The sequence below is a fragment of the Arvicanthis niloticus genome, chromosome 30 (assembly GCF_011762505.2).
Source record: "Arvicanthis niloticus isolate mArvNil1 chromosome 30, mArvNil1.pat.X, whole genome shotgun sequence".
Lineage (NCBI taxonomy): Eukaryota > Metazoa > Chordata > Mammalia > Rodentia > Muridae > Arvicanthis > Arvicanthis niloticus.
Genome location: NC_133438.1, coordinates 14,935,600 through 15,007,688, shown reverse-complemented (window position 1 = coordinate 15,007,688; position 72,089 = coordinate 14,935,600). Strand labels below are relative to the sequence as shown.

Below are 72,089 nucleotides of genomic sequence, written 5' to 3'. Positions count from 1 at the left end.
GGCAAGCATTTTGCGGGTGCAGAGCTGGTTCCAATATGAAGGATACTCGGGGTAAAGAGTGGGGTGAGTCAATTACTTGAGTGGGTCTCTTCAAGCAGTGGGTACCTTGCTGAACTGAAATCACGGACAGCCAAGAGTTTAGAGTCTGCCTGTAAATCCCATAATGCACGTGGTATCAGTAGTATGGCCACGCCCTACCACGAGTTTTCCTTCATCGTATATGATCTTGATGGGAGACTTTTGTTTGGTTCTTCTATTTAATCATTTGGTGCTTTGATGTGTTCAATAATTATTTGCGTAATATTTCTGATATGGCTTTGAGATGCCCGTGTGTCCACATGTTCTTGACTGAAGCTGGTAAGTCTGGAAGTGATGATGTTTTATGTATAGCAGTTACTGTCAGTCTGAGTCTCACGCTTAGTGCTGGTTGGAGGCGAATGCTTGCTTCATAGATAGGATGCAGAGATTTATTCTGCCTCAAGTCTGTACTCAAAATGAAACACACTGCTGCTTTGGAAGATGAACTCTCCTGAAGCAAGGCACAGCCTGACAGGCCCCTGTCTTATGTAAAGTGCAGTAACTTACAACAGTGCAGTGCAGTGCAGGACCTGTCTTCACATACCCACCCCTATCAACACTGAGGCTCACTGCGTGTACCATAGTGCTTTCTGATCTCTATTCCTTTCTCCCTTTTTCTTCTCCTTCCTTAAAAATTCAAAGTTATTTGTTGCTATTGTTGCTCTTTTATGATGCTTGCCATTGAAGTAACTCAGGGCCTCATGCATCCCTTGCAAGCCCTACCGGGCAGCTGTTATCCATCCCACTTCTCTTTTTAATTTTTGTCTTAAGATAATGTCTCACTACAATACCACAGTCTGCCTGATCTCAATGTCAACCTGTACAGGACACAGTGTAGACTTAAAGTGTTTATCCTCCTGTAATGCATGTGGTATCATGCTTTTGCTTTAGCTGCTGGAGAAGCCAAGACTACAGTCACCTGCCACCCAAGCCTTGCTAATGAGTCCCTTTTAGAAAAACATTACCTATGTCCCTACTTTCCAGGGACCCATTGAGCACCTAGAGCATGGGGTTCTTAAAGGCAAAAACAAAAACAGAAACAAAACCCATATCCTGGCTTCTCCAGCAGCTGTAGTTTTACAGAAGGGAGGATAAGTAGTTAGCTGGAGTGGGTTCTGCATAAGCAAATAGTTTAACAGAAGCTAAGATGAGCTAGCTGGGGGATCTTGACCTTGGGTTTCTCAAGTAGAATTGTATAATTTTCTGTGGTGCTTCTCAAGAAAGAGATAAAATTCCAGTCAGCAAATTCTAGTCTAGTTTTGTCTCAGTAGAAACAAAAAATAGGACAACCTCTGTACTGTCTTGCTTTGTCACACATGTTACAAAGTATTTTAAAGTAACTTTCAAGGAAGATTTTGGTTGGGTTCTTATAATATACATTGAAGGCCACTGATAAGTTGACCCAACTCACTGTGCATCATCGGTATATAGAAGCTTGTAACAATAGTCTTTTCCCTGAAAGGAAGAAATCTAAAATATAATGTATACACTAACTATAGGGTATCCATTCAAAGTGACTTGCTGCTTAGTGCGATACTATTTAATGTTTAAATATTTGAAAAATAAGCCCTAGATTACATTACTATACCAAACAGGTGTTGTATTCTCCTTATGAAAAGAAGAACTGATGCTATCTCCCATCCTTCAGCTTTTAGAAGAGTACAATGCTTTGAGTTAAAATGAAAATATTTTTTAAAAGCATGTGCATATATCTATGCATGTGCATGTGATTACAGATGCCTGTGGAGCCCAGAGGTATTAGATCCTCTGGAGATGGAGACATGGGTGCAGGGAACCAAACTTGTGTCTTCTGCAAAAGCAGTGTGTGCTCCGGATAGTCAAGTCATCTATACAGCCCTGTGTGAAATATTTTTAATGAAGAGTTAAAGAGCTCACATTCAGTGTCCCCTGACCTTCAGAAAGCACAACTGAGAGAAGGCCAATGATCTGAATAACTGACATACAGCTCTGCCAGTCAGTTTTACTTTACAGTGCATAAGGAACTAGTAAGTCAAGATGTGCATGGCTCAGTGCTGAGGCTTGCACGGAGTTCCACTGAGGTAATTTAGGGTTGAAAGCATGCTGTGTTGATTTTAACGCAGATCACAGTGGTGGTACACAATGCCAATTACTGATTCCACTGGTAAGCCTTCTCAGAACTTTGCCCTGAGAAGTGTCAGCCTTCTGTGTGTGCCACCCAGAAGACTCACACTGTATTTGGATATCTTTGTAATCTTAATTCCAGGTATTCTTACCATATAGTAATGTAGAGTGAAAAATTATAAAGGCCATTTTATGAAATATGTGTAGATTTTTCACCTTAGACCTGAGCAGAAAAGTGCAGATTCCAGAACGAGGAACTGAAAATAAGATTTCAGGCCTTCACTTCCCCAGAGCACATTCCAGATGGGAGGACATTATTCCCTGAATCAAGCTTCAAACAATGGGTGAGAGAGGTCCAAGGCAGGAAGACACATTCCTGACTACAGATAAAGCTGCTGCTACCTAGGTGGGGCTATAGCCGGAAAAAGTGAAGATAGTTAATCTGAAATGGCAGGATAGGACACAATGACATGGTAAAAACCACATTTTTGAGAAGAATGAGTGTGCAGAGTGATTTTCACATGACTTTAGATCATTTGGGCTGGATTCCTCTGAAATGTTCCACTGTTCTTGGTTACCCCTCCCTCCCTTGGTCTTCCCAGTGCTATGTTCAAAATTTGTAAAACAACCAATCATGTGTAGCTGCTCGAAAGTGCAACCAATCATATGTAACTGTACCAAATTTTCCCGCTCTCCCCAACCCCTACCCATAAATATCCCAAGTTTCCTGGGTTCTGGGTCAGAACCTCTATCTCCTGCGTGAGATATGTTCTGGCCTGAGGGCCCTCGTCATTAAACCTCCTCTGCAATTGTATCGAGAAGGTCTCTCGTGTGTCCTTGGGTTCGTGCAGGTCCGGACTTGGGTGAGGGTCTCCTTTTGGGGGTCTTTCAGTAAGTCTTTGCTACTGTTTCTATAGGTTCTCCTGTCTCACAGATTTACCATTTTCTGAATTGTCTAGAAGTTTCATAAAAGCTAAATTCTTTATAAAACAATAATGAGGAGGAAGGTTTCAGATAAGCTACACATATGTTCAAATTTTACTTATTCCTGTGTTGGGGCAGCCCTGCTTGTTCACTGAAGGCCTGGAATCATCCATAGACCTAAAAAACAGCAATAGGCCTGACATACATGCAGGCTAACACAAAGACTTGAGTCTCTGTGGAAAAACACTGAAATAGATGGCTAGAAGCTACTGTAAACAAGCAGCTTTGGTGGAAAAATTGCCAGGCTAAATAGTAATAGACCTTGTAAATAGGCAGCCTTGGTGGATAGTACCAACTTAGATAATGACAAGTGAATCATAGGTGGAGTCATAGTGACCTGTCCCCTGAACCTTCACCCAGCTGACACTCTGTTCTGGAAGATATCTGTACTCCCCCTGAACACCTACCCTCCTGCATCATCCCCTTCCTCACATCCTGCCTTTTTGTGTATATACCCCCTGTGTGAAAAAAGTAAAATCAACAGTTTGATCAGTCTATAGACAATTGTCTTTGCCTGTTTCCTCTCCCCCCTTCTTTCAGGTGACCTCCCGGACCCTTGTTTAATGCCCTGCTGGCCAGGACATTGCTGCAAGGTATTTGAACCAGAAAGCTTAACCAGCCTTGTCAACAGTTAATTTGAGATGATCTTAACACCTCAGGAACTATTAACTATATCTAGGGAACATGTCATCTTACTGAGTTATAAATCATTATCGTAAGGAAAATAAGCATGGAGAGGATAGTGCTTGCACTGATTGGTTTTGTGTGTCAACTTGACATAAGCTAGAGTCAGCAGAGAGGCAGGATCCTCATTTGAGTAAATGCATCCATGAGCTCCACCCATGAGGCATTTTCTCAATTAGTGATCAAGGGGAGATGGGCCAGTGAACTGTGCCACCCCTGGGTTCTATAAGTCCTGGTTCTATAAGAAAGTAAGTTGAGCAAACCAGTAAGCACACCCTTTCTTGGCTTCTGCTTCTAGGATCCTTCTCCTGTTTGAGATCCTGTCCTGACTTTCTTTAGTGATGAACAGCACCGTGGAAGTGTAAGCTGAGTAAACCCTTTCCTCTCCAATGTGCTCTTTGGTCATAGTGTTTTGTCACAGCAGTAGAAAACCTAAGACACCGCCTGCTGCTACTTCTCAATATTAAAAGAATAAATGGTTATTATACAACTTCTCTCTTTGTCTTCTGAAACCCATCTGATTTCATTAATTAGATTTTTTTTAAAAGGAAGTCTTAAGAGAGCCCCCTACAAAAGCATTCAACCTATGAAATACCCAGCCTTCTAAGGATTCTGTAATTCCCTTTTTTGTTCTAAGACACTGCAGGACCAGGAAGAAATAACTTACTCAGAACACCTCCAGGAAATGTGTTTCGGCAGAAAAGCAGGTATACGAGTTGCAGTTAGGAGTGCTAGTTATTACTTTGTCATCTTTGTATGAATGAAAGTGTCTTTTTATTGTTCTCTTCCAGTCTGGGCTCCTGATCCTCTAGGATTTGGGCAGCTAAACAGAACAGCTTAGTGTTGATTTCCCAACAGCCTTCTCTATTGGCCCTTAAAGGAACACTCAAAACTTATTTTCTGTCTCTCCCAGCATGTAAGATTTTAAAAGGAAAAACTGCTCCTCTTTGAGAGCCAGAGTTAGTCTGTGTATCTGAATTGCCATCTGACTGGTGACTGAGTCAAGAAGACAGGGGAGGTACTACTGCAGGCCGCAGAAGTGTGTGATGTTTCTGTCCTTTCTGCAGATTATCTGCCAGATGCTTTGAGTCTGATTCTAGAGAGTGTTTTCCTTTTCTCTGACCTCAGTTTAGTTTGTAGATTGAAGTCTGCCTTTCTATTGTACATTATTTCAATAATTTGTTTCTGTTTATTTACTTAAGGGTTCATTTTAGTTGTTTTCATTTTGATCTTGTGGGTATCTTTTGTCTTTAAAAAGAAATTATTTCCTTGTATTTATTTATTTTGTGTGTAGAGATGAAGCAGGCATTCACATGGAAGTCAGAGAACAACTTCTGGGAGTCAGGTGTGTTCTTCCACCAACCTCCAACTCAGGTTGTCAGGCTGGGTAGCAAGCATCTTACTTGGCTACATCAAGCCTCTGGCCTCACTTTTATCTTTTTACAGTGTGAGCCTGGGCACTGTAGATGAATGAGCCTCAGACAACTTCAAGCAGCTCTCAGGGCCTTTCCATAATATTGAATATCCGGAAATTGAAAGGTGAGTGGCTTAGCTTTGTAAACACAGCAAACTCTCTACTGCAGTGTATCTTTTTTTCTTGTAAAAAGCAAACATCTTCTCTGCTGTATGTTAGTCTTTCAATTGTAGCCCATCCTAATGCAGTAATATCCCTGAGGTAGAACTACACACCAGGACAATGCTCACACCAGGACAGTGCTCAGTCCAAGAGCTCCATCCTCTACTGCTCTGTCTGGAAGGATGGTCCCCTGCAGTCATTACTTAATATGTTTTAGAAATCACCAAAGGACTGGATTTGCCTGCAAAGTCCTATTCCTAGGGAAGAAGCAAAAGGTAATTGTTAGCTGCTGAGAATTGGAGAGATGGCTTTCTCTAAGAGTGGGTCTGTTCTCTGCTAAGATGATCGTGCTGCAAGCAAGCCTGAACAAAATTGTTCTTGAGGCTCTCCCCACTCCCAGCCCGATCTCTTTAAGATGCAACGTTGAGCAGAAAGAGAAGGGGGATTACATCTGAAAATGTTGGGTGCAGATGGTGAATATGATCAAAACGTGTAGGAAAATCAAAACTCTCAAAGAATAAAATAATATATTGATATAGAGTTATTTGTGGTCCTACTAATGATTAGAAGAAGACAAAAGTCCCATGAGAGTTACTTGAGATGAGTGACTGAAAGACTGACAAACATGATCAGTGCACTGTGCCCAGAGCTGTTGTTCTCTTCCTTGTATTCAGGCTGGTGTGTGTGTGTGTGTGTGTGTGTGTGTGTGTGTGTGTGTGTGTGTGTGTATGTGTGTTTGTATGAGTGAATGTCTGTCTGTGTGTGAGACTGTGTATGACTGAGTGAGTTTGTACATGGGTGAGTGTGTGACTGTGTGAGTATCTGCTCTTGAGTGTGTATGTGTGTGCATTTGAGTGTGTGTGCATGAGTATGTGAATGTGTATATGTATGAGTGTAGTTATTTATGAGTGCATGTATGTAAGTGTGTGAGTGAGTGTGTTTATGTGTATATGTATGTCTCTGTGTGACTGTATGTGATATGTGTCTGTGCATGTGTGTGTGCATGTGAGTGTGCATGTATGTCTGTGTATCTGTGTCTGTGCATTTGTGTGTGTGCTTGTAAATGTGTGTGCATGTGTCTGTGTATCTGTGAGTGTGTGGACAAGCTTTATGTGTGAGTGTGTATATGAGTGAGTGTATAAATGAGGATGTGAACATGTGTGTTACTTCTGCAATCTGTCTATAGTCAGTCTTCCAACAAAGTACCTGATTTTACGTTGTATGCAATCTAAAGTTATTCTCAAAGATCTCTTCAAAAACAATATGCATGTTCCTAAAATTGAGATTATCTGAAGTTAAGATCACCTTTTGAGGTGGTTCCATGGCAGGGCCAGCACACTCTGGTTTGAGTGGCTAGCAGAAGCACTAGTTACGGCTCCATCAGGGCTTGTCTCACTCTTGGATCTCTCACTACATTATAAGCTTCATAAAAAGTAGAATATTTCCAAACTGTGCTCACTGAGCACAGAGCCTGGCATTTCACAAGCTAATCAGTTGTGATAGTTGATCTCAATTATGAAATGGATGTGATATAGATTCACCTGTGGGAGGCACCTCAGGGCATCTCTGTGGGCATATGGTCATTAAGTTAATCAAAGTGGATAACCCACATACTGCAGGTTGCAACATTCAGTGGGTTAGAATCCTGCACTGGGTACACAGAAGACAGAGTGGAACACAGGCATTTAGTGTTCTCTGCTTCCTGACCTAAATTCCTGGGACCAGGACTTCCTTAAAAGACTAATGATCTTGACCCTACGTAAACCCATTTGTTCTTTAAACTACTTTGTCCAAGCATGCGTGTTATTACAGACACAGGGAAAGTAACTAAGATACAGGAAAGCGGGGCAGCCGAGAAATCATAAACTGCTCCATGGGTGTGAAGGAGAAAGGCTCACTATAAATATGAAAGTGGCAGAGGTATCAGTGCTAGTGAAAAGCTGCCTTGGCTGTCTCCCAGGGGCTGAAAGAACAGCAGCAGGGGAGCAAAGCCTTGCTGCTTCTTTTGTTTTGTTTTGAAAGAAAACTGGGTAGCTGCAGGCAGAAGAAACAGATGGGGTGGGGTGGGGTGGGGTGGGGGACAGGACAGGTAGCAAGCCACTAAAAATGCACAGTGGCTCTGAGATTAGGAACTCAGGAGCTGGGAGGTTTCTATGGGACTCAGAATTGTAACCTGATGCCCTAATTTGCAGGCAGTAAAGAAAAAGGGAAGTGGGTTCTTGACAGGCTAACCTGTGTCACAGGTTTCTGCTGGTTCATCTATCTGTCAGGGATCCTTCTATAGTCTAGCCTGAGCTGAGGCCAGATTGTGATCCTAGATAGTGCCAATGATTCTGCCCCCCCACCCCCTTCAACCCCACTAGGGGCATTGGGACCTAACAGCAGTATTGTATTATTGGATTAAAAAAAAAATGATGACACAGACATACTATGGTACCTTTTGAAAAATAGAATATGTTCTTTTATTTTCTACAACAAAACCAATAGTATTTTCTTTTTAATTGGGGATTTTCATTTATATTACCTTACAAGTTTTCTTCTTATACTAAATCTTGGGTCTGGGTTCACTTATTTGTTTTGAAGAATAAGTTTATTCAGTAATTATGATGCAGACCTAAGACCAGAGCTTCATTCAGAAACTGAGGGTCACTTATGAAAACTGAAGATAAAGGGCAGACTGATAAAATCAAAACCAACAAGTGAAGGAGCTTGGAAGAAAACAAACTACTGAGCCCCCACATTCCTCTTTCTGGTCTTGTCCTCTATCTAACTCAGCCTGAGAGAGAAGCATGCACCCTGTGAACCCCCGAGTCAGCGGAAAGTCAGTGTTCTCTTGGAAGGCATTCAGAGTAGCTGATGCAGTCGGCAAAGCATTAGAATCTGGAATCTCACATTCTGAACTTGGCATAAAGAATGAGCTGGTGTGGTGGATGATCCGGGTCTGTACTGAGACACTTGCACAACAGCGGGAGCCTGCCTTGAGTGCCTTGCTGGTTTTTAATGATGTACCATCTAAACATCGGGCCTAATGGCAAGTCTATCTGATGATCGGTACTTTTGAAGTGTTTCACAACTGGCTGTCTGTGAGCAAAGGTAAAGCAAAACAATAAACACAAACTCCAGTGGCGGTAGGTGACAGTTTCCATGCTCTACATGTTTCAGTCAACGCACAAATGTGATGTTCACAAGTTCACAAAATTCCTGAACATTTTTCATTTGATCCTAATTAAATGGCACGAATACTTTCCAGGACACCATCAGTTCATCTCACCAAGTGGTTATCCTATACCACAGTTCATTTGCAGTCTGGCTTCACTTATTAATGCCATGTATACTCATATTTATTTATTAAACTCTAATATTTATAAAGTGTCTTGTGAAAGGAGAGGAAGAAAATTTTATCACCAGTTAAAAGTCTCAAAACAACAAAACTTTGGTAAGTATAATATTGCAGTTTTTATATTCAGGTTGTCTTGGAAACATGAAAACAAACTTTGTCAACCTATCTAAGAAGGTCAAGAAATGCAACAATAACTATCTAAGAAGTTCAAGAAACACAACAATAACTATTTGGTTATTCTGAATACCTTTAGTAACTATTATGTAACAAATGCCTAAATATGTGAAAATACAAAAGCAAATTAGATTCTTCTGTTGAGATCTTCATATTGTGACAGAGTAAGACAGGGCAAAGTTTCTTCTATCTTGTATTATTTCTCATGTTATTTAAGATTTATCTAGAATTTAAATTTCTTTATGGAGAATCCCATGGAAAACAACCAAACTCCATTCTAAGAACCCAAGGTCAGAATGTTTTAACTAATGTAAATTAGCTTTTTTTAAACTGCTTGTTTGGGCAAACCTCCTTTTCTTTGCACACAAAAATATGAGTAAAATTTTATATAAATCAATGTTTATATTGTAAATCAGATGATGAGACTGTAGCTTTTAATTTTTCCATTTCCAGTCAATAATGGCTGTTATAGTTAATGATGGACTGACTTAATCTTATTTAACTTATGTAGGGCAAATTCATTGCAAGTTATTCACTTATAAATTACTTGAGAATGGTAAACAGTGTTCAAATATACATAGATATGAAAATTAAACAATATAAGTAATAATAAACAAAATAATCATTGAATTTATATGCTGGGTGAGGTTTCAGAAACCTATTTTTCTTATAATACACAGATTATAAGAAAAATAATTGAGTTAGAAAACACATCATATTATGCAGAGGTGTGTGTGTGTGTGTATAGGTATGTGTATAGGTGTATGTGTGTATAGGTGTGTGTGTATAGGTATGTCATATGTGTGTATTTCTGTGTTGTGTGTGGGTACATGTTTGTGTGTGTGTGCTCATTTGTGCATGTTTTTGGTATGTGCATGCTTGTGAGTGTCCATGTGCTATGTGCATGTGGTGTGTGTGTGTATGTGTGCTTGTGTATGTGTTATGTGTGATGTGTGTTCGAGTATGCATGTATGTGCATGTGTATTTTGGTTTAATGAGCCTATAGTAGAAGAGTTTCTTCAGTTTATGAAGATTAGGAAGGAAATGGAGGAGGAGGGAAGAAGAGAATGATGGGAAAAGGAGGAAGAACAAACCAGGTGATGATATTCTAAAAGACCTGTGACTTCCTTCCTCCAGCTCTGTCCCATCACTAGAAGTTCTGAAAACCTCCTTAAATAGTGCCACATGCTGAAGACCAAGCTTCTGATAACAAACTTGTGAGAATCATCTCATACTCCAATCACAACAGTTTTATCTGAGCATGGCAGCATATGCCTATAATCTCAGAATGTGGAAGATGGAGGCGGGAAAATCAGGAGTTCAAAGCCAGATTGGCTCTCTAGTGAGTTTGAGGATAGCCCAGGCTGTATGAGACCTTTGTCAAGAAAACAAAATAAAGATCCATGATTTTCAAAATGCTATCCATAAGAACATCAAAAATTTACAGAATATCAAGAATTAAACCCAATAAAATGAATATATGGACCTAGTTCATAAAGTAAAAATATTCTTAAAATACATTATCAATTGCATGAGAAAAGGGTTTTATATATAACTGATACCTAATGTGATATACACACATGTATAGATATATACAATTTGAAACTTCAAAATCCTAGTTCAGTTCATTATAAACCTGAAAAACTGGCTTGTAAATGGTTAGGCAGGCAAGAAAAGTCAAGAATTTGAAAATAACAAGACAAGATATTGCCCAATTATGTAGTAATACTTCTTAGAAATCAGTCATAGCTGAAATGTTATATTGTCTCAGAGCAGACAAAACATACAGCAACCAAACAGCAAGCCTAGGAATGATTATATAAATACAATTTTATATATAATGAGTGGCCTAGGTAATCAGTATCAAAAAGTTAAACTATTTCAACAAAAAGAGCTAATAATTTATACATATAAAAAGTATCCATATGTCATAGCATACTTGAAAGTCATCATTTAAAGTAATAAATACAATAACCTGTAAAATTCAGGAATAGATAAGATACTGCTTTATTACATTAAGCAATAAAAATGCATGTGATTTTGTTTGTGTTTTTTTTCTACTTTTGTTAGTAACAAAATAACATAATTACATCCTTTCCCCCTTCCCTTTCCTTCCTCCAAATCCTTCCATAAATTACTCCTTGCACTCTTTCAAATTCATGGCTTCTTTTTTTAATTACTTGATGTTGAATGCATGCATGTATATACATATACAACTTGCTCCATCTGTACAGTGGTACTTGTATGTATGTTTTCAAGGCCGACCATTTGGTATTATAAACCAACTGGTGTGCTCCTCCCTGGGTGAGCTCTTCTCTTCCACTGCTAGTATCTTTCTTAGTTGCCTCTAGTATTTATGTAGGGTTGAGGCCTTGGAACACCCCACCCCCCCCTTACACGTAGGCCATGCCTACTGTGGAAAACACCAAGCTGTTCAGACGTAGAGCCAGAGGCCCAGGAGCAGTTCTGAATGCCTCCTCCCTGAGGTCTAGCTTCAATGGTGTCCAAAAGAATAATGCAATCATCCAACGGTTTCAAAGTAATCAGTAGTTCTACCCAGCTATTCTCCTGTGAACTACAACAATGACCTGCAGGGTACAGAAACCTCCATCCATGCCATACACATGCACACCTCAGCGGCACTCTAATCAGATTTAAGACCTGCTTAACAAGGGGGTAAATCATACCTAGACCTGGAAACCTAGGTCATACCTAGGGGCTCATGGATTTTGGAGAAGAATCTACCATCACCACTTTACTAAACCAGCTTAATTCCCAACTATATTCTAAATATTAGTCTTTATACATCCAGATAAATGTAGTCTTTACCTTTCATCAAGAAAATTTCTCTCCGAAACAGATAGGGACCATTACAGGAAACCACAACCAATCATAATGCAGACTTGTGGCACTCAGTCAGTGGATACATCTACAATACAATTCCTGTACCTAAGGCGCAGGGAACATCGCAGAAGAGGGCGCGGAGAGACAGTAAGATCCAGAGGATCCGTCGGTTTGCTGTGATATTTTATCTCCTAGCAATGGCAGAAGCTCATCCCCAAAGTCTTGCCAACATGGCTGTCTAAACATGAACTGAACAAGAAAGCATACGGTTTTAACCTGGTGAAAGGGCTGAAGACGGGGCTGTGGGGAAGAACACTTCTGTTCTTGTTAAGGACCAGGTTCAGTTCCTAGCATTTATGGTGCAGCCCACCACTTCCGGCCACCCTCTCCTGACCTCTGCAGATACTCTGCACTTCCATGGTACACGTTTTTAGCTGCATGGAGGCAAAATACTCATATGAAAAAAAGTTCCCACCTATTTAAGCAGTTTAAAATAAAACGTGGACAGGGAGGAGACATTTGCAATATGTATGAAGAATTCAGCTTCTGCGGTCAAGTAAATTGAGTTTCAAATATTAATATTAGTATAGAATATTTTTTCTCATCTTAAGAGATGTCAGGGTATTCATGATTATATGAATCACCACACAATTCTTTTCTATTTCTACTTATAAAAACACAAATTATGGACTATGTGTGTTTAAAAAAACACACTGAATGCTGGAGATCTGAAGATCAGAGCCTTATTTTCTGGAGTCCAAACAATCAAGTGCTAGGCCCAACTGCTCTATCCCAGGCTTACTGCTCACGCAGCACCTCGGAATCCCCTGGAACTCCACACACAGACTGTTTGTACAGCAGCTACAAGACTCGCTACACAGTCAAAAGTATAGAAAAGGCATGCCCATCATTAAAATGAAGCCAAGCTCCCCGCCTCACAATTTGCTGGTAAAGCCAAAGGTGACAAAGTAAACCCAAGGCAAGCCTGTCACCCTCCCCAGAAGAAGATCAAGTCAAGGGTTTCATAAAATGGAAATTAACATTTGCTATAGTCAGGAGTGCATTAGAAAGCACTGTCTAAATATTTCAGATTAAAAACTTGAAACGTTTCCCCTGGCCTGATTTAAAATGTTGGCTATATCCCTTTTATTTTCTGCCTTCAAGGGCTTACTATATAAACCTGCCAGGATTATTAATTCATCTCACTATGATTCCTTGGTGTTACTAAATATGGAGAAGCAGAGGAGAGGATCCTTAAAAGAAGAAAAGATCATTGCTGCTGAGAGAGGAGAAGCACTGCCCTTCCCTTTTCTTCTTTATACGTTGGATTTTCACATAGGGGTCCCTGCAAACTTAAAGTAAAAATTGCTAGCTCCATTGGATGTCTCACACACAGACACATACACAGACACACACACACAGACACACACATACACATTACCCCCACTGCCCCCACCATGGAATAACTGCACTTTACTTACTTAAGTACTTAGGATATAATATTTTTCTTTAGAAAGAAATCACAGCTCATGTGCAGAGAAAAATTTTCAGTGCGTATGTATATTATTTTGTTGTAAGTTGGTGCTTAACAATAGTTTAGTTATTATTTTCTTTGAATCATATGCTCCCTGGTCTGTGTGATGGTTAACATGATTTCAGTTTAAATTACTGTGCTTATGAAATATATATATATGCCTCTAACCTGTAAACCCCATTTCCCCAAGCACAGACAACTTCCTGGAATGCTGGGGGCTGTTGTTCATGTAAGATAACAAACATGCCTGTTTGCCTGTTTTTGCTTCTGTAAACAAGCTTGCTTGCCCTGAGTACACAGAATATGTGCTCGATTACAAGCAGGCAAGAAGTACATAACCTTGTGAGTTTTCTTTTTTTTTCTTTTTTTTTTTTTTTTCTTTTTTTCTTCTTTTTTGGTGAGTTTTATTTTTATGTCTCTCTTCGGAACAGAGACAAAAGATGAGGGAAAATTAAACTTTAAGCTCTCTTTGGAAGAAACAAATTAAAATGTTGAAACTGAACTGATTACACCAAGGCAGAAAGTATATAACCCTGACTTTTGCCTTTATAAGCTCCTCATTAATGTAATTCCAGGTCATACTCTGAGTGTGAGTGTCAGGTATGGAGCTGACCAGTATCCATTCTTCTCGCCAATAAGCCTGTTATTAAAATTGCTTCGTGATCAGACTGGTAAACCTCTAAATATTTGAAATGAAGTGTGGAAGAATTTAAGCCAAGAGTGGCTTTAAAACAATACAGGTGTTTGTAGGCAGCGAAAGATATCAAGTTAGTGCTTATAGCAAATCAGCCAAAGAGCACACGATGTGTATAAGAGAAGAACTTTTGGATCAGGGCAATCTTCCAACTCCTTCTAAAACAAAGTTCACCTTCATTGGGTGACCTCCTACCTCTGGCTTTTTTTCAGGCTCTCCCCAAGTTACTTCTTTTCATCTCACCTTTCAAACTCATGTATGAATGTTCAGTCCTAACTCCTGTTCTTTCACCTAAATGCTCTCTCCTCCCGGATCATCTACTTACTCCATGGAACTTTGATGACCACCATCTACCAAGGCCACACACTGTCCCTTGTTCACTGTCAACACTGGAGACCAAATTCTTCTATCCTCTCCAGACCATCGCCCCTCAGTTCTCTCTCCTAAATGAGAGGGCCCTTTCAAGGTAATTCTCATGACTCCTACAGCTGCTAAACTCAAGGAACTCTATCATTGGGTCCACCCGTCTCACCTCAAACCTTTCACCCCCTCCACCTCAAAATGATTCTTTTTCCTACACATCAACCCTAAAAAGACCCTTTTCTCTTAAGCTCCAGAAGATGTTGAGACCACCTACCTTGTCCCCAATCCCAGGAAAATGAGACTCCACTCCAGCAGTTGTGCTCGACCCCACTGGATTAGATATGGGTTTCTCATTCAGGGTAGTCCTTACATCTAGAGAATCAAGGTTCAAGAAACCCCCAATGATAACACTCTTTTCAAATAGGGTCAATAAACTGCTCCATAGCTGGATGCCAGGAGCTGAACTAAATTGTTGTCATCCCTATCTCCACCATTCCATCTAAATATATGACCTCTTTGTTTACTTCCTCTTTGACCAGATTAAAGATGTTGTAAAAAATGGCCGGATAACTATGAGGGCTGGCAATATTGGTCTTCTTCTATATTCAATACCTATGGAATCTCTGGTGAGAAACAGGCGTCATTGGTAAGCTCTATCTTAAAAACCAATCTGGGTTCTTGGTAAGTACTATTCACATGCAGGTGTCTTCAGGAGGTGACCCAAACCATGTTCTCCCTCTAAAGACAGATCGATTCCCAGGCAGCACTGGTGCTTCAGAACCAATGGGGACTACATGGTCTTACAGGGAAAGAAGGTGGCTTTGCCTTTTTCTCCAAAAGAATTCTGCTTCTACATCAATGGGTCTATAATAGTGAGAAACAAAATCCAGCAGCTACAGACATCCATGAACATAGTGAACAGCGTGAAGCCTCTAATTCCTGGGATTTTGAAAACCCTATTTGGAAGTGGATACTGCCTTTCCTCACCTCACTTCTTATTTTTCTAGCTTTACTATTTGCTCACTGCCTCATTAACATTGTTTCTCCTCATCCACATTCCCCCAACAACAAATGCAAAAAATTTCTAACCAAACAATTAATTAGTTCCTTTTACAGGATTACCAAGCACTGTCCACAGAGGAACCTGATGTCAATGACTATCAAATGAGCCCCGATGGCAAGGGTCAGCTACACCCCTAATTGATGATGCCCCTATTCCTGCCTTACCAATGCCCCTCTCTTTATGACAAGCAAAAGAGGAATGTTAGAATTAGGTACATCTGTGGACAGCTAGAAGCTCTTTATAGTCATTTCCCTGACCTAGTGATGAGAAGCCACTCCTGCTTCTGTTGCCATGACACCCGTCACACATCCTTTTGCACAAACATCATGGCCTGGATAAAAGACTCATCTTCTGGCCCACAGCCCCTCCTCCTCCTTCTTCCCTCTCACACTCTCTCAGAGACTGCCTCTGTCAATAAAACCTCCCATGTGAGACCTGCCACCTGGTGTGATTTTTCCAGGATTGCGCTGCATATTCTAACAGAGACCTCTGAAATGTAAGGTAACAACTACTTATACTTTCTTCTCTTCTTTATTCTCCTCCTTCTTTTGTTGAGACAGGATCTCTATACATAGCCTTTGCTGTCCTGAAAGTCATTATGTAGACCAGACTGAGGGAGTGTGCAACAACACCTGGAGCATGTTCTTTAAGAATTCAATCGTGGGCATTATGTCACAGCCCATTTTATTAGAAATTAGAGGTCATGCATGATAAATTTTGACAAAGAATTATTTGCATTTTCTTCATGCCATAAGAACTGTTGAAAAATTAAAGATACCAAACTCATCAACCCAGTGAAGGAAATTTCAAAGGATCCCATAATATGTAGTGCCAGGGAAATGTTAGTGATCCCCAAGAAAACAAACAGGAGCCAATCTGATGCAACTCACAGCAGGGCCTTTATTCTATTCAAGCTAGCTTGCCTCCACCCCCACCCCCCCCACACACAGGATGCTTTTGGTGGTGGGAGGAGTCCTGAATGTCCTTCGGGCAAGGCTTTATAGCAAGCAGGGAGTGTGTGTGCCAACATCTAATTGGAAAGCTGCTATGGCCTTTAACACAATTGGCTGGTGCTTGGAGTCATATCATAAACTTAACTTCTGTGTCCCTCTGCATTGATGGTCGTTAGGCAGGGGGTGGGCTTATAACCTGGGACTGCAGGTTTGTTGGGGAAAGAGACACTGGCCTTGTTGAGGGTGTAACCTGGAGACGCTGGTCTTGTTGGGGATTAGCCTAGAAACTTAAGCTAGGCTCAGTCAGGTTTTGTTGTGGGGCAACTTGGAAGCTAATGCTAGGTACCAGCCTGTTAGATTGCCTGAGTTTTAACTTAGGTCAGGTTTTCTAAAATGGAGTCTGAACTTAAAAGATTTGGCATCTCAAATACAGGCTGTGATAATGGTTTTATCACTTGACTGCCTTTAGTTGTATTTACAGGGGGAGCATGAGCAAAAATCAAAGCATAAAGATTAGAAAAACTGAACTTTGTACAGAAAATAGTTGTATATAAAGCTGTAGTCATATTATTGCTGTTGTAATTATTAAATAGGTTTCTCTCCTTTCCCCTTTTCACCCCATCCTCCATTCCATTCTCTTCCTCCTTTGCTGTCCTGCAGAAAGCAGATACTCCCAACATACTCTCTAAATGCTGCATGGAGTTCCGCTTCACTACAAGTCCAGAAACAACACTCAAGTGATCATGGACTAACACCTCTAACAGCTCAAGACAAAATAAACATTTCCTCTTTTTACCCCATGTGTTTAGTGAATGATACAGAACTCTGATGGCACACAAGTTAGCTACTCTGAAGAGCAGAAACAGGCTTTGCACTGAATCTTTGATAACCAAATAAATAATCAAACAATAGCAAGCACCATAGGGTAGGGACTCATTGTTTGCAGTTGTATGTATTTTTTCTTTTTTTTTTTAATTAGATATTTTATTTATTTACATTTCAGATGCCATCCCCTTTCCCCCTTTCCCCTCCCTAAAACCCCCATCCCATCCCCTTCCTCCTTTTTTGCTTTTATGCCATTTTTGTAGTTGCTTTTTATAGCAAAAATATGGTTTTGATATTTTAAAAATTGTATTTACTGTTGTAGTAAGTTGTGTGTGTGTGTGTGTGTGTGAGAGAGAGAGAGAGAGAGAGACAGAGAGAGAGAGAGAGGAGAACAGTGAAGGGGGAGAAAAAGAGAGTGGGAGAGCATGAGAAAGGGGGAGAGGTGCATATTATGAAAGGTGCACAGAAGTTGGAGAACTTCTTTTGGGAATTAGCTCTCCTCTAGCAAAGAAAGAAAGAAAACATTCCTCTGGGGTGTGTGTGAATTATTTTACATAGTATGATATATAGGTATTTTTTCTTCAAAGGACACAATTTCACTCTTCATTATAGGTAAATAAGACCTCATTGTATATCTATACGTTATTTATCTGCTGACAAACCTCTTGTTATTTATCTGCTGACAAACCTCTTGACTAACTATAATTTGGCTATTGTGAATAGTGTGTATCTATATGTTTTACTCATCTGCTGACAAACATCTTGACTAATTCTCTAATTTAGCTATTATGACTTTACCATAGTATATTTTAAACAGAACAAGTAAAGCAGCACAGAATCATATGCTTCTTATAATAGTTAAAGAAACTAGCAAGGACCTTTATTATAGAAAAGAAGAGATGGTCAAATGGAAGATAAGTTAAGGAAAAGCACAAGAAAGTAAATGAGCACATTGTAACAAATTTCGTGCCATATGACTCAGCACTGTGTGAGCCAGATTCTTAAGAAAAGTAAACATTAAAAAACTGCAGGGAACTGGTGAGATGGCTCAGGGGGCTGGTGAGATGGCTCAGTGGTTAGGAGCACTGACTGCTCTTCTGGAGGTCATGGGTTCAAATCCCAGCAACCATTCATAATAAGATCTGATGCCCTCATGTGGGTGTCTGAAGACAGCTACACTGTACTTACATATAATAAATAAATAAATAAATAAATAAATAAATCCTTTAGAGTGGAGCAGGACCAGGAGCAAGAAGGAGAAAGGGAAGGGGAAAAAATAAAAAAGAAAGAAAAACTGCATATATGATTAGGAGTGTAGCTTAGTGATACAATCTTTGTTGAGCATATGTGAAACCCCAGCATGAAACATAGGCACAGGAAGGCCAGAAGATACCCTCAGGTGTCATTCTCAGGAACTCTTCCCCGTCCTTTGAAATGGGGTGTCTCAGTAAGACAGGCTGGCCGACCAGCAAGCCTGTTTCTTCAGTGATGAGGGAGGGAGGGAGGGAGGGAGGGAGGGAGGGAGGGAGGGAGGGAGGGAAAACTAGGTGGTTTAGGAGTATCAGTAACACGCTTTCTGGCTTTCTACAAGGTCGCAGTGAGTAAAAACTAAATATCTGGGGTCAACCTTCCTGTCTTCTCAAAGCACTTAAAATTTCATTTTATATGGTTCAGTATAAAAGTTTATTCCAATTTATTCAAGATAATCCTGTGATAGTTATACTTGGTTGTCAACATGACTAAATCTGGAATAAACCACAATACAGAAAAGGAGGGCACATCCGTCAGAAATAGTCTGCTTGGTTTGAAGTGGGTCAATCCTTTCAAGCAGAAAGGCACAACCTTTTGATCCAGACCTTGAGGCAGGACAACACGTCTTTAATCTGGTCACACCTCCTGCTGGAAGCCTATATAAGGACGTGGAAGAAGGAAACCTTTTGTCTTTGCCTGCTTGCCCTCGCCTTGCTAGTGTGTCTATTTCTTCAGTGGTACTGAAGCCTTCTTCTTGGGATTCCAACATACACAGGAGATCAGCTGAGATACACAGCCTCGTGGGACTCAAAAACTATTAGATTCTTGGACTTTCTATTCACACCTGGCCACTGTTGGGTTAGTCGGACTCCAGTCTGTAAGTCATTCCAATAAATTCCTTTTATATATATATTCCCATGTATGTATGTGTGTGTTTGTACCATATATGTGTGTGTTACATATATGTGTGTTCATGTATATATATATATATATATTCCGTATATGTGTTACATATTCTATATATATATGTACTTATACATATATATGTATATATTTATATATATTCATTCTGTAAGTTCTGTGACTCCAGAGAACCCTGATTAATACAGTGATTAAATCATACATATTCATACAGAGGGGACTGTATAAAAAATATAAACAATGATTTGGTTATTTCAGTTCACCAAGTGTTCAGTTTTTTTCTCTATCCCAAATTCCTAAGATGCTTTTAAATTCTTAAATTTTTTTTCCTCCCTTTTACCCATTCCATTTCAACTTGCTGGTAAATTCTTTTGAGAACTGCCAACTCATAAAATACTTAGAAAACTGACAAAAGACGGGGTAGTATAATATCTAAGTTACATAGGCATTTACTCAGTAAAGATAGTATCAGACAGTTACACAAGAAGAACAAAGGCTTTCAATCTTGGACAGCTGCCTGGGACACAATCAATACATCTAGTCAAGGAGAAAAGTAACAAATGTGTTCTGTCAAGTCACTGTTGTCAAGAGGTTTTCTGTTCAACACTCTAACAGAATATATTGCTTACCACATAAGAAAGAAGATCAGGCTGGCCAAAAGAACAACTGAAAAGAAAAGTCAGGAAATCATTTTAAATACTCTAAATATAAAAATCCTCCATAGAACACAAATGACCATACACACAGGAGAAAACAGTCAACATAGTTTTAAAAGAATCATTTTGATTTGTTACATTTTCTGTTCCCCTCTTCTGCTGCCTTCACCTTGCTAGGCCAGCATTTCGATTGATTTTAGGGAATACTCCTATTACATTACATTATACAAACACAGACAAACAGATAAACCAAATCTAAACCATAATGTCCAGTAGATCCTGACAACAGGATTCTGGAGTTTTCCCTTAGTGGCTTTACTAGTTACTCTTTTCTCCTAAAGACTGATTTCCTGGTTATTACTCAACCCATTTACATCAGATTCTAGAAACGAGCCTTCCTAGCAACAAACAAAGATTAGTGTGTGGCTTCTCCATTCAGGATGTTCAATTGGAGGAACTATGACAAAAGTCTCTGGAAAGAACCAGGGGAACACTGACTCTTCTGCAAAGCCAATTATCTGATTAAAGCCTTCAACATTTGGGGAGAGGCTGAAATGTTACAGGTCCGGGGTCAAATGATAATTTATCTTTGGTCACCTTTAGCTTACTAGTTATTTGCTACTAACTCTCTATATGACCTAACAATTTTATGGTCATTGGGTAAGTCTTTTGGAATAGACAAACTGATAGTGTCCACCAGTAGAACTGCTAAGGTTGTTGTCAGCTATCATCTGAGGCCTATCAGCTAAGATCTGAGACTTAAAATCTCCCTGCTTTTACCCTTCTGATCTCATATTCTTATCAATCTATTTGGAAAATACCTTTTTTTTTTTTTTTTTTTTTGGTCTGTTGCTCTAACACCTTCATAAAATTGCTACATTGGAACAAAGAACTGGGGGTAAACCGGGGGTAACCCAAACCTCACTTATATTTGGCTTTAGAATAAACTCTCTGCCTTTTGAAAAAATACTAGAATGAAACACTTCTGGTAATGACTTCTTCCTACCAGTTCAGCTAACCTAGACTTATGACTCTTCCTTATTACACAAACCTTTGTGTTATAAGCTAGCCATCATTTCTGCCCCACTGCTTTGCCACATTGTATCCATCCCACCAGAAATACATGTTTTTATTTCTTTGATCATTATCTACGATAACTGAAGAAGTCTACGGATACCAGAGAGCCATCCAAACCAAGGCACAGAGCTGACAAAACTGACCCCCAAGAGATGACCTCTGGACACCCTTCTTTTCTCCCCTTTCCTTCCTTAAAAACAAAAACCCCAAACAACAACAACAAAACAGGATTTCAAGTAGCCCAGGCTGGCCCTCAACAGTACATAGCTGAAGGTGTCCTTGAAAGTGCTGGGATAGTAAGTGTGCATCATCAAGCTTAGAGTTCTTTACCTTAACAGTTACCAGAAATCAAACTTTATGAGTGTAAATCTCTCTCATACACAGTTCTGGACACTTCCAAGAACACAACAAGCACCCAAGAACCTTTTGTCCTTCAGTTCCTGTAGGTTAGATTTCTGAAGTAAACAAACTAAAAAATTGGCCTAGGGTAGCTGCCTCTACACTGACTAACCCGCTGTACCCTTCAGTTCTCTGCTTAGTGAACTCTGAAGTTGTTTTAAAATACTCAAACTATGTCTGCCCAACAAGGAGCAGATGACTCCCTCTTCCTACTGTCTGCAGTTACTGATTAAAATGTTGCAACCACATTATCTTCGATATCATCTACCTAAAACTTAATCTGAGGCCTTTCTTTGTGATAAAATGACTTCAATGGAGGATTGTTTTCTTTGGCTTCATGTCTTTGAAGAGCTCATGACAGAGTCACGTCACAAAAATCTGCTAAATATTTTTTGATAAGACGACAAAATGCTGCCCACAGCAACTCTTGAACCCAAGAAAGCTGGGTGTTCTTTACCTTTCTCTCCCCCTCTCTTATCTTTTTCCCTTCTTTCATTTGCAGCCAAACGGAGTAGGAAGTATTTGGGTGGCCTCCTTTCCCTGGTTTGAACCCTAAATCAAGGAGATGTCAACCATGGAAAAAAAAAAAAAAAAAAAACCCTGAGCTCCCTCCTCTAGCTTGCAACATTTGGGGGAAAAATTGCAGAAATGAAGAAGCTGATGGGGGAAGGGGCGGGACTTCCGGGCCGCCAGAGTGCCTTCGGACAACCCGTGGGCTCTGGCCGAACAAGGACCGCGGGGTGCCGCGTGGACGCCGGAAGAGGGTCGCGCGCAGCGGAAGGTGGGGTGCGGGAAGAGGAAGAGGGTCTCAGAACACGGAAAGGGAAACCAGAGGCAGGGGCTGCAGGCCGGCGGTCGGGCTGCGCCGAGTGTCAGGCCGCGGAGATGCCCCCGTCTCCCAAGCACCAGGGCCATCGTGGCGTGATGGGGGAGGAGCGCCTTTTCCGGCGAATCCCGAGCGGATTCGGGCGGATTCGGGCGGGGGCGCGCGGCCGCGCACCGGCTCACTGCGCAGGCTCACTGCGCAGGCGCACCGCCCTCTGCTGGCTCTGGCGCCGCGGTGCAGGTGGGCTCGAGAGGTGAGGTTCTGGAGGTCTCCGGGAAGTCCTCGGGAGGGCGTTACAAAGAACGTGGGAAAACCGCAGCCTTGGCAGTGTCAAAAAGGATGAGGAGGTTTGAGGTCAACTCTAAGCTAATTTCTGGATGCCTTGGAATCCCTTGCGAGAGCTGAAGTAATGTTCCATGCGATCTCTAGGAAATGATCTCGCGTATTTAAAACGTTTCTTACATCTTTTGTTTCGTGAAGCCAACTTTTCAACCAGAGGAGCAACTCAATTTTGATGGGAGGTATCCTACCCATCAAAGGTATCCTACCCCGTCCCCACTTTTACCCAATCCCAAAAAAGTTATGGATCGGAAAGGCAAGGACATCACACTTTAACTTTTCTTAATTTCCTAACTTTCACATCGGATTCTCTATCGGGTTATTGTTTCTTGTTCTTGGTGCTACACGTTTAGAGATATGACCAAGACTAATCAAAGACATAATTTAAAGGAATAGCACCCTTATAGGGGCCTGACGGGTAGAAGAATTGTGAATTCTTGGGAAGCTGACAGGTTTCCTGCTTGCTTTTTGATACCTTATTGGACTATGGTTTGAAAACCAATTAGTTAACAGCTAGCTGAGGCGATACAGGGGATGACCATCATTCCACTAAGGCTGATAGAGTTGCAACAAGGTGAATTAGAAGAATGAACCAGCTAGATGGTGAGTTAGCCTTGTGTTAGTCAGTCAGGGCCTTGACCCTACCAAATTGTTTTAAGAAAATTTTTGGAAATTCTTGTTTGCCAGGCACAATTCTCAGCACTGCGAATGCTTTCTCGGCAACTGAATTTAGTAGGACAACTTATCAAAAGAAGAAGTTAATGATAGTGTTTGAGGTGACTACAGCTGTTGGGTAGTGGAGATGGATTTTATGTCGTCTAGGAACTTAGAGAAAATGACTTGAAATTACTCTCTGGATAAAAACCAAAAGCTTGTAACAGTATATGTGCTGAGATTTGGGACAACAAAAATCAAGCATTTGAGGAAATGAAAGTTGTTTTCTTTGGTGTGTGTGGGGAGAGGTGTGGGTGGTGTGTAATGTGAAAACTTGAAAAACAGGTTATATATCTCATTCTAAAGTACCTTCTGATTTTTCTTTGTTTACTTCCTTATGCTGATTGTTTTAAATATGGAATTATGTTAGTTTTCTAGTACAATTTAAGGACTTTTAATAGAAGAACTATCGTATAGAAATTGGAGAGGGAAACCTTTGGTCCCAGATGGCCAGAGGTAGTAAGCATGTTCGCCTGTAATGATGTGTTTCCTGATAGGACAGCTGCTTTACTGACCTACCACATGACATAATTTAAATTTTCCCCCCTGAAGAAATTTTTATAACATTGTAACTGAGACATTTTCATTGCCTTGTGTTCCCAGGAGTAAACCAAATATAAGCAGTTGAGGTGTGTCTACTCTTAAGACAGCACTAGAATCTTAAATTCTATTTACTTATATTTTCAGATAGATACTACACTAACTCACCAGTGTCTAACATCTTGTCATCTTAGCACCAGAGCCATCATGTATCTTTTTAAAAAGTTATTTTTAATCATGTATATGGGGGTGTGGTGGGCAGGCACAAGAATGGGAGGTCAGAAGAGGCCTGGGTCTCCTGGAGCTGGAGTTACCAGCTGGAAACCAGACTCTGGTTCTCTGGATCAGTGGTAAATAATTTTAACCATTGAGTTTGTGTGTTTAAAATTGGGATGAATGTATGTACAACAAGCTCCTAGCACGTGGTCACGACTGGAGTTCCAGCATTTGGGTCAGTGACTCTAGCAGGCTTCATCTGTTCTTTGAATTACACTGGTATAGACAAGGAATCTGAAAGAAGTACAGAAACAATGGCTCAGTGTTGAAAGAGAGACACAAAACGAAGGAGGAAGAGAAAATGGGGAATTAACAGAAGAACGGGCACATGTCATAATAGAAGGCTTTCTTGGAAAAGTGTTTAATTCTAATGAGGCAAAGATATTTATGCAATGCATAAATATCTAAGTGTTCAGTGGTTTGAGGGTGAAGGGGTATGATCCGATACCATTTGTATTAACCATGCCAGATGTTGAAGGGTTAGACAATATATCTAGGTAAAGTCGGCAGACCCCTTACCAAATGTGTGTGTGTGTGTACATATGTATATAGATTCTACTAACCTATAATAACAATTAAAAGGCCAATGATTTCTAAGCCTTAACTATATTTTATACATTAATTTTTTCTTTTCCTAAACAAAGCATTGTACAAATACAGATAAATTAATATTCTTTAAATACCCATCTAAATCATAATCAAATTTTCTTAGCATTTGCATTTGATGTTATAATCAGTTTGTGGAAGATCAGAAGTTTTGCTTCAAATTAATTTCTTAGTTGAGTTATCTCTATAACGAAAAATACTCAAAAGCAAACCAAACAATTTGCAGAGTGTGAGCATGCGCACGCGCGCATGCGCACGCGCGCATGCGCGCGCGCGCACACACACACACACACACACACACACACGCGCGCGCGCGCTCGCGCGCGCACACAATTACTTCTGGAAATGTAGGCAACTCGACTTTTTCATTTGAATCCTCGATCTTGAGAACTTAATGTTTTTCTAGACCAGAAGCAGAACCAGCGGAACCACGACACCTACTCTGTGTGCCCTTCTTTTGGTGAGAGGGTAAAAGTAGCTTCAAATGTCTTTGGAGGAGAATAGAATTGAGTAAGTCAAAATATCAGCACCAGTAGAAGCAAATACACATTATTTCCGCCTACGGAGAGTTCACACTTCAGTCTTTCTCTGGAAATGTGTCGGATGACACCAGTCAAACTGGGTTTTCTCAGTTATGTTTGCTAAATTTTTTTGGTATTTACTGGTAAAGTACTTCTAAATCTGAAAGAATATATTAGTTCTAACCTATGACGTCCATTAGCCCTGTGAGAGGAAAAGAAGATCACTGGTTCGTGTAACATACTAACATTAGATAATATTAATAATCACTTCTGGGTGGAAACTTAGAAATAAGCATGAGTCTCTTTATTGCAACAACTGTATACTTTTTTTTCTTTTCTAGAAATGGCAAAAAGTCTTTTGGCTTCATCTCTGTCTGTAAGAACAAAACTCTTACAAACAGGAGTGTCACTTTATAATACAACTCATGGCTTCCATGAGGAGGAAGTAAAGAAGATACTGGAGCAGTTTCCTGGTGGGTCCATTGACCTTCAGAAGAAGCAGAATGGCATTGGCATTCTGACGCTAAACAACCCTAATAAAATGAATGCCTTCTCAGGTATGAGAGGTCTGCCTCCTCCAGACAGAGAATGACACTAAGTCACAGCCTGCTAGCATGGTTTTTCTGGTCTTTCCCCAGTGAAAAAAAAATTGAAAGTCTTGGTATTCTTTGTAGAATATATGCACACAGACACCATTTTATTTTTTATAATGAGACCATCAATATTTTTGTAACTATGCGTATGATAGCTTTAAGTCATGAATAAAAATCTTGATAAAACTGGCAAGTCAATATGTTTTACTATGGGACTGTGTTAATCATATTAAACTTTGATATGCTTATTGTTAGCTAATACTACTAGGAAGCAAGGGGAAAAAGATTTCAAAGATATTCTGTACATTGTTACAACTGTCATTGTTAGTTTCTACCGTTGCCTACTAATATGTTTTAATTTCTAAGATTTTTACTTTTTGAGATTATAATATAACTACATCATTTCCTTCTTCTCTGTCCTCTTTTTATGCTCCCCCATATCCACCTTGCCTTGTTTTTCTGTTTGCTTGTTTTTGTTTTTTCGAGACAGGGTTTCTCTGTGTAGCCCTGGCTGTCCTGGAACTCACTCTGTAGACCAGGGTGGCCTCGAACTCAGAAATCCACCTGCCTCTGCCTCCCAAGTGCTGGGATTAAAGGCGTGCGCCACCACCGCCCGGCTCCCTGCCTTGTTTTAAGTTTATGTTCATGAACTCTTTTTAATTAACTGTTTACCTCAGTCACTCCATCTCTCTTTCTCTCTCCCTCTCCTTCTCCCTCTCCCTTTCCCTCTCTCTTTCTTTCTCTCTCTCTTTCTCTGTAGTATGTTTGTATCCCTAAATGCGTAAGTGTAACCCGCTCAGTCTGTATAATGTTACTTGTCTGTATATGTTTGCAGAAACTGACCACTTGGTTTTGAATAACCAAGCGTTCTTTCTTTCTCTCCTGGGGAAGCTCTTTCTCCCATTTCCAACATTCCTTAACTACCTGTAATTCTTTGTATAGGGGTTGAGTCCTCATGAACTTTCCCTTCTCCACATTGGCATGTCTGTTGGGGTCATCCTTCTTCAGGTCAAATTTACGCAGCCATGTTGGTGTAGCTTTCTAGAAGACATAACCATAAAACAAACTTCCTCTTCCCCTGGCTTTTAGAATCTCCCCCTCCCCTCTTTTACAATGTCCCCCTAACCTTAGGTGCAGGAGTTGGTGCTGTAGTTATATCAGTTGGAACTGGGCTGTATAACTCTGCATTTTGATTGGTTGCGGTTTCAGTATCCCTCACTCTTGAATTGATAGAATCCTTTTCTTTTATTATTTTGTTTTACACACACACACACAGTGAGAGAGAAAGAGAGAGGGGGAGAGAGAGAGATTTATGTAAGTACAAACTGCTGAGTGCATTTTTATTGTTTGTATTTATATAGATTCAGTGCTGACCACTTTGTATTGGCCTCACCCCAGAAGCTAATTCTTTCTCAGCAGTAATTAGTTGACTACTCTTTGTCTAGGGCTGGGACCATATAGGAGTTTACATGTCTAGTTTACATGTCTATTGATACTGCCATTGTTCAGGTCTTATTTACACAACCATTTCTAGGAAACACGGTATCACAGTGGCCATCTTGGTATTTTCCCTCTGCCAAGCTTTCTACCCCTTCTTGGTGTCACTTGAGCTGAATGTGTAGGACCTATGATGTAGATATATCTACTATGACTAAGCTCACTGCAGTCCATTCATCTCTGCATTAAATTTATTCACTTGTGGTTTTCTGTGATGGCCTCCATTGGCTGCAAAAAGTCTTTTCTTTTGTTTGTCTTGGTTTGGTTTGGTTTGGCTTGGCTTAGTTTGGTTTGGTTTGGTTTGATTTTATGAGAGATAGTAGCAACATTTGTCTGTGAGTGTAAGGATAAGATTTAAAATGCAGTGAGGAATTATTCTGGCCTAGCAAAGTAGTGATAGTAGATTTTTCTTCATGGGCTCATGACTTATTTCACTACCCCAGGAATGGGCTAGTTTATAGTAGCAGCATTATTTCCCGTATTGAGTGGACCTTCAGTTCAAGTAGGTAGTTTCTGGGAAACAGCAATATGTGAGTGCCACTCACTGTACATTTAAGGCTGCCTTGCCATGCCTGTCACTTTGGTTCACAGATGTCACCTTTGCATAGAACTATTCACTGCTTTCTTCCCTTGCAGCTTTCATAGTGTTCTCTGGTACCATGGATGACAGACCACAGGAAAAAGGCATTTGTGTTAGACCCAGCTCAAATAGTCCACGTCTTGTGTCCAATGTTTTCAGCATTATGGATTTACCTTTAACCGAGCAAGAGCAACAGCAAGAGTCTGTGTTGTGTGAGGAGTCGCTTGCGTGAAGTTGACTAGCTATTTAAAAATTACTCAAGACTGGTACTGGGCATTTTGGTAGTCTTTGATTCTTATGGAAGCATTATCAGCCCAAGAGGCATAGTTTACTCTGAGTGTGTGTGTGTGTGTGTGTGTGTGTGTGTGTACATATCTCTGTATGTGTGTATATATATGTGTGTGTGTGTGTGTGTGTGTACATATCTCTGTGCATATATATATGTGTGTGTGTATGTATGTGTTCATACACTTATATGTATTGTGTATATTTTCAGATAAGTAAAAAATAATAAAATTCTTTTAGGTTTTATCAAATGACCTTGGCATTATTTGTCCCTCCTCCTTTCTACATTTTGTATTGTCCTCACTCCACCCTCCCTACTTCCCATTTTTGTTTTCTCTCAAGTCCTCTACCCCACCCTATCTCTTCATACTTTCTGATTTCTGTGGCTTCTTCATGTTGTATACTCACATTTGAAGATTAAGATCTAGAAACTGCAAATGAGAGAGGACATGTGACATTCGTCTTTCTTAGTCTGGGAAACTCAATATAATCATTTCTAAGTCTACCCAGTCACTTGCGTATTTTGTGCTTTTATTTATATTTACAGCTGAATAGTATTGTATTGTGTGTATACATGCCACATTTTCATCACCCATCATCTGTTGAAGGACATCTAGGTTTTTTGTTTGTTTGTTTTGTTTTTGCTTTTCTTATTTCCTATCTATTGTGAGCTGGGTGGCAGTGTACATGGCTGAACAAGGATCTGAATAGACTCTAGAGTTCTTTGGACATATGCCAAGGAGTCACATATGCTGTTCACAGTAGCTTTATTTTTAGTTTTTGAGGATTGTCCATAACTGATTTTCAGAGTGGTTGCACCAGTTTGCATTTTTACTTTTGGCATTTAAATTGTTAGACTTAGAAGTATTAAGACATTTTATGTCTTTACACATAATCCAGTCAGTTGTAGACTATGGGTTTCCAGCACTGGGCCTTTATGGAACGGCCACTTTTGTTCTGTTTAAGGACTTGAGCCCTCCTTCATCACACCAATGTTCACCAGCACAAATAGAATGCCAGACACAGTGAGATTCAAGCATAATGTTAGATGTTCTAGCAGCCATCCTTTAGATAGCAAAACCAAATGGGTGAAATTAATTATAATAAGATAGTCCACTTCACTTCATTTAAAATATTTTCACCAAAGTAAAGAATATAAGAAATTTCATGTGAGATGCTTTCCTTTCTCCTTCATAGCATGTCTTTGAAATCTGTTATTACATTTAGAACATATCTCAGGTGACCACCCACATTTCAAGTATTCAAAATTTGCATGTAATTAATGGTAGTAGTTCCATATATTCAATTATATAGGGGGAATATTAATTTGATACATAATGTGCAAAACAAGTAAAGGCAGAGATGCTTTAAGTAATGCTGTTTTGTTAACTTGTGTGGGGAGATAAATACCCAGTGTCTTTGCTTAGCAGTCATCAAAGCAGACACGGTAAGGCTCTGAGTACATAAGATCTCCTCCAACTTTTTAAGTTTGCTGGACTAAGTCCAAAGACTGAGTTTAAAATGAACGAGTGGCATAGTTTTTATATGCATGGTCACCATTATTGTTTAGGCACTAAAATATCATTTGTGATTTGAAGATACAGATTTGTCTATATAGATTTATTCTTACCCTAAATGCATGGATTGTTGTCTCCCAAACTGTAAATATTTTGCATGCAAGAATATTTTTGAGCACACAGGACATTCTTGAGAAGTTTCTATTTTAAGTAGGTAGTGCTTAGAAAGGATGACTTTGTTAGTGATTTGTGAATTCATAACATTGGTCTAACATTTACTGTAGTCCCTGTCACTGTTGGTTATGGCAGAATAGTGATTATTGACCTTATGGTGTATTTTTTCTAAAAGCAAGTCCCATGAGAAATGTTTTACAATCCCAATAATCATATTGCAGATATTATGACCCATGATGTACATAGATGTAAGTTATTTATTAGAACTTGAAATGACACTTTCTGCTGTTTCCATATGATAACAATCTCATGTGTAATCCATTGACTTTACTGCTGGTAGATCTGTAAAGCAATTTTATACTGTGCCTCAGGTGTGTCAGGTTTTAGGCTGTGGCCTTCATTTTTTCTGTGTTCATTAGCCCTTTCCAGAACTAACTGAACACTCACTCATGCTGCTGAGAAGACGGTTTGAATCTCACTTTGTGGTAGATATTTTTGTACCTGGTGAATCATAAAATCTTACAGTTGTGTTCACACAGCGCGTTGAGCCTGTTCAGAGACAATGTGTACCCGCTGTCTTTACCATAAGAAGGAAGGTTTCCTTATCACTGTATCCACTGTAATATATTCTAATTTTTCTATTCCTAGGACATGTATGATACATTCTCATTTTTCTACCTAAGCACATTTGTCTGGTTTCTTAAAATACATAGAGTAATGTATTTAAAATGTTAAGGCAGGGTCTGTTTTTTATCCTTTGTTTGTATATTCCATTGTGTCAAAACAATAAGCATTTGGTAAATCTACTGTAAATATTTGTGAAGCATCTGTCCTAGCAGTCGCACTTAGCACTTTACTGTTTTTATCATCGCTCAGATGTGTTTGTGTTTCTCATCTCTCATCTGATAGGTACCATGATGCTACAACTTTTGGAAAGGGTAATTGAATTAGAAAATTGGACAGAAGGGAAAGGCCTCATCGTCCATGGAACAAAAAACACTTTTTGCTCAGGATCTGATCTGAATGCAGTGAAGGCACTCTCTACTCCAGAAGTAAGTACATAGGCTGTGAGAGGGTGCTCTCACCAGACATGGCTGAGAACGTCACGTTTTACCTGTGTGGTTACTGGTACAACTCTCCAAACAGTAGTTTTTGTTTGATTTGGTTTATTTTGTGATCAAGTATAAAGATTTATAAGGGGAATAATAAGGGAAATTTGTAAGGAGAACAAGGAGATGTTAGGGGCTTCCCTACGGGGCATCTATAAAAGACATTTTGGTTGGCGCGCTGAGATGACTCATCTTTGTGGGCCAAGCAGAGCACCACTCATGGAGGTGCCTGTGTTTTGGAGAATGAATGTCTCTTGCTTTCAGTATTGTTCTTTCCCTCCAGCAGTGCCTACTTTTGTAATTTGATTGAATATTTTTAAAGAAAAATTTAAATTTTAGAAATTTTGATATTGTGAAAAAGTTGCACGAATAGTACTGAGCCCCCAATACCTGTACTCTCTGCCCTCTGTTTTAGCGTATTCCTTCAGTGTAAAGCTTTGTCAACAACTTACGCACCGACATTGGTATTTCCCTGTTGATGAAACTCAGCTCTGTGATCTAGGATGTGTACTCTCAAATAGTGAAGCCCATTAAAGCACAGAGTAGAGTGGTGATGTCACAGGTACTGAGGGTAAAATATGGGAAATTTAGTTTCCATTATACATGACAAATTAGTGCTATAGCATAGTGTCTGTAATGAGCAATGCTAGAGTCCACCCATCAGTGTTCTTATATGCACACCCCACACTGGTGATCAAACAAATGGCAGAAAAGACTTGAATCGGTGGGTATACCTACAGCCCAGATGGGTGGTGATAGTTGAATTGGTGATGTCTACTAACTCAAGTTGTGAGCATTAGATATGTATTTATTTTTACATGTCAGAGTGGTGTAAGAGAAGAGATAAAAGAAAGTCCATCAGTTATTGGTATGGGTCATTCCATTGTGTTCTTTTCTGCTTTGGAATCTGATTCAGGCCATCATGATTCTTTAAGTCTCTCATCTGTGAAAGTTCCTCGAGCTCTGTGTGTATCATGTGTGTCTGAGCGTGCACATGTATGTGATCTTACTCTGTAGCTCAGACTATCCTGGAACTCCTTTATGCACTTTATGTATCATTGACTGGATTCAAAGTCCCTGAAATCCTCCTGTCTCAGTCTTCTGAGAGCTAGGATTATATACATGAGCCACTATATCCAACTTTTTAAAGGTAATATTCAGAGTTAAAATAATATTTGTAAAGTATAGAATATTTTTGTCATATGATAATTTCAAATTTGACAAATGGGACTGGTGTGCATTAAATTTCTGAACCAATTTTTCAAATAGACTGTATTCTTTAAGAATGCGCCTGAGAAGTAATGATAAGTTTTGTAAATATGAAGCTTAAAGTCTTGGAGCTGAGGAGCTCACACACTTAACATGAGTTGCAGCTGCATAAATGTATAAATCATCTAACACTTGCAGCTGAGACTCTTACTGAGATTTCATATTGTAATTGGTTTCTCTCAGTGAGGCTCTTCCAGATCCAGCATATTGATGCTTCGTGTCACAGATGTGTCAGTGGTGTCTGTATGTTTGGTGAATATGATCTCTGGTATGAATGCTGAAGTAACTGAAAAGTATGTCAATTTAGTAAGTGAATTATGATTGTCCTCTAAATAGGATAAAATGCTTTAAAAGATTATTAAATGACTTGTCTTTTAAATATCATTATGTTGTTGTTTTGCCACAGCAATTATTCAACTAAATTTTTAAAAGAGAATTCCCAGATGTCCACAGAAAGAGAAAATCCAGTGAATCCTTCATATCCCCATGATTGTCATCACTGGCAACATTCTGTTCCTAAGCTCCTACCTTAGCTCTCTCCTTGTGTGGTCACAGATCACTTAAGAAGCTGGTTTCGCTTGGGCTCTTTTGTGTAAGGACGAGGAAAAGAACTACCGTTGACCCTGTTACACAGTTGCATCTTACTCGGAGCTGTGGTGTGCAGGAGAAGGACTAATGCAACACAAGAGTTAGCCCTGAAGAGCTATGGGAAGGAGTAAAGCAAACCGTAAAGAAAGGGGCACATGGTATTCATTTGTAAGATTCAGGTTTTATGCCACAGATGTTCTAGAGACTTTGAGAAATCTCCTTAGAGATCTGAGGAAATCCAGGTCCGCAGCTGTGAACTTAAGTGTGTAGGAAAACATGAAATTGCTCACTTCGCAGCAAGTGGTGTAGTGTGTCGAGGAAAGGCTTAGTGCTTGGGAGGCTTCACAGTCTTAACCTAGTGTGGAAGAATGTCCTTCTTTCTCCCTGACCTCCTCTGTTACTCTTCTGCCAAATCACTGTCTAGGTCTTTATTGCTTAAATGTCTACACATCCCCCAACCTTCTGTCTAAATGATTTAGCTTTGTTGCTACGCTGGTACCATTTCATTTTAGCCGTAGTAATATATAGACAAGTTACTTATTTTCCAAAAATCTTTCAGTGTATTTGAAAGGAGTTCACTATTCCATAAGACAGGTACTTATGGTCATCGAATAAGATAGTTTGCAAGATGGGAGTTTTTATACTCAAGATGCATGCAGGAGAGGAGATTGATGCTCCTGGTTTCTTTACACACACTGAGGATTGGACATGTTTTGTCATGGTTGTTACTGGGATAACCTAGAAAGGTGGAGCTGGCTCTCAGAATACAGACAGATGAAAATCACATCTGTTGTAGCTCTCCAGTCCTCTGTCCAGTGCTTCCCGGCTGCCTGTACCTGAGCTCTGCACTGCTTCCTTTTCTGTGGCTATTCCATGGTCCTGTTCTCTACTTGCCTGGTAGTGTTTGTTGTTGCCGTTGTTGACTTCTGTCTTTAACTTTAAAAAAAATGTTTATGTGTGCCTGTGTATCACATTCATGCTCAGGGGGAACACAACAGGACCTTTGATCCCCTGGAATGGGAGTTACACATACTGTGAGATAGAGTGTGGGTGCTGAAATTGAACCCCGGTTCCTGGAGGAATAGCTAGTGCTCCTAACTGCTGGGCCATATCTCTAGACCCCTGACTCTTTTCTTCTTTCAACTCCTAGAAATAAATGAGTATTTGACCCTGTAGCTTTGGGTGAAGAATTAATATTTCTTCGTCCTCCTATTCTGCTTCTTCATTTTCTCAGTGTAGTCCAAGCTGGCCTGGAACCTCACAGAGATTCTCCTGTCTCTGCCTCCTAAGTGTTGGGGATTAAGGTGTGTGCCACCACTGCCTAACCAAATTACATCTCATTCCTAGGTATTTGGGGCCAGAATTAATTACCTGTTTTACAATATATTTATAGTCAAAACACATTTTACATTATGTAATTTTTATTAGCATTGCATTGTTACATACTGTCAGCCTCAAGTATTGCACAAGCCTAGCATTTTCCACTGCCTCTTCTCTTATGTAGTCACCCCACATCTCTGTGCCTCAGCTGAATTTAGTTGTTTCTTCATTGACACTCTTCTTGGTTACTTCAAGCATGAAAGAAAGAAAGCGGGGGAGGTGGTGGAGAGAACGTAATACCTTAATGGTTGTTCCATTAAGGTTATTGAGGGCTTGTTATATTCCTTAGCTCCTATCTAGTAGAAACAAATGATGGGCTGGCGTGAGCAAAACAGGGAAAGTGTGTGTGTGTGTGTGTGTGTGTGTGTGTGTGTGTGCATGTGTGTGTGTACTCGCAATCGTGTATGCATGTTACATGATGGGCTAGTATGAGCAAAACACAGAAAATGTGTGCACGTGTGTTTATGTGTTATCTGATGGGCTTATGTGAGCAAAACACAGTAAATGTGTGTGCATATGTGTGTGCATGCTTGTGTGTGTATTGTATGATGGGCTGATGTAAACAAAACAGTATGTGTGCACATCTGTGCGTGCATGCTTGTGTGTGTGTATGTGTGTGATATGGGCTGGTATGGGCAAAATAGAATGTGTGTACGTGTATGTGTGTGTGTGCATGTTTGTCTGTGTTTTACGTTGTTATTTATGATATAGTATGTTATGCATATGGTATTTAGAGGATTGCCAGATATTTGAAGTTAAGATTCTTGGTTGAAGGGTATAGGAGTTAATAATGATGTTGGTTAGGACTTTAGGATAATGTGTAGTTTGGTCTTTTCAAGATCTTAGCGTTTATTCTGCTGGTGACTGGAAACCACTATCTTACAGGAAGGGTTACCAGGCAGCAGGATGGAAATTATATCTAAGAGGAAGAAACCAAATACAGAAAAATTGGTTAGGAAGTAAAGTTTTTTTGTTTATTTTTTATTCTTTTATTTTTTTTTTAAGCTTTTAAGCCCATGAACTGATGAACAGGTCCAGACTAGTTTATTTGGAACAGAAATAAAAAAAAGAAAGTAAATGTTGGCAATAATTCAAAGGAGGAGCTGAAGAGGCCCAGCTTGGTCCTGATGATGAGGAGTTTGTGACCTAGAGGAATTGGTAATAGCATCACCATTCTGACGATGGCTAACGTTTCTAGAAACTAAGCAGCCTGGGTGTGTGCAGCCTACAGAATAGGCAGATCCTTGTCTTTCCCGCTGTACTGTCAGTCAGTTTCTGCATCTGTTTCTCCTTCCTGTGGATGAGGAGATGAGCTCACTGTCACGATCTGCTCATGTGCATACTGTTACCAAGTGGTAGAAATAAAAGCCAGACTGTGCTCTTACTCCTGGTAAGTTTAGTGATGCTGAGCCTGAGGACCCACTGGCTGAACGTGGACTATCTAGTAGAGTCTACTGCTTCACATAAAACCAGCAGTGGGAGTGGATGAAGCTTTCAAAGAAAAGAAAGCGAATGAATAAAAGAGAGAACGAGCTATGGCCTGGGTTTGGGAGAGTCCAGACATTTAGGGGCATTGGCTGAGTGGGAGGAGTCAAGGGAAAAGACTGCAAAGAAGCAGTCACACAGCAGGTAAACAGTCAGGAATAAAACCTATTCCTAGAGAGAGAGAGGACCAGAGTCAAGAAACTAGTGTTAATTTGAAGAGAAGATGTTACAGAGTAAGGAAAACTCATTTATTTTGACAAATGGAGTATTAAAATGTTTGGGACAAGGTTGAAAGCCAGATTATACTGGGTTGAAAAAAGTAGGGCTTTTATGAAAAATCTAGGAATCAGAGCCTTAGAATGCAAAATCCCAAAGCTCCTTCTGACTTCTGTATTTTACAAACACTTTCTTACTGGTAGCAGGTGGGAGAGTCTTGTTTCCTCAAGCGACATGTGCATGGAACTCTATCCTAGGAAGCCGTAATTGTCATGCTTGGTTGTCACCTTGATGGATTTAAAGTCACCTTGGCAATAAAGCTTTGACCATTCTTGTGAGGAATTATGTAAATTGAGTTAACTGTGATGGAAAGAACACCATAAATGTGGGTGACACTTTGCACAGGCTGGGTCCTGATCTGAGTGAAAGCAAGCAGGGTGAACATAGCCATTCGCTTCTGCCTCCTGACTGAGGATGCCACATTCCCAGCTGCCATGCCTTCCTTGCCACTCTTACTGCTTTCCTCACACTGTTAGACCAAATCTTCCTTCCTTCTGTAAACTTCTGTCTTTAGAACTTTTGCCACTTGAGTGAGAAAAATACATAATCCGGGTTACAGTCTGGCTCACCTCGTGCCGTCCTGCGCTCAAGATCTGGGAGAGCTCATAGCACCATTTACACTTCAGCCTCAGAGAATTGGAAATGAAAACTTTGATTTTCAAAAAGTTTGACCTTGTTCCTTTTAAAAATCTGAATTTTAACTAGTACCTCTTATGTAATATAATAATATTTTTTGTTTACTTTTATTTAAAGAATGGAGTGGCCTTATCTATGTTCATGCAAAACACCTTAACAAGATTTATGAGGTAATGTATCTTTCTTTTAAAAATAGGATTTTTAATAGACTAGAATTCATAATTTGTTACTGCATTGTTGGTACATTTTAAAAAGTTAGCTGAGCTTCGTGTTGTGACTGTTGTAATGCTGGGTGATTATTACAACATAGAAAACAGTCACTAGAGTGGAATGGAGAGGCAGGGTGCTGACCAGGAGGTGACATGCAAAGACTCCCCCAGGATGGAGAGAAATTGAGGGGAGCAGACTGAATCCACAAGACAGGAGAGCTGAATAGGGAAGTACTTTGAAAAGCTTTTTGTCAAAAGTGGGTTTTCTTTGCATCTAGAAGGGAGAAAAAAATGTGGGCATTTGAGGTTACAAACTCAGTATGCTTTGAATCTCTTTCTGATTTTGTCTTTAAGATTTATTTTATGTATGTTAGTACACTGTTGCTCTCCTCAGACACACCAGATCTCTATCAGATCCCATTACAGATGGTTGTGAACCACCATGTGGTTGCTGGGAATTGAACTCAGAACCTTGGGAAGAATAGTCAGTGCTCTTCACTGCTGAACCATCTCTCCAACACTCTTTCTGATTATTTTTATTCTTCATATAAGCAGTTTAAAATGATGACAACTAAGAAAGTTCATATTTAAGCATGCTTATTCAACATTTCTGTATTCTTAGTACTCATTTGAGAGTCTAGAAAAAATAGAATCATTACATTACTGTTGTCAATATCATTGCCTTAACTCCTGCTTACTTCCACCACACTGGAATTTACTTTTTTTTTCTAGTTTAAACCTCCTTTTAAAAGACTATTTTATATGTATGAGTGTTTTACCTGGGTGTCTAGAGCCTTCAGAGACCAGAGGAAGGCATCAGATCCCCTGAAACTGGAGTTACAGATAATTATTAGCTACCATGTTAGGGATTGGAGATTGAACCTGGGTCTTCTGCAAGAAAACAAGAACTCTAAGTCACTAAGCCATCAATCCTTTCTTTAAGAGAGGTTTATTTTTTCATTCTTTTAATTATCTGTCTGTCTGTCTGTCTGTCTGTCTGTCTGTCTATCAGCACAGTATTATATATCCCAGTTTGATCACAAACTTACTATTAGTTGAGGCTGGCCTCAAACTTCTGATATCCTTGCTTTTATCTTATAAGTGCCTAGATTACAGGTAACACCACATCTGGCTAAAAGTAATTTTTGTTTAACTAATCCTTTCTATGTAGAGTAGGGTGTATTAAGAAAATATTTAGTCAGGTTAGACCACTAGCTTTCCATTTTGGTTAGAATCTGTACAAAATGCATACTTTGAAAACACTGTGTATCTACCTAATAGTATTCTCACACTGTTCTGACATGATATATTTTTATTTCTTAAGACAAGGTTTCAACTCTATAGCTCTGACTGTGCAGAAACTCACTAGACCAGACTGACCTTGTACCCTTAGAAATCCATTTGTGTCTGCCTCTCAAGTGCTGGGATTGAAGGTGTTTACCCATGTCCCCCCTTCTGACGTCTTCCTCTGGTTTCTGAAGACTGTCGACACATACATAGAGAACGTAATATAAACACCTAGGCCAAACACTCAGACATATAAAATAATCTTTTAAAAAGAGTTTTAACCTAGAAAACAAAAATTCCAGTGGGGTGGAAACAAACAGGAGTTAGGGCAAGATATTTATATATCTATACCTATATGTATATCTCTATCTATCTATCTATCTATCTATCTATCTATCTATCTATCTATCTATCTACCTACCTACCTACCTACCTACCTACCTACCTACCTACCTATCTATCTATCTATCTATCTATCTATCTATCTATCTATCTATGTGGTTCTTTATAAAAAGAAACAGTAAGGTTTAGCTTAAACACTAAGTAATGTTAAGATTATAGGAGCAGCATATGGCCATTTAGTCTTTTGATGGAAATCTTAAATACTTGATTTTGTAGCTCTGTGTTTTAGACCAGATTTCCCCCCAGATATGACCATAATAGCCCCACCCTGGCTGTAGAGCCATAAAATAGAGCAAATAGTTTCACAGTGACTATGTTGATTGCTGCAGAGCTAAAGGTTGTATCCTAGGTTCCTTATTTAGAAGACAGTTATCGTCTGCTCCCCTGTAAGCCAGACAGTGGCTCCAGCAGGCCCTTTGCTGACCTCCTGCAGCACTGGCAGGGCTAGGTTTTGGCATCGTGTCATTTTTTCCTCTGCTGGTGTCCTTGATGGTCCCTATTATTAACATTGAGAAATGTTAAAGATTTTAAGAGGATGTATATAAGTGAACACTAAAGCTAGAATTATTCACATCTATTTTTTTTCAATATACAGACTACCATTAATAAGTGTTGCTCTGGTCCAAGGCTGGGCGATGGGTGGAGGAGCAGAACTTACTACAGCATGTGATTTCAGGTAAGATAAAAATTACATTGCTGTAGGCATAAACATAATTAGCACATGATTGGCTTTAGTTTTACCATAATTTCAATATTTCATATATTCTTAAACAAGATAATCCATTAATGAATGTTTTCTTTTTACCAGTCATTAAAGTTAGATCATTTTTAGTTTAGTACAGCTGCTATTACTCAACTATAATGAATTAAAAAAAAAAACAAAAACAAAACACAGTGACTATTAATAAATGAAATCCATATTAGCAAAGATCCTAAGAGGAAAATCATGGAAGGCATAAGAAGAAAACTCTAAACCCAAGAGAATGATTCAGAAGAAGTTAGCAACTCAAAAACGCAAGAAGAGAAGAGACTGGACCCAGAGTTGATGGTGCTGTAGTTCTCATCAAGAGGGTTCTGCGATCCATGTTTTCACTATCTGTGATTCATAGCCACTTTATAGATGGGGAACAGAGTTGCAGGGCACTCTGGGAACTGATGGTTCTTCTTACTTAGAATGACTCTCAGCTTGTAGCTACAGAGGCCAAAAAATCTGATGCTTTGCCCAGGCTTCTTAGTGCTGTCGCAAAGACTGTGGGACCAACTCTGAGGAAACCTCTGTATTCTTTTATGTGCTTGTCTTGAGATCCATAAAAATGGAGGAAGACAGCATCACATTGAACTGTTCCATATTGACAGCTTTGAGAAGTCCCCAGAGCAGGAAGTCATAGCAAAGAGCTATGTTTGCAAGAAAGTTAGATGCTTCATTTTTAAAGATACATTTGACCCTTTTCCTGTTTAAAAAAAAAAAAAATGGTATGTGTATTATAAGGAGCTAAACTGGGAGCACAGCAAGGAGCCTGAGCCTGGCACCAGATATACTGTCCATCCCTCTGTCTGCTGCTTCTACCTGTCTGACTTGTGTGTGTGTGTGTGTATACATATATACATATACATATACATATACATATTTAGCATAATGCTGTATCTGTGGCGTTTCCACCCATGCCCCAGTTCCCAAATAACAACTCAGAGAATTATTATTTATTAATTAAATTCCTAGGCCATAAGCTAGGGTTGTTCTCAGAAGCTCATACCTTTTATTTACTCATTTTTATTATTCTATGTCTGCCACATGGCTAGTTACCTCTCCTCAGGGTTATTCGTACAACTTCCTCTGAGTCTAGGCAGGGAATCTCCCAGGCTTTTCTCTTTCCCATAGTTTCTCTTTCTGCTACGTGTCCCACCTTCCTATCCTGCCTTTTGCTATAAGTCACAGGCTTTTTATTTTAACAAATCAGAAGGTGCCTTAGGCAGGCAAGGAAGGACACAGACACACCTTCACATAGTGTACAAAAACATCACTTCAACATAATGCCTACCCTAAATGTACAGAAAATTTTAATATTTTATTAAAATTTATTTCTTAAACTTATCTTATTTTACCAATATACTCTTTAGTAGAAAAGTCAATAAATAATTATCTGTCATACTTTAAGACTGCTCTTTGTTTGATGTATTTTCACCCATAATCTTGGCTTTATGTTTTTTTAAAGTACTTTATTTTTATGTTTTTAAAAGTACTTTATAGCAATACAGTTGATACATTAAATAACTCTTATACAATGATTTGATATAATTTTAAACAGAACAATTTCAGATCCTAAAATTTTCCCCACAGAATACACATTTTTGAAAATACTTTTTAAAAGGATTTCTTTTCTCTTTTTTTGTATGACTATTTTTCTTCTTTGCATGTGTGTTCATGGAAGCCAGAAGAATGCATCAAATCCCCTGGAACTGACTTAAGAGGGTTTTGAACTGTGGTATAGATGCTGGGAATCAAACTCTCGTTCTTGACAACAAGAATAAATGTTCTTAACTGCTGAACCATTTTTCCAGAAGTCACTTTGTTTCAATGTGTTTAATTCTTTGTTTTCTACACATTGTGTAGACTTCATCTTTTAAGATGTTGGCACATACACTAAGAGATGAGCTTAAGTCAATTTTTGACCCAATTTCTAAAGCTAAGGACATGACCCTTAGGCTCTAGTAAATAGCATGGTAGACGTTTCAGTAGGTTATGTTGATTAGAGTTACAAAGGGTTTTGCTTTTAAATAATCTTATATTGAGATCTAAATTCCATATAATCAAATGTATCCATTTTAATTGTATATTATAAAAAATTTTTGATGACTGTACATACTCATGTAACCACTACAGTTAAGATATAGAACATTTTTTATTTCTCTTATGTGCTTGTCAATAACACTACAATAAAAATGGGTATGCAGGTGTCTCTACTGTATGTTGACTTAGATTTCAAAAGGTCTATCCACTGGACTTACACATCTAACTGGATGATCTAGTAGATCTTTCTGTGTAGGCAAGTGCATGTGAAGTGTAATTCCACCTCATCCTCTCAGATGACTTGGTCATAGGCTTGTACCTCTCTACACTTGCATTTTCAAAGATTGATTTATTTTATGTATGTGAGTCCACTGCAGCTGTCTTCAGACACACCAGAAGAGGGCATCAGATCCCATTACAGATGCTTGTGAGCCACCATGTGGTTGCTGGGAATTGAACTCAGGACCTCCGGAAGAGCAGCCATGGCTCCAGCCCCCCAACACTTGCTTTTTCAAAGAGCAGAACATTTTAGTTTTTAAAGTATGCTTAGGTTTTCATTTTAAAATATTTACAAATGTCTGAAAACTTTTACTCAGTCTCCTCAAATGCTAGTTACCAGCCACGGTACAATTACAAGTCATGAAAGTCAAAGAGAAGCAATACTTTTAACTAATCTGTAAATGTGATTCAGTTTCTTTTCCATTACCATTTTAATATCCTTTTTTTTTTTTTTTTTTCTGGCATGGGATCCGATCAAGACTCTATTTTGCTTGATACAGATATAGACATCCTCACACGTCTGTGTTTAGCCTTTCTGTCCTTTTACATGTACATGCTATATAACTTGAGTGTAGATTTTAGTAGACCACATGAATTAGGATCATACCGCTTTCCTTTGTTGGTGGTACTGGGTACTGAATTCATGGATATGTTGGCCGTCTGCCTACTACTGAGCTACATCCCCTGACATTTTGTTTCTGTAATTTTGAGATGGGTTCTCACGAAGTCACTAGGGGAGAACTTTAAGAAGTGTTGATCCTACTTCTGCCTCAGGTTTTCAGGAAACTAGGATTAGTGATCTGCATATCAGGCCAGGCTAGGGGTGTAATCTGTTTATTCAGTATTGCAACCTCTGTCTTTTAATTGGTGAATGTGTACTGTTTTATACTCATTGTTGCTATTGATATGATTTTATTTAAGTCTATCATCTTCTTAAAAATTATTTTTATATGCATGAGTGTTTTGGCTATATGTATATATATGTACCACATGGTGCTCTCAAGAATGCAGAATAAAGTGTTGGATCCCTGGCACTGGAGTTATTGGTCATTGTGAGCCACCGTGAGTCAATGCTGGGACCTGAGCCTCGTCCAAAAGCAGCAACTGCTCTTAATCACTAAGCTAACTCTCCTGCACCATCAAGCTACCATCTTAGTTTAGGATCTTTTTTCTAATGACATGGTTCTGTCTCCTCTTTCTTACTCTTACTCTTTTCTTGCCTCATTGTAGATTATGTAATTCCATTTACTTCTATCAACGAGAGAGAGAGAGAGAGAGAGAGAGAGAGAGAGAGAGAGAGAGAGAGAGAGAGAGAGTGAGTTAGTTCTGAATTAACAGTATATATCTTAAAGTGGTCACAGCACTGCACAAAATCCCAAACTAATTGAAGTACTACTCTATTACACTATACCCTTTGGGTATTATCTTTATTTTGCTTCTATGCATTGTAACGACACAGTTGCTAGAGTTGTGCTTTAGTCAATCATTTAAATACACACAGTGAAAGTAAATTAGCAAGCCAATTGTTTATATTTCCATCAGGATGAATATCTGGGTTCAGTACATTGGTTTACATTGATTGCCAGCCTGACAGGATCTAGAGTACTTCAAAGACAAACCATGGACACATCCATGAGGATTACCTAAATTAGGTGAATTGAGGAGGGAAGATTCTCCCTTACTGTGAGTGGCACCATTTTATGGTCTGGAGCTCTGGTCTGTATGAAAAAGGGGATGCTTACAGAGCACCAGGACTTAGAGCTTTCTGTTTCCTGAGTGTCCCTGAGTGTACAGAGCAGCCCCCCACATTCCCAATGTTATACCTTCCTTGTCATAAGAAAGTATCCCCTCAAAAACTGAGCCAGAATAAACCCTTACTTCCCTCCCTCCCTCCCTCCCTCCCCCCTCCCTCCATCTCTCCTTCCCTCCCTCCTTTGTTTCTTGTTAAGACATTGTGACCTCTCTGGGAGAAGAATAACTATCACAGACTCCACATAGTCACTCTATGGATTTTTGTCACATTTTTTTTAAAGTCATAAATGTAGATGAAAGTTTCCCTAACAAGGAAATTCCTTTGGCTCAGATTTATTTATTTTGTTGAATGGTATTCACTAGTTTAGAAACTCAGTTTTGATAAGCCAGTCTAACATTTTGGTATGTATATTGATGTATATCAAGCACAAAAGTTGTGTTTCATGAGTTGTTACAAAATGAGAACCTAGGAACTCCTGACTCGGTCAACACTGGCAACAGTGGGCACCCGACAACACTGCTGGAGCCCCAACTTATTTAACCATCTTCACAACCTCTCACTTCCACACAGCGTTAAAAAGTGCTTTCCCATCTCAACGTCATATCACAAAGGATAACAGACAGAAGCAAACTAATGAATAAGAACATTTTTGTTTTCATTTGATAATTAAGGACTTGTTTCAGTTAATAGTAAATTTTAAGTTTATGTAGGAGATAATTTATCAAGATCTCAACCTCTTTGAAAACCAGTATAAGGGAATGGATTCATAGATGCAACGGGAAAAAGAGAAAAGGTTATTTCACGTTACAGCACTCTCTGTTGTCCTGACTTCAGACAGCATTAGGGGCCTCTGTTTTGTTCTTTGAGGAAGCAGTCGTGGCTTTATGGGTGATGTGAGACTAATTAGGAAATTCTTTATGTATAAGTTGATTAAATGCTGCCCTTACTTTACCCAGAGATACAAGTACTTAGAGAGTACAGAATTCAAATATGTAATTGTATACACATATAACATCTCTACAGAGTTCTAGGCTATGCAAACAGGTACTAACACACTTAATGTGCTTCCATAGGACCACAAGTTAAGAACTTTTAGATGCTCATTGATAAAAATGAAAATCCTTTGATGTTGTATCTTCTTCAAGTGTTTACTAGGTCTCTGTATCATCTTTCATATTAATTTTCCCCTTTATAATTTAGAATACTTAGGACTTAGGATGAGAGAAAAAAATACCAGAGAAGACCATCAGAGATAGTCATTGATATACTTAATCATTCAAATACTGTGTCATTCCAGAGTTTTATGCACATTAGGATCTTACTGAATATTTGTTGTGATATGCATGATTATGTCTCTATTATCAGATACATGCAGTAGCATACCTGATATGTATTTAAAACAGCTTTTCAGTGACAGCATTGTCACTTTTATGGAAATAATGCCAGTGTTAGCTCAACGTTTTTTCACACCTCTATAAGCCAGGTATAGCCATCTACAAAAAATGCATGTCTTTGGTTCCTAAAAATTTTTCTAGTAGTATGTATTTGTTATTTACTAAAGAATGTATCCACAGTTAGTTATAGTATCCCTCCTCTTATCAAGATTTTGCAAGTTTTGTTACAAATTACCTGTAGTCAAACTACAATCTAAAAAATTTAAATATAAATGTATGGCAGTAAACACTTTCTGTTTCAGATTGCATGCTCCTGTGAGTGGACTGGTGACATCTCATGTCATTCTACCTTGTCTGATTAGAGGTGAACTATCCCTTTGAACTGTGCAATGCTGATACCTGCCCATTAGTCATTAGTAGCTATCTAAGTTATCAAAGCCTCTGCCATGGTATCACATAGGCTTAAACTCAGTGCAATTTTTATTTTACTTAATAATTGTTATAGAGTAGTGATATTGGGAATCTTATTTTGGTATACACTTAAAATTGATAAATTTATTTCTGGTCTTAATTTTTAGCTGTATTTCATTAAATCAACTTTCTTGTTGGTATATATGTTTGGGTAACTCATATATAGGATCTGTTGCTAGGTGTGTTACCTTCTGTAGAGAAGATAATAGAAACCAGTTTTGTTTAAGTGAAGAAAAAACTGATTATTACCATACATGTTTGAAAATCATCATCCTGGATTTCTGAACCCTTTTCAATCCACATCCCAAGAGCATCTACAGTATTAAAAGTAAGGGCTCCAGAAAGGACTGCCTGCTGAATACACTTTGTTACTAGCTCCAGCCACAACAAAGTGGAACCTTAATGCAAGTCACACTGGCTGATATTACTCCCAGTGCCTTACTAGTTATCTCTATGCCCAGTGACTTACATGAGTATCTGCAAACATCAAAAGCTTTCATAGCACTGCACTCAAAAGGGAAGTTCCTATTTAAAGTATGCACTGTGGCTCCTGTAACGTCCTTAGCTTTCTTAGCCTCGGTAACTGTTTGGAGTCCATTCCGCTGACATTTTCACCCAAGCAGCGCTTCTCTTTCCAGGGAAAAAGTAGTTTGGCCGATGGAATAACTTAGTATGAATAATAGCCCTTTCCCAACCCCTCAGTCACCAGCTGGTAATAGATTTAGTGTATGTAATTGTCAGAAACATTCTCCTGAATCAGACATTTCATGTGAATCTTCCTAAGAGAATAAAGGCCGAGGGCTAGAGAGATAACCCAGGTAAGTCAATAGCAAGTTCATACTAGTTTTTAACAAACTTTACTTCCCGGAAAGATAGTCGATACGCATTGTCTGTCCTGTTCCACTTAACCTTCCTCATACCAGTGCAGTGATCTTTCTAATGTTTATGTTGTTACCTATATTTCCTAATTTCCCTTAAGAAACCTTAAAGGCATAAATGTCTGTTTTTTTTTCCCCCCCTTCATAATCAGTTTGAATCTTCTACTTCAATCCCATGTCTAGATAAACAAAATTTGGAAAGACAAAAACCATATGTCTATTTTATGGTCTCCATTCACGTAATCATCACTGAAGATGGCCCACTACCATACTGGGTTTCACAGTGTAAAGATAGTTGTTCTAATTTTAAACAAATTAAGGATTATATAATACTATAATAGACAAGGAAACAATTTAGAATTCCTACAGACAGTGTTTCTGTGCTAATTAATGGTTCTATGAAATTATAACAAAAGCTAATACACAAAACTTATTGTGTGTGAGGCTTTAATATTTCTAAGTAAAAGTACATTATAGTAGTGTATCATAGATTTTTAAAATATTATTTATAAAGGAATTGGAAACTGCATGCTCTAAGTATTTATTATATAGGAACACACTTGATAACTAATGTTCTATGGTATAAGAACTGCTTTATAGACAAGCAAACTCAGGCCAAGAGAGGGCAAGTAACTGCTTAGCAGCTACATAATGATATTCCTCTTCCTCTGTCTGTGTGTCCTGTTCCTTGGCTGCACTCTATGGGGTGCAGTGTGAAGCCAGAAAGACTGTGTTAGGAAGCCCAGCTCCAGAGGCTGGCAGAGTCTCCATGCACTGCAGGGGAAAGCTCTGCAGTCTTCTAGTTCAGTACATATCCCGCCTTTTATCACAGGTCACAATACCTTTCTTCATCAGTGAACACTTTAAATACTGGTTTTCTTGTATATATTCTATAAAACACGTCCTGTTGAGTAGTTTGTTAAGTTCATTTAAAAGCGTTCTTGGGTATGATTACTAACCCCGAAACTTGGGGTTAACTCATCAGAAAGTAGTAGAAGCACAGAGTAGTCTTTCCTTTCTTAGGTCAGTATTAGATCTGCATCCCTGTCAAAAGTACCTGTCAGGCCACAGAGATGGCTCAGCAGGTAAAGATACATGGGTTCAATCTCTGGGTCCCACATGGCAAAAGTGGAGAACCATTTCCCTTACATTGTCTTGAGGCCTGCATGGTGTGTTGTGGTGTATGTGTCCCTATATACACGCAAAATAGTAGTCTGCCCAGTATGGGCAGTTTTTGCTACAACTCTTCCATCCAAACAGCTGTAAGAAACGTACTAACATCTGATGAATTTCATCTCTTCCTTGCCATATGTCAATGGCACATAGAACTTTTATGTCAAAGGGAGTTTACTGGTTTTATAAATGGAATATTATGTCTTTATAATTATAAGGGCTAAGTCTTCTTTATGGGTACATAGACTCTCCCTAGCTGTAAGCAATAGCAATACGTACCTAGTTACTACTAGGTAACTGCATGTGAATTACTTCTTATCCTGGAAGGTGATGAAGCAGTTTTTATTTTGAGATATATCTTATTTGATTCCATAATTTTCTCTTGAATTATATTTTCCAAGGCTTGAAATTTTTAAAGTTTAACTTTGTGAGGCTAATAAAGAATCTTGTAAAAGGTTTTCTGCTAAGTGCTATGATCTGTCACTGTTGAGACACTAGTGGATTTTCAAAATTATTTTTAATGCATACTAAAGGGTATGTCAACACAAGCATACTAGCTATGTAATTTATAAAGAACATGTCAGATTATTGTGCATGCTTTTACAAGAATCTTTTGAGGATTTTTTAGTTGTAAAATAGGATTCAAAAAGGGCAAACTTGGGGCCATGAGTTTGGCTCAGTGACTGAAGGCACTTCCCACCAAGCCTTGACAACCCAACCAAGTCCCAGCCACAAGACTCACATGGTATAACCTCCATACACATGCCATGGGATATGTGCCCACATACGTATGAAAAATGTGATAAATCTTCAAAAACTGACAAAAGTGACCTTGTAAAAATGAAGAAACAAAATAAAACAAATGTAAGGATGGTTGCCTAGGTTTCTTAGAAGTTATGGAGCTCATGCAGTGTTATCTACACTGTACCAATATGCACTGTCTTACTCATTTTTATGTTGCTACAAATAAGATTACTCCTTACATCATTTTCTCAGTTGTCATAGCTAAGCCGACACGTGTCAATTCCAAAATTTGGTTTAAAACCCAGCATATTTAAGTAATTATGCTACTTAAGAGGAGCAAATATTTCTGTTTCTACACTGTTAGACATTATATTTTGCAAATTTAATTCCTTCTCAAATTTTTGGCAGATTGCCATTATGGGATTAGATTCAGGTCCTTTTGATGAAGATTGCTCTGCTTGATACCCATTTAAAACTATTTCTTGAAGCCATTTCCAGTAGAAGCAATTGCTTATCATTGTGACACATTTCTGGTGTACTTCCAGAACTTCTCTGAGTTCTGTCCTCAAAACTTCTGAGGACAAAGGTTCCCAGTGGGTTACTAGGCTTTTGCAGGAATTCTCCACTGTAGTGTTTCATGATTCAAGGTCAGGCTGCAGTGTAAGACACTTGGTACTATGGGAACTAAGCCATCCATAGTTGAATGTACAGTGTGCTGGAAGGCAATGTGTCACTTCAGCTCTTCCTTTTTACTGAGTAGTTTTCAAAATGACTATTCTTAGGAAAATACTAAAATTTCAGTTTGACAGTTAGTTCAAATTAAGTTTTCACATAAAAAAAAAGCTTTCCATTGTTGCATACAACAAAAACATTGCACAAATATCTTAGAGATAATGTACACACTAGAACTTGGAGGACCCTGGTTACACAAGTAACTAGATGTGAAGCTTCTTTCTACATCCACCAGTTATTCTCTTTATGAATTGTACCATCCATAAAAACACTAGTTGGGTATAACTCCTATGGGAACTTACTGCCAATCCAAGCTACTGCCATTTTCTTTATGGTCATTCCTGCTGCTTCTGCTTCGGTCTAGCTTGGATTTATGCTGTGAGATTTGCATCCAGACACTGACGCCAACTATCTAGGGGTCAAATCCTGGTGTTAACTAAAGCTGTACGACTTTGGATGAGCTATTGGCTTCCTTTGCAAGTTTTTTCAACCATAAAAATGAAGAGTATTTATATCACAGTTACTTTTGAGAATTTGGCGCCATAAAGTTCCTTAAATAAGAGGCTGTGTTCTTATCAAAATTTAGAAAAGTTGAAACAAAAATGTTACTTTTAAAAGCAAGTGTTTGTTGAGTAGTATATGGTAAGTTAAATTCTAGCTGGGACATTTTTCCAACGTTTTTATGTCTGCCTAAAAAGATCAGTGATTTCCTGTCAGGCCAGGAGCATTGACTACTTTATGGTTCTAGTATATACATGTAGTTAGTTTTTCCTTTTTGTTTTTACAGGTTAATGACTGAAGAAAGTGTGATCAGATTTGTCCACAAGGAGATGGGTATAGTTCCGAGCTGGGGTGGTGCCAGCCGGCTGGTTGAAATCATTGGCAGCAGACAAACTCTCAAAGTGTTAAGTGGGACTCTCAAACTGGATTCCAAGGAAGCTTTAAATATAGGCTTGGCTGATGACGTCTTACAGTCCTCAGATGAAGCTACAGCTCTAGAACAGGCACAAAAGTGGCTGGAGCAATTTGTCAGTGGACCCCCACAAGTCATTAGGGGTTTAAAAAAATCTGTCTGTTCTGGCCGAGAATTGTATTTAGAGGAAGCATTACAGAATGAACGAGATGTTTTGGAAACACTGTGGGGTGGACCTGCAAATTTAGAGGCTATTGCTAAGAAAGGAAAACATACTAAGTAGTTTTTGAAATGTGAGTGTCCTGCAAGTGAAGCTGCAGTGGGAGCCTGCATGGAGGTGAGATGACACTAGAAATAAGCAGCAGAAATCATCCGAAGGGGACTGCTTAGATGCTTATTTAGTTTGGGTGGCGTTCTCCATATTTCAAATCAGTGCTCTGCTGTCTGTCTGTTTGTCTCACCGTTTAATACTTCTACCAATTTTTACATTCCTGTAGTAATTCTTAGCCTGGGCTTATATTTTGTGACATACTAAATTAACCTTTAAGAAAGGGTCTTAAACTTGCTACACAGCCAAGGGTAGTCTTGAATTCCAGACCCTCCTGTGACCGCCTCCCAAATGCTTGTTAATACTGCTGTTTCTGGCTGTTTCAGTCCTTCTTAAGGTGAAATAATTTACAAAAGCAAAGTTAAAAACAGACTTACAGGACCTTCGTAAATCTTTCAGATGAAGCAAAAAGCTGGGAGAAATTAGAGAGGCATGTAAGAAATATTAGAGAGAGAGAGAGAGAGAGAGAGAGAGAGAGAGAGAGAGAGAGAGAGAGAAAATCCTCTGTGCACCTAGGATTCTGATGGGAAATGGTTCTTCATTTAAAGAAAAAAAGGTGCATCTTGCCTCTGGTGTGGGAGCTTTTGTTGGTCTTTTCAACCATCTTCTATTTTAAAAGACTACTGAACAGTGAAAGCCACTGTACTCAGCACCGGCTGCTATACAGAGTAGCACTGTATTGGTCCCTGGAATTTTCAAGTTAATAGTAAAACACTAATGTTGATAGGGTTTTTTAAATTGAAATTATTAAATATTCATGAAGCATCCTTTTCATTTTCACCAGATTTATTTTGAGTAGTACCTAACTTTAATTTTTGTGTGGCTATCTTTTAATAAATAAATTTAGTATAAACAAATATCCCAAACTTTGTCTATTTCAGAATTCACTTATTAAAAACTGTGTAAGAATTAACTTCTAACCAGTCTCAACAAGAGGTAAAATGTAAGCCGCCGACCTGACGTTGACTAAACGGAGCCGCAGATCTGTCAGCGCTGCCGCTTTGACTCCTATTCGCGTGCCAGCCGCGGCAATCCAAGATGGCAGCTGCTTAGGCTCTGGTAGTAACTACCAGTGCATGCGCAGTGCACTTTGGAATTTGGCTCCAGCCCCTCCCGAACGGGGCATGCAAATGAGGTACCACTAGGGTACCACAAACCTGACCAGTCACCCCCTCCTGGGCGGGGTATGCTGAGGGGTATGCATATGAGGCACTGCAAATTGACCAATCGTGCACCTCCATGCGCTTTGCTCCGCCCAGGGCTGGGGGTATATAAGCAGCCCGTTCTGGGCATTCAAGGTCTCTCCCAGAAATCTAAAAGAGCGCTTCCAATAAAGGCTGTTGAGAAGGATCAGGTTTGTCGCATCTTCCTTGCTGATCTAGCGGGGGCGCGACAGTAAAAGACACTCAAAATAATGACATTTTTGTTGTTTTAGCACTCCATTAACTTGATAATCCTAATACAATTTAGAAGTATGTAAACACAGGATCCCACTTTTTAAAGGAAACATAGATAGATGTGTTTTCTCCAAGACAAACTGACAATTTTGTGTTCGTCAGTACTTCCTACTTTGCCAAGCCATATAAATTGGACTTATTGGATCTATAACACTATGCTTCTAAGTTCTCTGTGTAGCCCAGACAGTAACCCAACTGACAGAGACTGGTAAAGGAAATGTAAATTAATGTTATTAGCCGCTTGAGAAATTTCAATCCCACAGCCTTTGGATCTTTTTCCACATCTGTTTATTCCAAACACAGTACCCATTGATAGCTTCTCTTTCCATATTCTCTTCTGAAGGAATCAGACTGACTTCTGAGTAAGGGACAGGTTGAATAGAATATAATCAGTTCAAACCTCACCTTTTAAAAGCTCTCTAGCCACAAATAGCAAAGTGCCCCCATCCCTTTTCCAAACTCAAACAAGAAACAAATCATTTCTGATAAACTCTAGTATTTATTAAATTATAAAGTTTTTTTAATCAAAAAGAAAAATGCAGACTAAGAGAAACCTCAGAGTACAAGGACAAGACAGCAAATCTTATGGAAAGGAACACCATGAAGTGTGTTACAGATTCTGAAACTTATTAGCTGCAGCTTTACATTTCTATCTCAATAAGACCAATATGAAGTACTTGTTAGTCATCTAGTTTTAAATCCCAAATTCACTCTATTTTTGACATTAAGCTTCCTGCTCATAATGATAATCAAGTATCTCACAGGTGCCAAATTTAGGTGAAGATTTTATACCAATCCATGCAGAAAAATAAGGTAGTGCAAGAGTCAGATGAGGACCATTAATGCACAAGGACACATTAGCCAAAAGAACTAAAGACTTAAAAAAATACACTATAAAGTAAACAGATGTCAAGAAAACTGTGTTATACTTAACCACTCTCAACTATCAACACCCCAATTCCTCACATTAAATAAATTTCAGCAGAGGCATGTTAGACATTTTAATTTCAGGTCTGTCCTTCCCATATCCCTTCCCACCCCAACTCCCACAATGCACTACTAAGGATGAGTATAATGTTATGTGGGCAGAAATTTACAGGTATCCATTTTACCCTTGAGTGTGGTGCTGAAGACATTTGTTTAAACCTCTGTCACTGTGCACTGTCCATCAGGCCTTCTGGATCTGACATTGACACTCATGGTCCCACCCCCTGCAACTGATCGGTCAGCCCGGTCAGCTACTGTCTGGTTTGCACTTGAAACCAAAAGTCTCTGTTGGGTCAAGGAGTGCTGTGCAGCCACCGCAGGGGCATCCTCACTATCACTACTGGCATCTGACTCGGTTTCTTCCACAGAGGTATCTGGGACTCTTCCAGAAGAAGGTGATTCATGATCTTCTTCTCCTTCACCTCTATGACTCCTTTCAGCTATGCTGTCTCCACTGAGTTGTAAATGAGCAAAAGAGTCTTCCAAAGAAGCGCCTGCATCAGGGGACGGTGTTACAGGGCTGGTTAACTGACCATCAACTGATGTTAGGGGCCTTGCAGAGGATGGCACTGGAAGCTGAACAGAAGCTCCAGTCTGTGCTGATCCACTGTCCGCACCATCAGCAGAACTCTCTCTGGCTAGATTTACAGTACTGGTGTCACAGTCCAGCCTAAGTCCAGCTACGCCCTTCTTTGGTATATCTACTATATCTCGCTTAATCTTCCTGCGACGTCCATGTTCGTTTCTCCTATACTGAACCATGTTTTCGAGATCAGCAACATACAGAAATCCAGCAATTAACATTTCCGTGTTCTTTTTACCTTTGGAAAAAGCATCTTCTAGCTCCCGACTAGTGCGCTCATCATACTGCCACCACCCATTCCTTCCTTCATAATACCACGCATATTCACCATTTCCTCTGCTTGCAGCCTTAAGTTCTTCAGGTGACAACAAGGTTGGCTTGTCAAGAAAATCCTCAGGGATCTCTTGTCGACAAAGAGCACATCGCTTCCCAAGCCATGAGGCGCCCTTTACACAGAGATAACAGAAAACATGCTTACAGGGCAGACTGACTGGATGAACACATGTTTGTAGACAGATGGCACACTCGGGAACTGTTAGAGAAGGTGCAGTATTAGAACAGGACTCATTCGTCTTCCGACTTGTAGGAAGCATATTTATTGAGTGATCAATTTCACCACAGCCAGCCATCCTATGGAAATGAGAAAAAAAATTGTAATCAGATTTAAACTTTTCTTATATTTTAATTCACTAGTTCAGAAAATACTCAGTAAGCCCATTCCATACAAACCACATGCTATAAAATATGAAGAGACCACCAAATTCAAAGTTGGCCAGGGCTATATAATGCTCTTATTGCAAAAAAAACAAGGGTAGTAAAGTGAAAGAAAACAAAAACTCAATATACAGAAAACAACTTTTTTTCATTTGTAGTTGTATGTTGACGTAGAAACCAATGAAAAGTAGTATAGTTATTAGGCAAAGCAGCAAAATTAACCAAAGCATATATACCATATCTTAAATACTAAGACAGAATTAAATGCAAATCTTTGAAAACATGAAATCTACTCCATGTTCACTTCAGAATCAGTATGAAGATGAGTAGGAAAACAGCTAGGTTCTTCAAATTATAACAGTGATTTGCTACCCTTGTTTTAATTAGCCATCAGGTGACACATCTAGATGTTTATTCAAGCCAGTAATTTAGCTCCTAAATTGTACTTATACCTCAATGTACTCAAAACATCAGTAAGTCATATTAATATCATCCTCTATCTGCTCAAACCATGTAATACCCATTCTACCATTCATAAATTATCACACACATTGTTATATCCCACACATGCCTTTTAATTCAGTCACATTCTTTTCTCAAAAGGATAATCCAGACTCTCTTAGGACCCTTAAATGGTCTGGTAGTCAAGTCATTTATCAAGATTTCCTCTTGTCAGGCATCAAGCCATCCTGTGGACTCCCTCCAGTATGATCTATGTATTCCCACCTGACCTTGCAAGTGTTTGCTAAAACAAAACACTTATTTAAAAAAGCAAACCCATGAGCACACATATTATAAAACAGAAATTTTTTGACTAAGCTCCCATATCTAGATGTAAGTTAGGAAGTTTGAGATGGGCAGGTGGGGGCCTGGATGGTGGAGATTTCAGGCAAACATAAATCAAAAGATCGAGGAGATGAAAGTCAGACTGAAAACAAATCATGAAAGCCTATTTTTACTAGGCTAAAGAAGCATGACTTAATTCTTATTCCATAGATATAAAACCACAGATAAAAAGAAAACAGGTGACTAGAGACAGGAACAAAGACTGAAAAATGGAGGTGACAATCCCAGAGATTAGAAATCACAAATCAACTGCTATTTAAATGAGTGATGCTTTTACTATTTCATTCTGCCATGCTAAACCCAGACCATTCCAAACTTAACTGTGCTAAGAACTTTTGTTTTTTGTCCAAGACCACTCCAGATTAGGTCCAGTGGCTCTAAAGGGGTTAGCCAATAAAAGTGCTTACACTTTCAAAACTGAGGAAGAATATCCTTTGCCTTTCAATCTTAGATACTGTTATTCTGCCTTTGCCTACAGCACTGGATTTTCAAAAGACACCTTCAAAATTATACTAATTTGTAAATTAGACTGAACTCAAAGGAGGAAAGGACACACACAGTACCTATGGAAAGGAATGACAGAAATGCTTAATGTATATATTATTTTTCAACCCTTAATGACATTATCAGACTCCTTTCCAGAAATTCCATGTTATAGAAACCAGGAAAGTGTAACTTCTAACTCATTCAAAATAAATTAAGCGAATACAACTTAATAGATTTCTCACTCCAGGAGTTTCACATTACTTTGTCATACTTTCAAAGATCTACTTTGAAACAAGAATTTGTAAGTATAAGCATATGCTTGTTAACCCCTCTATAATCAACACCGTGTATCTCTCCTTGCCTAACCCAAATGAACTGACATGTACACCTTTTGTTAGGGTCTCAAAAAACTTCATTCCTTGAAATTTATATCAAAAAAATTAATTGTAGTGAAATTCCTTTTTTTTCCGTGTTTGTGTGTGGCGTGCATGTGGTCTTATGTACATACAGACCTAAGGCTGACTTCAGGAGTCTTTTTCAATTGCTTCCATCTTTTCATTGAGGCAGTATCTGCAAACAAAACTACAGGTCACCATTATGGCTAGTCTGCCTAGCCAGCTTACTCTGGGGATGTAGCCTCTGCTTTCCAAGTGCTGAAATTACAATCTTACCCACCCAGCATTTTTGTGGGTGCCAAGGATCCGAACTATGGTCCTTACATTTGTACAGCAAACACTTAATGAGCTGAGCACAAGAACACCACGGAGTACAAGGAAGGAAGTGGTTCCCTGTAGGGAGGGGACACATTAAATGTATAACATGTACTTTGTAAGAAGTATGTAAAAATTTATCTTCCCTTAATGAGTTCAGACACTATTCTCACTGCTAATAGGTCTTAAACAGATTTTTAGATCACAGTCTTATTAAGAATGTGATGAAACCTTATTTAAAAAGTTAAAATTGGTCCACATATATCACCATCTGGTTACGAGTCAGCAAACACATACATGGTTCTTAAACACATGGAAATGAGTGACAAGAGCAGGAAAATCAGGTACAAAACCTTTGGTTACCCAACACTTCAAATCGTAAGCAGCTTGCATGAGATTCAGAAATCCACAGGAAGACAGGAAGCAGATGTCCCCACAAAAGGCAAGAGGGGTGTCAACTAAAGCAAATGAAAGCAGAACCCCTAAGTTAGGCTGCACAGAGCCTCACCGATTCTGCTTTGACTGTCAGAGATCACAAGTTTGTTCCCAGTAATTTAGCCAAGACATCTTTAATCTTTATTTCCTACTGTGTCAAAGAGGGCTATGAGATTTCCTCATCCCTCCTAGTTATGAAACACTCTGACTCCTGCTATCACTGATCAACTATACAGCCAAAGAATCATCAGCAAAACAGCTGTGCTTGCACTCTGCCTTACTGTCATTTACTCCTGGTTCAGGATGGGTTCTGCCAGCCACTTGCAAAACTAACCCCTTAGGTTTGTAATCAATACCATGCTCTAACTCCTCTAGAACTCTTGATGAGCAACTCAAAATTAATGACCTCCTTTACCTTAATAACTTGAACCCATTCTTCTAAAACCGCTTTTCATTTGGACTTTAGCACATTCTCAATTCATCTCTTAAGTTTCTTTTTCCCTTTTCTCTAGAACCCCTTCAATATCAGTATTCCTTCAAGACTCTACAGGTATTCCCTGTTGCATTCTTTATATGCTTGGTCAGTATTCTGAGTAGCTCATGGGTATGGGTTTAACTTCGCACATCTCACATCTGGAAATGCTCTACCTCAGACCTGTATTTCCAATTCAGTATTCCAAAATTCCACCTCAAAGTTCTCTAGGCACTTGAACTTTAATTTGACGGAAGACAAACTTATCTACTCCCTAAATCCAGTATATTGGGGTTTGTTTGCTCTCCACCTTGGATAAATCACCATTCTTAGTGCTCACCTAACCCCTGCCCACAACTCACTTAAGAGTCCGCCTCTCATCCCAAAACCTGTGAACTTAATTCCTGACCCTTAGCTACCCCTTGTACAAAATACAAACCTTCCAGTAGACTTTAGTCCTCTCTCTCCCTGGCTTCTCCTCTGCTCAGTCATGCTTATTAGTCATCTCTCAACCTGTAAGAGTTTCCTCCTGTATACATAATCCAATAGAATTTCCCAAGCACAAAACAGCACTGAAACAGTTAAAATCTTAGTTATACTGTTTTTCTTTATATTAACACTTGCTAAACTTGCCTAACAACAAGAATTAACCAGTGTGCTCTTTTTGAACCCAGGGGTCTGGATTTGGGCTCATTGGTTGATGTTGGTATAGATGCCGCAGTACAAAAGAGAAGCTCACCAAAATGCTAACACTTTATTACACAAAGAAGCAGAGGGGTTCAGCCTTCTTGGAAAAGACTAACCCCAGACAGCTCACTCCCAGTCATTTTATTCAAACCTTATACAATGTTTATCAGTGCTGGGAAAAGTTCCAACTACCAAAGTTATCTTGCCTTTGCTACCCAAGAGAGCAAACGGCCCACACAAATCTCAGGCTCTTCTGATCATGGCTAGCCATGATCAAAAGTAAGAACTCCAGGTTTGCCAGGAGTGTCTTCAGACCAAGATTTGTGCAGCTGAAAGCTCTCACATAGCACCAAGTACAGATTTTCCAAGATGACATTTCTTCAAGGTTCAAACAGTCTCAAAACCATTTCTCAGCCTACTGAATAGGACAAACATAGCAAAGGCTTTGCTGAAACATTTCACTCAAAGCCACACACAAAGGCCGTATCATACATTTCACTCAAAGTCAGATACAAAGGATTTACTATACACATAACTATATGTGTCCCAAGCAATTATACTTAGAGAAATTTGGTAAACACTGCTGTAGGGAAATGACTTAATTTCTCTAATTCTGCTTCTTCAACATAGATAGGGCTACTCTTAGGTTTAATGATTAAATTCAGCAACCCAAGGAAAATACACACCAGGCACCTGGTACTAAGTATTAAATAAACCTTCACTGTTTTAACTGATGGCTCTTTCTTCCACTCATATATACTATCAGTTCTTGATATCCTAAAGCACCAGAATATTAGGCATCTTTTTTTTAGTACCCCTTTCTTTCTGTTCTCTTCCCTCTCAGTCCTTTACATGATATTAATTTCTTCTTCTCAGCTCCAAAAGCATCTCATTGTTATCTCAAATTGGCACCTGCACTACCATTTAATTGATAACATATTTGTCTCATCTCACTTACTAGGCTATCATAAGTTCTCTGGTGACCATGGTCTACAAGATTAATCCCACCCATAAACCATACACATGGGTGGGAAGGAGGTATCTGCCTCATCTGTAGGGAGTGTGCCTAGCAACCACAAGGCCAAGGTCCTGAATGTCATCTCCAGTCGTGTGTGTTTGTGTGTGTGTGTGTGTGTGTGTTGGGTGTAGAATACACAATATACAAGATTCACTGGTTCCAATATTAAAAAAAAAAAAAAGCGACTTATAGGACCATTCTTCTCTTATCTGATTCTCAACACTGACTTAGAATGACACAGTCATACTTTTAATGGCAGAGTTATTATACTGAAAAAGGGGTAACAAACTAGCTTCTGTGTCCAACTTTGAGACTGCGAAATAGTATCTTCAAAAGTCCAAGAATCTGAACACTGTAATGATCAAGACTGAAAGTCAACAAAGTTTGATTTCCCATGATCTAAAATTACGGTGTTGATTGTAGGAAATATTTCATGAATATAATGAACTTTAATATAATCAGCTTCAAGGTTGTCAAACCCCTGAAGGCATATTACACAAAGCCTAAATGACAGGAAAACAAGACTGAAATGAAAATACAAATTAGACCAATTGATATGAATAAAAATGATGTACTAATTTCTAAATCTAAACACAAGTATAACAGTATAAAAAAAATTTAAATTTCATGAAAAACACTTTTAGTAATTAGTTCCAAACTCCAGAAATTTTAATAAAAGCTTCTCATTTTAATAAAAGCTGAAATCTCTTACCTTGGTTACTTAAGTAAATTATTATGCAATACAAAGGTAGAAAACACACGCCTCCAGCTTTTTAGACTTAACTTATCATAGCATCCTTATGTGGAAACTTAGAAATCTATATTGTAATCATTTAATATGCATAGGACTACTTTCCCTATAAAGAACTGGTAAGTCAATAAAATTTCATTTTGCACAATTAAAAGTAAACACAAGCATTTTCTCTGCATTTATCTTACTCCATTGGAGCTTCGGCAAAACTGTGACGCTCTAGAGGCTATACTCACATTTCCATCACAGATCCCACAGGCACAGGCTACAAAAATAAAGCATCTTCTTTACCAGCTGTCAGCTAATTTGTAGTGTTTTCTCTTGCACTGCTGGTTCATTCTCTGTGCTGCAAAAGAAAACCAGTGTCAACAGCAATCCCTATACAAACTAAGATCCATAGAATTAGTTTAGTATGACCCTTTAAATAAATATACTGGCAATTTTTATTTTAAAATTGAAATAAAATTGAAGACAAGGAACAAGGATGCTCTTTCCCACCACTGTTATTAACACAATGGAAGATCTAGCAGATGAGTTAGACTGAAGAAACACTAAAGCCATACAAAGTAACAGAATAAGACTTTAAAATACATTTTCACTTTTGCTGATAGAAAATAAACCATTTTCTCTATAAAAAGAAGAAGTTGAATAACCAAGTCCAGTAATGTTGTAGATTGTAAGTCTCAAGAGTCAATCTCTCTCTCTCTCTCTCTCTCTCTCTCTCTCTCTCTCTCTCTCTCTCTCTCTCACACACACACACACACACACACACACACACACACACACACCACACACACTTCAAGCAATCAACCAACAACAGAACACCAGTAGTGTGTTCCTATGTAATAGCAGTCAACAAAATGGAAATTAAAGAAAAAGACCATTGAAAGTAATAATTAGTTTTGGATTGACTTAAGGAAAGCTTGTCTGAAAAACTGTAAAATATTTATGACATAAATAAAATAGGGCTGAGTAAGTAAAAAAGTCAGCCAGCAAATCATAATCTGGAGACCATGAAAAGACAAATGCTCCTCAGAGTGGTCTAAAGACTGAATAAATTCCTACTAAAATCTCACCAGCCTTTTTGCATAAAGAAAAAAGCTAGTCCTTAAGTTCACATAGAGTTAGCTCAAAGAATCTTGAAAAATAAGAGCGAAATTCAACAACTGCCACCTCCCAATGTCATAACTTATTATAAAACTGAAATACTAAGATACTATGGTATAGAAGTATACATAGATATGTTAATAAACTACAATTACGAATCAAGAAAACAGATGGCTCAGCAGTTAAGAGCACTTACTGATTTTTGGGGGTGGGGTGGGGGAGTGAGTCTCAGCACACATACAACAGCTCACAACCTACACTGTCAATTATATGAAATCAATGCCCCCTTTTGGCCTCCATAGGGTGTTACATGTATGTGATACACATACACTTATATAATCACATACACATAAAAATATGTAAATAAATTTTTTTCACCAAATGGAGAAATAAACATATTATATAGCCAAATGATCTTTGGGAAAGTATATCAAGCCCACTCAATAGGGAAAGAGTAATTCCTCAGTAAATACTGGAACAACCCAATTTAGACAAGCAACCAAATCAATCCACACTTCACACAACATAGAAAACTTAACTCAAAGTGGATCAGTGGGCAAATTATCAAATCCTTAAAATGTTAGAAGCCAATAGAATGCAAACTCTTGAAGCACTGGAACACACAGCACCATTAAAACACATAACACCAATAGCATAGAGAACAAAGGAATATATAAATTAGACCTTATAAAGAAAAATTGACAACTTATAGAAAGGAAGGACATTTTTGAAAATCAAGAATTTTCAGACTACTTAAAAAACCCTTAAGCTCACTGAAAAAAAAAAAAAACAAAAATAAATAAGAAACTATAAGAAATAAATAAGAAAATAAAAGTGATAAATCATTTTTCAGAAGAAAATGACCAATGATTAATGACCAATTAATAAAGGTATTAATTCAGTCTTGGTAGTCATTAGGAAAATGTAAACCAGACCACAGCACGTTTTACAGAGTGAAAATACACGTGGCTGAGGATGCAGTAAAACTAGACCTTTAGTGACTGCTAGCACAAGTGTAATATGATGTCACCCCTGTGGATCTCTGATAATTATTATACACCCCAGCAATTCCATACAAACAAAACAAAACAAACAAACAAAAACTAGGACTCAGACTTTCATATACCAAAGTTCATAACAGAATTACAGTGGAAAGATGAACACAAGTTCTTTGCAGATGAATGGAAAAAGGAAATATGGCATTGCAGTATTCAGAACAAAAGAATCAAGTTAGTCCAATATAGATGCAACCTGAAAACATGTTACTAAAGTCAAACGAGCCAGACAAAGGGAGAAATAATATATTCAGCTCTGTATGAATAGATAACATCACAGAGACTAACTTAAGGGTTATCAGAGACCAAAAAAGAGAGAACAGGGAGTCTCCTGCCTCAAAAGTACGTGGTTTCTGTCTGGAATATGAAATCTTTCCAGAAATAGATAGGAAGGATGACTATCCAACATTGTTAATAAAATTAGCTATACTGAGTGTACAAATGGTTAAAGGGCATGTCTTGTTTCTTACAATTCTACTACAACACGTTTTAAATAAAATAATCAAGTTCTGTATGAACGCAGTCAAAATGGCAACAATATGTCACTAGCCCATTCTTAGTACTGAGTCAGCTTCTCTGCCTTCCTACACAGGTGCTATTAGCACATTAACTAATGGATGCTGCTATTTATTTTACTACCTTTCTGGCAGCTTTTTCTCAAGCTACCTCCTGTCCAGGGAATCAAAAGCACCATCAGCTTCTGGTTGTCATCTCCTTCAAGAGGCGAATCATTCCACGTAAAACTTACTTTAACATCATGCACATGATCACTAAAGAATTGACCAACCGCAGTCAGTAAATCTAAGAGAGTGATGTGGATCCTGTTTCAGTTCCGTAAGCCTCTCACGGTTGGCTAACCTATCTAAGATTCTCATAGCTAAAAGTAAATGTAGCACTTGTGGCCTCTAAATAGAAGCCAGCTTTCCCCACCAAATGTGTAAGAGAACCACAAATCTGTTTCAAGGCCAAAGAATTTTCTATGTAACTGGCTAACCAGCATTTCTACTAAATGTGTTGCAGTTTACTCTGGCTTTAGATAGCATGGTTGCCACTACTCTACTCTTCCTAGCAGCTTTTACACCCTGCCTTTGTGGTGTGGAAAAAGCTGAGTGGTGTCACACAGGATCATCAATGCAAGCCTACTCAAAACAGACACTGCCCATTTTCTCCCAATGCCATCTGCAGGTCAGAGGGAAACATTCTAGTGTCTCCACATGGCTTCCTCTGAGCCTCTAGCATTGGCTGTGCTGCCTTCATCATTTCACTACATAGCATCATCCTCTTCATGCTATCTGCGAACAGCCCCACAACCTACTTAACTGTCCTTGAGACTGAACAGCCCAGTTTCTCAGGCCTTAAAACATGCTCCAACATTCATTTATTAGAAACAAGTAGGTAGCTTCTTAAAAATATGCATTTTGGGGCCCTCCCACTGTAGATTCTAGGCTTGAGATACTGATGAAATGAGTCTAAAAAACAAAACTGTCCATTATTTTCAACTTCTGAACTCCTAAGTTCAAATCACTTTACTTCCTCTCAGCAATAAAGTACCACTTAGCACTGTCATCTAAAAGAAATCCCAATCCCATTCTCAGACCACAAGTGGTGGCCCTTCCAGACGATTTCTCATTTCCACACCTGCTCTTTAGTTATGGAAACGTCTGGCCACTTCCCCATCTTCTTTCCTTTATACAGTTCCTGATGTCATTTCCTTTCCTGACCAATCTAGAATCATCTGAAAGTTCTTCCCTAACAAAACCTCTGTTTTCATCTCCTCTGTGTACTACATAAACACCTACCTCTGCTGAATCTTGCAAGTGCCTTGTCAGTTTCCATGCCTTAACCATATAATTAATGGTCAGAGAAAAAGAGAAGAAGCTATCATTACGTTCTCTGGCCCTACATACTGTCACAGCAAATCCTGTCATCTTCTGTAGCGAACAGTCTGGGAATTTCCTATATACTACTATGTAACCAGCCTTAAATTCATTCATGAAGTCTCTGAGTAATACATTAGAAAAAAATGGATCATGGTCCTCTTAAACTAGAAACCAAATTTTAGTTTTCCAGTCTATTCAACAAAGGCAAACTCCTTCCTTAGGAAAATAAAGGCTTTAGGTCTCTGAACCCTAAATAAATAAGTCCGTCTTATTTATCCTTGGCAACCAGCCTTCCACAGTAATACCAGAGTTATACCAAAGTACTGAGTTCTCTGAAGAGCTCTTGGTAATTTTGTACATCCTCCTGCCGTTAAAGGTCTTCCTCTGTTACAGCTTCTAAAATGCCAATGACGTTCACTGCACTGCACAGGAACGGTCACCCACACTATCTCCCTCTCCTGGATTGTATATATTTTTCTATTACAGAACTTATCACAAGTATTAACATTATTAATTTATACACTAACTTTTCCACAGAATCATGAGGCATGACAAATGTTATGTCCTTAAATGGTTGGTAAACTGCCAATCAATTTGTGTTGATTTCAACTGGTTTGTTTAAATACCACAATACTCAAGTCACATAAACTACTTCAGTTTCCTCTGAGAAGGCACTCTTCTGGAAACTACCAGATATATGAAGTTACAGAATCCTTTAAAGAACCTACAATGTACCTGAGCATTACAGCTACAGCTCTGGAATCTGCCATCTTTCTACCTTTTAGCAAGCACAAAATTCACCTGGCTAATGACTAAACAATTGTCCAGAATGCAAATGAAAACCCAAGAATAGGTAATTGGATGATGAAATTTTACCTGTAAAATTTGGTCACATATTTCTTATAAAAATTTTGGCACATCATTGCTTAGAAGTAGGAAAGGTGCCTTTTTCCTCCCATTGAAATATAGAGGAAAAAAAATGTTCCTTATTTTTAATTCTCTCCCTCTTCCATGCATTTACTTACATATTGTTTCTCTTTAATAAATAACAACTGTTCCTGCCTATTCACTTACCTATCTTGTCCATAAAAATTTTATCTCTACAACTGGTTTGTACTTAAAAGATCAAAGTAAACAGAAGCAAAAAAATAACCCATATAAATCTTTAAGAACACCTGCATTTGGACACCTACAGAACTAGCAAAACTCAGTAAACAGCAGCGAGAATCTACTAGAACAAGGCCACTTTCTCTCCCCAGTCTTATCCTGTCTTTAAAAGAACACATTCACCTTAGCACACCTATCTACTGTACTGATGGCTAGCAATTAAAAAGAAAAGCTTCCCAAGGGACCACAGGAACATCCGCACATGACTTCTCAGGAACTAAAATATCTTTTCAAAACATGGTTAAAGTACATTTACTTTGCCTGATATATCTTTTACACTCTATATTTCTGTCCTTAAAAAAAAATAAACTCTTAGAAATTCTTTTCACAAATTTTTAAGCTATTGACTTTATGTCTTCCTCCAACAATGTTAATAATACAGTAAACTCAAATACTACCATTATTTATTCAGTGCACCTTATAATTGTTTTGCTCCAGTTATGCATTCATTTTCAAAGTCTTTGGCTCTTATAGACAAAGTCTGTCAAAGTATTCCATCCACAAGCCTGGCTCCAGCTAAATGGGAATAACTTTACAATGTAAATAGCACGTCCATAGTATCTCTGTGAGGGCATAGTACACATATTTTCTAAAACCTTGCAGGTTTTGGTGACTTTTCCAATTTCTCTAGCTCACAGAATTTTCAAAGTTGAGAAATATGGGTAGTAATTTGGGGGAAGGAAAATGAACTAAAATGCTTACAAAAATCTAGGTCTCAGAGGACCAGCAGCATCAGCACCACCAGAGGGGTCCTTGGAAATGACAATTTGAATCCCAGACTAGAGTGAGATCTCCTAACTACTTATGCACCCACTGAAGTCAGGGAAGCACTGGTGATCAGTTCCGCCACTGAATCCTCAAAACAGCATTGAAATTGGGACTATACAATTTACCAAAAAGGCACATCAAGCTCAGAAAGTATATGGCTAACTGAAAGTCTAGAAGCTAGTGATACTTTAAGATGGGGTTCAAATTCAAGTATACATCTTTAAGAAGAAAAAAACAAACAAACAAAAAGAAAACCAAAACTGTCCTAGCACTGGAGAGGCAAAAGCAGGGAGAGTGCCAGTTCTAGGCCAGCTTGAGGCTTTACCTTAACACACACCAGCACAGACCAACACGTGCGTGCGCGCAAGCGCGCGCGCACACACACACACACACACGCACACACGCACACGCACACGCACACGCACACACACACACACACACACACATACACACACTCTCACTAAAAAAGAAGGAAGGAAGGAAGGAAGGAAAGAAGGAAGGAAGGAAGGAAGGAAGGAAGGAAAGAAAGAAAGAAAGAAAAAGAAAGTACCACAAAGAAACAACCCTTTTCTTAGGAAAAACTAACATTACCTTATAACAAGCCAGTATTTAATTTCAATTTTTTTTACTAGTTACATTAAAGCTAATAAGAAAAACAGCTTAAATTAATTTTAAAGTATATTTTATATAACTCAGTGTACCTACAGTCTTATAACTTTAATATGTATCCATTATAAAATCATTACTAGGATACATTTGTGTGTGTATACGCTGGAATCCATATATTCTACACAACTCAGACCTGCTGAATACTAAGTGCTCCAGAAGTCCACCATCCCCACCAAAGTGGATCTACAATGTCTTATGTATTAACACACCTCCCTTAAAACATGAAGCTGACAAACTATTACTTGCTAAACAGAAAAACTGAACTACATGCTAAATACAGATCAAACAAACCAACAAACCTGTATACATTGTGATAGGTTTAGGTGCCAAACTGATCCACCAACTACAATCTTGCAAACTACAATGTCAAAAGGCAAAACAAAACCAAAACCAAAACCAAAGTGTACATGTCATGTAACACTCAGGGGTCAGATGAAGATGCCAGCAAATAATTTTCACATTATTTCAAACAAGATGCATTTCAAGCCAAAAAGAAAAAGGTGTTTTTATTTTACTCAAAAGAGGATTTTTTTGAGGAAGGTGATGCTAAGCTAAGTGCTAGAAATAATTTAGCAAACATATACAATTCAAATATATGTAAGTACTCCCACAATGATTTTTAAATTATAGCAAATTCAATACAAATGAATAAAGTATCATGAAAACAGAAAAGAAACAAGGTTCTTTAGCAATTGTGGAGGAAAAAGTGACAGACTGATTTTATATAAATATGTTCAGATCTTTATCCATCCAGCTATATTTAAAAAACTGAAAATAGTCATATTTTATTACTTTAAAATTGTAACTACTGAGGAAATTCAAATTATAATTATTTGAATACATTCTTAATGCCTAATGTAAATACTTCGGATTAATATGAGGATTAATAATGTGAATGATTAGGATTAATTTTAAACCAGCCAAACTTTTTAAGTCCATTGTCCCTAGATAATAAACTTGAATAAAATATTGGCTCTTAAAAAAAAAAGGCAAATCAAAGAAAAAGATGAACATATCACAATATAAATGAAAATATAAATGTCAAATTATATACACTTGAATATTTTCTGCTTTTCTCATTTAAAGTTAAGGTGTAATGAAATAAGAGTTATTCAAAACAGAATATATTATATAGGAAATGATAGGGGTACTACTTCAAACCTCACTATGTATATGTTTACTTACATAGTTATCTATTATAAACACAGGAAAAGAGTCCGGTGGGATTTAACGAACACATCTTAAAATTTCTTAAGAAAGATTCCCAGATTCACAAGTAGGTACCTGCTACAATGTGTCGATTTTTGTACTTCATCACCAAGGTTCTTTAAAAGTCTAAGTTAAGTTTGGGAACAAGTATTCTGTCAAAACTCACTTCAGTTAAGCGGGGTTCCATACTTTTGAGGGATCCTTTTGTCTTGTGTATGACTACCCTTCACAAGCATCATCCTATGACTCTTTCCTTCTGTCTCAGTCCTTTAAATTCCTTCTCTCCAAAGTGGGCTTTGCATCTATTTCACTCACTCAGTGTCTCAGGCCGGCAAACATTCTGCAACTAAGAAAGTCATCTTATTAACCTTTTTCTTCGCTCTCCCCTCCGTAATTCGACAACTCTAAACGTTCTCATTAACGGGCCTTTAACAACGGGCTTTGTATTAACTAACTAGAAAGGTAAATGAGAGTGTACAAAAAAAGCAAAGGAAGCTGTACTGTAGACTAGTGTAAACACAGTGTCTATGCTCAAAAAGACTGTTTCTAATCCACCCAGCAGTTACCTAAATTCAGACTCTGTGATCAAGAAGGCGACCAGGCAAGGGGTAGAAAAGATTTGGTATCTTCCATGTCTAATACTGACAGGAAAATCTGTTAAATCCTTCAAACTCATATATGGATATGAAAAAGTTCTTCCTATTGTTTTCTTCCTCCAAGTCAAGGAATCATCTTGGATCCAAAAACCAAAAACAAAACAAAAACCCAAATAGTTGAAAAGTAGCACCTTACCACCTGACATGTCTCCTACGGAAAAAAAAAAAATCATTTATTTTTGCGTCATATTTAATGACCATTTATTTGGGACATTTCCCCATGACTACAACTCTACCCAGTTCTTAAACAGCATAAAACAGAAACCTTCATTCAAATGTTTAAGTGCCAGGGTTTTCATTCGGCCCACATTACACAGGCCAATAAATAAATAAATAAATGTAATAATAATAATATATAACAACAAATAAATAATAAATAAACCTGAGTGTTTAAGTTCATGATATCCAAGACCCAAGCAAACACATCCAAAACTCCATCTTTTGTGTTGCAGTTACTCTTGAGTTTTCTCTAAAATGAGATTTACTTGACCTATTTTCATGTGTTTTTACAGCTCTCGGATTCTTTACACGCTATAACTACTAGTCTGTGTGGGTCGTTTTCTTCATTTGTTCTTTAATATGTCCTTTGAAAAGTCTAATACAGATCATTTACTGTTATGGTCTATGCAATTCAAATTCTATGACAATACATGCCTTTCAATGCCCAAGCTCCAGGTGCACATCCAGTTTGCAAATCAAAACACACACACACACACACACACACACACACACACACACACACACGAGAGAGAGAGAGAGAGAGAGAGAGAGAGAGAGAGAGAGAGAGAGAGAAACACACACAGACCTGGCACCTGAAATGTCAATCAAAGAACGAAGCCTTTTTCTATGTTCTTTTTGCTTTCTTTTTCCCTAAGTTCTCTAGTATTTCGATGTCGTAAAAAAAAGAAAACAAAACGCTGAAAACTTGTGAAAAACTTAAAAGAGCACCCTGAGAAAAGACAAAATGTAGTAGTCAGAATGCGTGTGCTAACTTACAGTGGGGGAAACATCTTACCTAAATAGAGGACGATTCCATTTCCACATCCTCAAAAACAATGTCACACAGCCCTTTCTCTTTAATAAAAAAAAAAAAAAAAAAAAGTCCAGGAAAATAAGACATCGACAACAATGGGAATCCCGTGTGCTCTCAGATCGGGTGGAGGGTAAGGGAGAGAACTCCGCAGCCAACAAGCAGAACAAAGCCACGGCCGGGGCTCTCAAGATGCACCCGGCTTGGGAGGCCCAACTCGTATTCCAACCCCTCAGGGTGGTTTCGGGGTAGGGGAGCCATCAAAACAAGAACGCTCGGCGGCTTCCGCCGGCGCAAGGAGGGGACGATTCGGGGCGCTGGGGCGAGACCTAGAGGCACGGCAGCAGCGGCGGCCGCGGCAGGGCAGGCGGAAGACGGCATGCAGCCCGAGGCCGACGGAGGCCCGGTCGAGCCCGCTGGCGCTGCCCGCAGCCCGGCCTGTGTGCGCAGTAATGGCCGGGGCCGCGCCCGTCACGGTCCGGGCTGCGCCAGCTCGGCCTCCCTCCGCGCGCTCGTCCGGGCCGCGCTGGCCAAGGGCGTCCCTGTCCTACCGGCCCCCGACCCGCCGCCGCCCGCCGCGGACTCCGAGCGCCGCCCCGCAGCCGACGAAGCCGCAGCGCCCCCCGCCGAGGCCCGCAGCCCACGGACCCCCGCGCTCCTCACCGGTCCCACCCGGCGCCCACCTCTCGGCCACCGCCGCAGCCACCTCGCAGTCTCTTCTCCTCCGCTTCCGAGCCCGCAGCGGACGGGGGCGCGCGCGGCCGTCACGTGACCGCCCGGCGCTCGAGGGGCGGGGCCGCGCCGGCGGAAGCCACGCCCCCGCCGGGAGCGAGCGAGCGAGCGCGCCCGCGCGCGTCCCCGGACCGGCAGTCCACACGCTCTCTTTCTCGTTAGCTGCCGCCGCTGTTGCTCCGTGTCCCTGTTCCGGTCCTCCCTCTCCCTCTGCGTGGCGCACCTTGTGGCCTCCCGGTTCTGAACCGGTGGAGATCCATCTAGAGGGGCTGCGGGAGGAAGCTAGACCTTCAGGACCCCGAAGAAGAGTCTTCCCAAAACCCAGCCTTGGGCCAAGTCCTGAGTTTCCTTTGGCAGTGCCCTTAGCGAGAGACTACCGCTTGTTCCTTATTAAGAAGAAGAAGAAAAAAAGGCACTCGAAAAGGCATGCGTGGACTGGATGGTCCCTTGGGATGCTCTAATCTACTCATCTCACAAATGGCTAGATATGTAATGGGAGAGGGGGCGTGCTGGGGTCTCAACAAGTCTTTTGAACCTTAACAGACTAGGAAGCTAGAACAAAGAAATAATCGTCATACGAATCTAGGATAAACTTCCTGGGTTAATTTTATGGCGAGCATATGGTGTTAAACATCAAAATCTAGCCGTTGTTCATTTTAACCAGCACGTGGTCTTTTTCAGAACCGAGTTTTCTCTACTTGAAGTTGCACCAGTGGACCTTTTCACCTTTGAAAGTATTTTCCACATTCCGTAACTGTTGCACTGTGTTTGCAACGATGTTGAATTTTGAGGTTTCATTAACTATTTGAATTCAGGACTGAAAAATGTACCGGGTACTTATATATAGGATCTCTAAAAGCACAGCCTCTGATCCAAAGTAAGAGCTCATCTGGTTGACAACATTTGTAGCTGTAAATCCAGAGCGTGGACTCTGGTTACTCAATCAGTTGTTATAGGAAATGTTATATGAACTTTTATAGCCACAAAAGAAAAGGTTATACATCAATGTACATTGATAGGGACAAGACACTGAATAGGTTGGTGGGTATGAGCAAGCATGTAAGTCTATTTCATAGGCTTCAGATATTACAATAGTCTTAGTTTCAGAGGGATCTAACGGTAGGGGCTTGATTTATCATGGTTGAGGATCTGGGTTCAATCCCTTGTACCATTCCTGGCAAGGGGTTGGGAGGATTTAAAATGTTGATGGAAACTACTGGCTAGCTAGGTTTCAACAATACATTTCAAACAGTCACAAAGATGATACAGGAATTAGTAGCAAATAATTACGATGGCAACTATTGTTGCCACTATTAGGAAGTTTAGTCAGCCACTCAGTCACCAGGATCTTCCACGCACAAGTGTGGCTGCTTTAGGGAAACACACCACACACACACAATGTGTAAACATCTCTTGGTTTTAGCTTTTCAATAAATTCTAAGTAATACATTTTTTATAACTTTAATTAATGTACAGATATTGGAAGACATGCCATATAACTTTAAGCTAAGTTCCCTGTCATATCCTCTTATTTTTAATTCCAGGGGTATTCAATACATGTATATAATAGTAACAAAGTAATAGCAAAAAGTTGACATTTTCTTCAAGATTCAAGCTGGAAGAAACAATAGCAGTACTGCCAACGCACAGGCCTTGTTCTGGATGGGCTCATTTACTCCCTACAAAATATGATGTGATCTTTGCTATTCCCATTTTACACAACTGGCACACAACTGGGGTGTGAATTCAGGTAGAGGCTCCGTGAAGATGTATGCTCAAATTTATTTCTGGACTAGGAGATGACTTCCATAAAGAAAGTTCTGTTTGAGAGAGCAAAACTCAGGCAGATCATAAATATGTCACCTGGCCCCTACATCTATCAGAGAAAAGCTTTTCTATGCTGTCCTTAGTCTCCCTGGGTGCATAAGAGGCACGGACTATCTACGTGGCTAGAGTCTGATTTTGTCTGCTTACTGAAAAACATGACATAGAAATGAAGTATCAGAACCCTAACAAAATATTCTCTCAGATTCAGCCCTTTCCCACAACCATTGTCATGTCAATGCATGCCTCTGTGTATCTGTGTCCCAACCATCTTTCGTTTCTTTCCCTTTTGTTGCATATACATTTTGCAAATAATTTCTTGGCTCTTTCGATCTTCAAAATACACCCAGGATCCTACTGCTTTTTATGCTGACTTCAATCACAGTATCTCTAAATCAAACCCATTAAAACTAAATGAGGTCATACCAGTACATACATATGCATACACATAGACAACGCCCTTTGGCTCCCCAACACAAAGACAAATCAAAAGTCCTCCTTTTGTGTGCCCACCCCTTTTATGACCTCCCAGACCTCTCAATCCACTTCCTGTTGCTACAGTACCCTATACAAACTCTCTGCCACCATATTCTTTGCTGGCCACTTCCCCTCTTGATCACTCCTATAATGCTCCTCTCTCTCTCTCTCTCTCTCTCTCTCTCTCTCTCTCTCTCTCTCTGTCTCTCTCTCTGTGTGTGTGTGTGTGTGTGTGCACAAATACCTTTGCAGTCCTCTCCCTGCCTCTATTTTAAATTTTTATGTCAC

General features: G+C 39.1%; 2 protein-coding genes across 12 annotated transcripts; one reads left to right on the top strand and one right to left on the bottom strand.

Moving 5' to 3' along the window:
* The first annotated feature begins 19,222 nt into the window (after positions 1-19,222).
* Positions 19,223-50,940, top strand: Echdc1 (ethylmalonyl-CoA decarboxylase 1). Of its 7 annotated transcripts, none has more exons than XM_076927946.1 (6): positions 19,223-19,343; positions 25,683-25,898; positions 30,897-31,039; positions 36,848-36,900; positions 39,224-39,304; positions 49,628-50,940. In XM_076927946.1, exons 2-6 carry the CDS (start codon positions 25,685-25,687, stop codon positions 50,034-50,036), a joined length of 900 nt encoding a protein of 299 aa, XP_076784061.1. In that variant the 5' UTR covers positions 19,223-19,343; positions 25,683-25,684; the 3' UTR covers positions 50,037-50,940. The 7 variants fall into 7 exon arrangements, with proteins under 7 accessions (XP_076784061.1, XP_076784059.1, XP_076784058.1 ...); XM_076927944.1 differs by lacking the exon at positions 19,223-19,343 and adding an exon at positions 22,188-22,300; XM_076927943.1 differs by lacking the exon at positions 19,223-19,343 and adding an exon at positions 22,303-22,598.
* A 1,077-nt stretch (positions 50,941-52,017) lies between these two features.
* Positions 52,018-69,553, bottom strand: Rnf146 (ring finger protein 146). Of its 5 annotated transcripts, none has more exons than XM_076927939.1 (4): positions 69,452-69,508; positions 68,754-68,812; positions 59,464-59,573; positions 52,018-53,738 (listed from the first exon to the last, which is right to left on the bottom strand). In XM_076927939.1, the coding sequence occupies exons 3-4, from the start codon at positions 59,469-59,471 to the stop codon at positions 52,679-52,681; spliced, it is 1,068 nt and encodes a 355-aa protein (XP_076784054.1). In that variant the 5' UTR covers positions 59,472-59,573; positions 68,754-68,812; positions 69,452-69,508; the 3' UTR covers positions 52,018-52,678. The 5 variants fall into 5 exon arrangements, with proteins under 5 accessions (XP_076784054.1, XP_076784055.1, XP_076784052.1 ...); XM_076927940.1 differs by having other exon boundaries at positions 69,432-69,478; XM_076927937.1 differs by lacking the exon at positions 68,754-68,812 and having other exon boundaries at positions 69,452-69,553.
* Between the last annotated feature and the right edge of the window lie 2,536 nt (positions 69,554-72,089).

Excerpts from the sequence above, each read along its gene's own strand:
- Echdc1 (XM_076927942.1), top strand. The coding sequence starts at position 22,860 with ATGGGAGGTATCCTACCCATCAAAG. Across the intron at positions 22,885-25,682 it reads AGGTATCCTACCCATCAAAG|AAATGGCAAAAAGTCTTTTG; the intron begins GTATCCTACCCC and ends TTTCTTTTCTAG. Across the intron at positions 25,899-30,896 it reads TAAAATGAATGCCTTCTCAG|GTACCATGATGCTACAACTT; the intron begins GTATGAGAGGTC and ends CTCATCTGATAG.